This window comes from Phacochoerus africanus, chromosome 6, assembly GCF_016906955.1.
Source record: "Phacochoerus africanus isolate WHEZ1 chromosome 6, ROS_Pafr_v1, whole genome shotgun sequence".
Classification (NCBI taxonomy): Eukaryota; Metazoa; Chordata; class Mammalia; order Artiodactyla; family Suidae; genus Phacochoerus; species Phacochoerus africanus.
In genome coordinates, this window is record NC_062549.1 from 109386971 (window position 1) to 109446541 (window position 59571).

At 42.7% G+C, this 59571-nt stretch overlaps 3 protein-coding genes across 7 annotated transcripts; 1 reads left to right on the forward strand and 2 right to left on the reverse strand.

Annotated features, from left to right (window-relative positions):
- Positions 1-2149: 2149 nt before the first annotated feature.
- Positions 2150-8644, reverse strand: LOC125128939 (protein pitchfork-like). The gene is made up of 6 exons (XM_047783080.1): positions 8558-8644; positions 8188-8330; positions 7468-7566; positions 6493-6620; positions 4735-4852; positions 2150-2379 (listed from the first exon to the last, which is right to left on the reverse strand). The coding sequence occupies exons 1-6, from the start codon at positions 8613-8615 to the stop codon at positions 2311-2313; spliced, it is 615 nt and encodes a 204-aa protein (XP_047639036.1). The 5' UTR covers positions 8616-8644; the 3' UTR covers positions 2150-2310.
- A 44-nt stretch (positions 8645-8688) lies between these two features.
- LOC125129855 (acidic mammalian chitinase-like) lies at positions 8689-47539 on the forward strand. 5 transcript variants are annotated; one of them, XM_047785034.1, is made up of 16 exons: positions 8689-8855; positions 9788-10139; positions 10824-10873; positions 20773-20835; positions 24402-24530; positions 24621-24764; positions 29289-29318; positions 30596-30800; positions 31141-31197; positions 33153-33318; positions 42212-42336; positions 42950-43073; positions 43239-43421; positions 44142-44258; positions 44841-44979; positions 46576-47130. In XM_047785034.1, exons 8-16 carry the CDS (start codon positions 30721-30723, stop codon positions 46905-46907), a joined length of 1323 nt encoding a protein of 440 aa, XP_047640990.1. In that variant the 5' UTR covers positions 8689-8855; positions 9788-10139; positions 10824-10873; positions 20773-20835; positions 24402-24530; positions 24621-24764; positions 29289-29318; positions 30596-30720; the 3' UTR covers positions 46908-47130. The 5 variants fall into 5 exon arrangements, with proteins under 5 accessions (XP_047640990.1, XP_047640994.1, XP_047640989.1 ...); XM_047785038.1 differs by lacking the exons at positions 20773-20835; positions 46576-47130 and adding an exon at positions 47259-47539; XM_047785033.1 differs by lacking the exon at positions 20773-20835.
- Positions 47540-48246: 707 nt separating this feature from the next.
- On the reverse strand, positions 48247-58171 carry PIFO (primary cilia formation). The gene is made up of 6 exons (XM_047782910.1): positions 58129-58171; positions 53839-53981; positions 53118-53216; positions 52135-52262; positions 49919-50036; positions 48247-48694 (listed from the first exon to the last, which is right to left on the reverse strand). The coding sequence occupies exons 1-6, from the start codon at positions 58169-58171 to the stop codon at positions 48626-48628; spliced, it is 600 nt and encodes a 199-aa protein (XP_047638866.1). The 3' UTR covers positions 48247-48625.
- Between the last annotated feature and the right edge of the window lie 1400 nt (positions 58172-59571).

A 59571-nucleotide genomic window follows, 5' to 3' on the forward strand; every position in this document is an offset into this window, starting at 1 on the left:
GGAGGACTTTCCGGCTCAGCACTTCTGACACCTCTGTCTGTGCCCCAGTCTCTGGAGCAGGGTCGTCTGGACCATACACACGTGAGGCTGGCTTCTGGGCTTCCTATGAGGTAACCAGCATGGCTCTTTCAGGCTGAAAGGCACTGGGGAAAATTCTTCCACTGGCCGAGTCATCCCGCTACCCTTCTACTCTTGAGATCATATATCCTGGCTTCTCATAGCTCTGAGCATGGCAGCCTGGGGAAAGAGAGGTTGCTGGCTGTGGAATACTTTTCACTGAAAAAAAAAAAAATCAATCTGGGAGTTCCTGTTGTGGCTCAGGGGTTAACGAATCCGACTAGCATCCATGAGTACGTGGGTCCTTGCTCAGTGGGTTAAGAATCTCACATTGCTGTGGCTGTGGTGTAGGCCAGCAGCTATAGCTCAGATTCAAGCCCTAGCCTGGGAACCTCCATAGGCCGTGGGTGTGGCCTTAAAAAGACAAAATAAATAAATAAATAAATAAATCTGAATAATTCCTGAATCTGAATTACCTTTTGGGGTTTTGAAATGTATGGCACCATCTTTTCTACAGCCCAGAGCAATACTGTAACTAAACAGTTACAGTATTTCAACAAAGGAGCCCTGGGATATGCCGTATAACTTGGCCTCCCTTCCAAGCTGAATTGATGGAATTTACTCAAATTCTGGGCTGAAAATACAGAGAATGATTAGCAGTGTTTGACCAACTCTCAAGTGTTGGTGGCAGAATGACCTCAACACCTATAGTCATGCTTAACATTTCTCAACTAACCTCTAGGGACAGAATTAGAATTTACCTTCTTTGTAGCTGGTTTCACAGGAACGTTTGTCTTCATTTTTATGAAACAAAACCACTTCTGAGAAATATGTGAACTTAATGGAGATATTACACACCACCTCCCTTTCCACCCCCTCCCATCCATTCCTCTTTCTCTCCCATTTAAGTCCTTCCTCCTCCAATTACATGCCATGACCTGTCCTGTGACATACCTAACATTGCCCTCTTCATCCCCCCTCCCCAGAGATCTGCACATTTCTAAGTGGAGCAACAAATGCCTGGATTGAAGATCAAAAAAAAAAAAAAAATCCCATTTGCTTATAAAAACAGAGAGGGTTGCCTATGACAATATGGAGAGTTATGGGTACAAGGTATGGACAGTGTCAAAAAATTACCATTCTAACTTCAAATCTCAAGTTCATCAGGAGTCCATGTGACTAAATCTGTGGTTTAAGGTTTTAAATATGCACAAAGGGAGGTAGACACCAGGCCAGTATCTAGATAAGCACTTTGAATGTGGCTGCTCTGAGCTTTGATCTTTGCATTCCTAGAGTAACCTGTGAGGCTTCAGACAATCCTTCAAACTGGCAAGGAGATTCTGCTGCATAGTATAGGGAACTATATCTAGACACGTGTGAGGAAAAGAATATATATATGTATGACTCGGTCACTTTGCTATACGGTAGAAATTGACAGAACACTGTAAATCAACTATAGTGGAAAAATAAAAATCTTAAAAAAATCAAAAAATCAAACTGAGGTCAGGGGTGGGGGACAGACCCCAAAAATGAGCCACTTGCGAAGTCCTCCTCCTCCTCCAGACCAGGGCCGAGGAGGCCGTGGATGAGTTAATGTCGATTCCTGCTATAGCCCAAGTTCTTGTCACTGTGCCTGACTGACACATGATAGCAGCTCAGTATGTATGACGACTGACAGACCAAACAGATGATGTCATGGGGAAGGGGGAATTTTGGATTCTGTGAGTTTTACACGAATCTGGAAAAGGCAATCCAATTAGTTCTTTCCGACTCCATGCTGGGAGCTCAGGCACTTGGAAGAGCTCCTAAAACATAAACATTTACCCTGCCTTTAGTATCCTCTGCATCCAGCAAGTCCAAATACGAGCCCGAGCAAGCCATCCAAATCCTTGATCTGCAGAGACCAACAGTCTCCTGTCACCAGGCCAGTGGTAGGAAACCTAAAACTCGTGCCGGGGACTAAGAGTTAGAGGCGGGACCCACAGGTCTTTCAGGAAAGCAAAGCCACCCCACTGAACACTCAGGAGGAGCCCCAGACCCATCTTTGTGTGCATATGACAAACCACCAGCACAGGGAAACAGAGCCCTCTGAACTCGTCTTTATGGCGTCATGGGCTAGTTAGGAGCCCTGGCCCCTCCCTGCGCCCCCTGCTGGCAGACAAGAGGGCCAGAGCAACGCAGAAAGACAGGAGCCTCTCATCAGTGGTGGAGGTTCTGTGCTCAGGAGGAGCACGCGAAGGCAGTCACAGGTTTTCAGTTGTAATACAAGCTTAGGTAGGCCACGCGGTTCCGATGCTTCCTAAAGTCTTTGTCTGTGGGCAGCTGCAATGAAAGAATATGATCTGGTCAATAACCCTTTTTTAAAAATGATTTTTATTGTTTCGATGATAGCTGGTTTACAGTGTTCTGTCAATTTTCTATGGTACCGCAAAGAGACCCAGTCACACACAGATCAATAATCTAATGAGAACCCTCTGCTTTGGTCTTTCTGCACAAAACAGAACTGCACCTTAGCGCTATTGCGGCTGAGCTGAACCCACCCCCTAGCCTTGGTGCTTCTCTTAACATTGATGTGTAGTCCAGACTCTGTCATCTCACTCTGGGGTATATTATGCTAGAAATTAGTTTCTCTTTGGAAACTCTCCAAATACAGTGGGTGCATTTCTTGAAAACAAAGACTATGTGTTTGATTCTTGAATGTTACCCATAGGCCTTAGCAAGATGATGTTAATACATTAAGCATTTCATAAATACTTACAGAATTCATTTAAAGTTCTGCCAGGAAAAAAAGAGGCACCTTTGGGATTATGACAGCTGATGGGGACTGAACTACTATTATGTAACAGTGCTAAATGCCTTACTACAGTATCTCAGTCTTTACAATTTTATCGGATTGAGTCTATTATTATGCCCATTTTAAAGATAAGAAAATTGAGGCTTAGAAAAGTTAGGGGACACACAGTGAGAAAATATGGAACTAGTATTTGAACCTAGGCAGTTTATTCCTGGAATCCATGCCCTTGCCAGAAAGATCTACAGCCCCTTGGTGACCTAATACTTAAGTGATGTGATGGAAAGAGCACTGGCTTAGGAGTCACAAGATCTAGATACTAGCTGAAAACCTCCACAAGCCACTTAAGCCATGTGATCCTTGAGGGATAATTATCTCAGATTACCACGGAAGATTATTTGAGGATTAAGTAAGAAAATGTGACTTTTTTCAGCCACACACTCCCATTTAAAAATTGAGTGAAATTGGGTAACCTTCCAAAAGATCTGCATTTGCATACATATTGGATTGTACAAGTAATAGCAGGGGAATTCGTTTTTTTTTTTCCTTTTTAAAATTTTTGTAATTCTAAAGAATTTTATTTTAGTATAGTTGTGTTAATTCCTACTATATAGCAAAGTTACTCAGTCATACACATATCCATTCTTTTTCATGTTTTTTCTATTATGGTTTAAACATGGGCTATCGAATATAGTTCCTTGTGCTATATAGTAGGACCTTGTTGTTTATCCATCCTATATGTAATAGTTTGCCTGTGGTAATTCCAAACTCTGTTTTTTTTTTTTTGGTCTTTCTGCCTTTTTCTTGGGCTGCTCCCGCAGCATATGGAGATTCCCAGGCTAGGGGTCTAATCAGAGCCACAGCAACATGGGATCCGAGTCGCGTCTGCCACCTACACCACAGCTTATGGTAACGCTGGATCCTCAACCCACTGAGCAAGGCCAGGGATCGAACCCTCAACTTCATGGTTCCTAGTCCATGAGGATTCGTTAACCACTGCGCCACAACAGGAACTCCCAAACTCCCAATTCTTCCCTCTCCTACTTTCCACCCCCTTGGCAACCACAAGTCTGTTCTCTATCTCTGAGTCTGTTTTTATTTCATAGATATGTTGATTTAAATCTTATTTTAGATTCCCCATATAAGTGGTATCATATGGTATTTGTCTTTCTTTTTCTGACTTACTTTGCTTCATATGATAATCTTTAGGTCTATTCATGTTGCTGTAAAGAATGTCATTCTTTTTAATTATGTCATTCCTTTTTTTCATTCCATTGTGTTTATTTATGTGTGTCTGTATATATATACATGTATATATTCGAATTATACATATACATAAACATTTTCTTTACCCATTCGTCTATCGATGGACATTTAGGTTGCTTCCATGTCTTGACTATTGCAAATAGTGCTGCTGTGAATACAGGGGTGCATGTAGCTTTTTGAGTTAGAGTTTTATCTGGGTATATGCCCAGGACTGAGGTTACAGGAGCATATGGTAGTTCTATTTTTAGTTTTTTGAAGAACTTCCATACTGTTTTCCATACTGGCTGTACTGACATTTCCACCAACAGTTTAAGAGGGGAACAAGGAATTTTTGAAGCTTATTCATAGAATTCTGGTAAAGAATCACTGAATTTGGAGTGGATAAGCAATGAGATCCTGCTGTACAACACACAGAACTATATCTAGTCACTTGTGATAGAACATGATGGAGAACAATGGGAGAAAAAGAATATATATATATATGGCTGGGTCACTTTGATGTACAGCAGAAATTGACAGAACACTGTAAATCAACTATAACAAAAAAATCTTAAAAAAAGAATCGTTGATACATGGGCAAGTATTAGGTAAAGGGCTCCACGGAAGTCCAATCTTATCACCTCAGCTTTCAGGGTTCTTTTCTGTAGACATGGAATTTGAGCCCAGTCTGGAGGTCCAAATTTCATTGGCCAGATGATTTTCTGGGATGTCTTTACCTCTGGGTTGTAAGTGCCAGGGCTAGAAATAAAAATATAAAATATTGAACGAGTTAGTGATCATATACAAACTTCATCAGCACCACATGGACACACACTTTAAACTAGTCCCAACTCTTTTGGAAAAGCCACAGACTGATTAAATTTTAATGTCAAGCAAGCATAGGGCTCCTCTGCCTGTTAATGTCTTTCTAAGCAGGTGTTAAGTGTTCAAGATATCTAGTCTTGACACGCAGTGAGGGTAAAAATCAAATCTAGTTTAAAATATTTCTGCAACCTTAGTCTTCTTTGCTGAGAGACCAAAGGATTCTGGAAATGGTGGTTGGTAAAGAGAGCTGCCGCAGTGATGCATAAGTACTGCCCATGATGTGGAATTTCTTGACAACGGGATTATTTTATAATTGCTTTGTCTTTTGGTGTAGGCTCTTTGCTGTGGAAATAACACGTGGAGTAGACATGGCAATCAAGATTTAACACACCGACTTCCTTACTGCAACCTTGAGAAAGTTACACTCCTTCTCTGATCCATGGCTTTCTCACCAGTACAAGGACGACCTTGCCCCTGGGCCCTACATTTCCATGCATTCTGAGTGGCTTCCTAAGCGCTTAGAATGCCTCCCTTGGTCTGCAAAGCCTGTGTCCTCCAGCTCCTCCTCCTCCTGTTCTCATTTCCTCCTTGCCCACTCTACCCTAGCCATACTAGCCCTCTTTCTTTTTCCCTCACACCAACTTCCTTCCCACGTACAGCCTTCGCACTTGCTATTCGTCCTGCCTGGGACACTTGGGGGCCAGATCTTCACAGAACCAGCTCAGTCTTGTCACGGTGATTTCAGAATAGGTGTCATTTCCCTAGAAAGACCTATCTTGACAATCCATGCTAAAGTAGGTCCCTGACATATAGTATCATCGTCCTGTTTGGTTTTCTTAGCACATCACCGTGTCACCCTACTTCCTAGTGTGCCCACGACAGTCCCAGCGTGTGGTTACTGTCTTGGTACAATTATTAGTAAGACCAGCTTTCACTCTTAGAAATGTCATAGTCTTACCAGTAAATTACATGGCCACTCTCCTTATTGCCATTGATATTTTCTTGTTTATGTGCTTCCCATCTGTCCAGACTCTAGCATGTAAACTCCAAGAAAGAGGAGGCTTGGCGGATGGGTTTAATGCAAAATCTGGAACCCGCAAAACTGCCTGGCGATTTATAAATATTTATTGAATGAATCACTAGACTTTATAATTTTATTAAAAGATCTGGAAGGCAAGAGGTTGACTCTTTAAAGACAGGTGGTTTCCTATTTAGTAGGCACGGTTGGGATGTAATTCCTTCTTTTTTTTTTTTGTCTTTTTGCCTTTTCTAGGGCCACTCCTGTGGCATATGGAGATTCCCATGCTAGGGGTCCAATCAGAGCTGTAGCTGCTGGCCTATGCCAGGGCCACAGCAATGAGGGATCCGAGCCGTGTCTGCGACCTACACCACAACTCACGGCAACGCCAGATCCTTAACCCACTGAGCAAGGCCAGGGATCGAACCTGCAACCTCATGGTTCCTAGTCGGATTCGTTAACCACTGAGCCATAACGGGAACTCCTGTAATTCCTTCTTTATATTTCCTGTCCCTATTGCTCTTTACCAAAGTGCACCAGAAAATGGGAGCCATACCCAGGATAAGTGTCCTTCGAGCCTGCCTTAAATCGAGGCAACAAAGAATTAAAGGGAGCAAAATTTCGTTTGTGTGTTTGCTCTTGAGGACTGACTGTCTGGTACATGCCTGGGTAAGGTGTTGTACCCTGTTTCCAAGAAAAAGATCAATATGTTAGAGGGTGAGATACACACACACACACACACACACACACACACACACACAAGGCTCTCTAAGTAGAAAAAACAAAATCATCCTTTTCCTGTTTACATGTATCAGCTACAATTTAACCATCTCATGCAATAGAAATAGAGCTGTAATAGGTACCTAATGCTAAGATTATACAAAAAAAACCTATGGTGGGCAGAGAGCCCAGGTAACCTGTTGCAGCTGCTACCCCCACCATCCCTCCATCCCACTCAGCGATTCTTTTAAAGCCAGTATCCCTCTCCCTGAACTTAAGTGTCAGGAAAATGTCCAACAAGAGATTAGGATCCTATTGAGGACTTTAGACTTGAAACCCAATCACACAAAAGGGTGAAGGAGTTGGAGTTTGTTTTTTAACTGACAAGGTGTGAGGCATATAAACAATGCTTCCAATATTTTAATGCCCTGATTGATACTGTTTCTTCAGAGAATTGGTTTACATTCACTCACACACACACAATTGCAATGCTAATACCCAGATTTTCAGATAAGCTTCTTAAAAGAGTTTGCCCAAATGACTTTTTGTCTTGAATTTCAGGCAATATCCTTTTTTTTTCTTTTTTGGCCACGCCCACAGCATGTCAAAATTCCTGGGCCAGGGATGGAACCCGTACCATAGCAGCGACCAGGGCCACAGCAGTGAAAATGCAGGGTCCTTAACCTGCTGAGATATAAGGGAACTCCATCGGGCAATATTTTTTATATAACCCCCAGCTTTACTTCCCAGTGGAAATACATGCAGCCACATAGATCACACTAAAATGTAAGCACATTCAGGCATTTCTAACCTTGCTGATTGGCTCAAACCTCATGGCTGTTCTGGCTCCAAAAGTATATCCTTTTTTACTGGTCGGGATCTTAGAGAGGTTGTATGCCAAGCCATAGCTCTTCAGGCAATATACAGAAATTAGAGAAAGAAAGAAAACACACACATAGAGAACAGTATATTATTAAAACAGAGTGAACCTAAGAGTATTACTAAATCTCTGCAAAAGCTGCTCTTCCTTTCCGGACTCCTCCGAATCAAGACCCTACAACCAATTACATAAGTACCACAGGTAACTCTGCAAAGGAATGTGGCTGGATTGGCAGAGGAAATGACCTCTGTACACATTCCAGGGAATCCAGTCCTCTGAGCCCCACAGAGCTCAGTCTGCTCCCACGCAGCTGTCAGTCTGATTATCCAATTTCATAACCCGACCAACCAGCTCATCCACCATCTAGGTGTGGACTAAGGGGAGACATTGATTGATGGGCCTTTGGAGGGAGGAATGGAGTGGGGGCTCTACTGGGGACCATGAGGCCAAGGCTTGCACTTGATGGGGACTCAGAGGGGAGCAACGATCCTTTAATTGCTGACATTGGCCCTGACAGTGGTTGCAGAGGACCAGGGCACTTTCTCATGTTGGGACCCTGAAGGTCACAAATCCCATAGGGTTTTCCTTCTAGGACACTTGGGTATCTTTAGTCTGGGAACTGAGACCCACTAAGGGAACGTGAATACTCACATCTTCTGTTAGGTAACATCCAGGCCCTAGGTGGGGTGCTCCCCTGAGAGGGAGAAACTTGTTTCCCAACAAGCTGGGGGGAGAGAAGTGAGGAAAGAGCTTCCTCTGTTGACATGTTCCAAAGGAGTAGTCAACCAGTGTCTCTGGAGAGCAAGAACGAGGAGAAACGCCACATGAGGGAAGGCCCCTTTGACCAAGTGAGCGCTTGGGGGTCAGGCGGGGTTGGGGAGGGGGGGCCGAGACCCGGGTAAACAAATGATCTTAAAGTAACCCTGACCCACTCCAAGGCGCGGGGTTAATTACATTTCCCTCCTTTGGCCCTCATTCTTTCCCAGCCTCCTCCTTCTATTCTTGACTCAGCCCTCCTCACCTGTTTTGCCGAAGCACATCATGCGAGTGCCACGAGGGCCAGCCTTTGTGTACTGCATTGCCTAGGAAACAAAGGCTGTTGGGCAAGCCCGCTCCGGAGTTCCGTTCCTGGATGGGAGTGGCTCCTAGAGCGCCTGCGCAGCCGGTGGGGCTGCCAGGAAGACCCGCAGGGCGGAAGCCTGCACCCCAGGCGCCCAGGAGCCCAGGAGAGCGCGTGCAAGGCAAAAAGGAAGGGAATGTATGTGTACCAAGGATATGAACGACACTTTCTAAAGAGTGAGAAATGACTTCAGCCTGAGGTATATTGATGAAACACGACACTCATGCGAACCGTGTTTCTGCATAGAATCCTGAATTAGATAAGAAAGATACGTTGTTGGGACTGTTGCCAAATTTGAATAGGGTCTGTGGATTTAATGGTCGTGTTTATCAGTGTTGGTTTGCAGACTGGTGGGTCGTATGGGCATAATCTATGAGAGAATCCCCTGGAAAGTAACAGTAATATTTTGAGGGTGGTTGGGGAATCATATCAGAAATAGTACATAAATAGGAGAGGTGGAGAGAGAGGGAGGGAGGTAATATTTAACAATTGAGGAATTTGGGTGAAGGGGTAGGGGGATCTTTGTATTGTTTTTGCAGCTTTTCTTTAGGTTTGAAACTGTTTCAAAACAGAAATTAAAAAAAGAGATATCATTACCAGAATGAGAATGTAAGCCAAGAAGGATTGTAGTAAAAAAAAAAAATCTAGACCTGCAGTGTCCAATACTGTAGCCATTACCCATATGTAACTCTTGAGCACTTGAAATGTGGTTAGTCCAATTGTGATGTATAAAATACACACCAGATTTTAAAAACTTTGAAAACAAGAGTGCAAAATATCTCAATATAAACTTTATATTGGTTGTATATTTAAAGGATATTTTGATATATTTTATATACAGTATTAATATTAAATTTAATTTTTTTACTCTTTTTAAATTTGGCATAGGAGATTTAAAATTAAACACACTGTTCACATGATAGTGCCATTGGACACTGCTGATTTAGAACACATAAAGCACTATTACAGCTCAATAAGGAATAGAACCTAATTATCAAATAGGGAAGGAGTTGAATGTGCACCTCAGAAAAGAATGTCCAGTCTAGGTTACTGTATCTTTCTCTTTCTTCCCATTTTCTTCTTCTTATGTGAATTTATTCTCTCTCTCTTTTTTTTTTTTTTGAATGCCAGGCTTAGCAATGGAGACTCTGGCATTAAAAATCATCCTTTGGGTGTTGGCAGGTGTTGCATGAAAGGATAAAAGTGGGACGTTAAAGATCGAGCCTCTCTGGCAGTTGAGCTTCAACACTGCATATTCAGGACAGCTGTTTGGAGCATTTATGTACTTAGCCAGTCACTGTGCAAGACATTACACATATTTTTTATGACCGTGTAAGACATGTATTCAAATCATTCAACAAATTCGTGTCCATATAACTGGGAAGATGTAACTATGTCGGACTGTGTGCTATCGAGAGCATTGTGGAAATTCATCCTTGTCTCCCCAGAACTTATTTTCCCATCTTTTCTCATTGGAAGCAAGGTAATGGATTTTTGCCAGCCATTCCATCTTTCCCTATCTCTTTCTAAAAGCTTTCCTACCTAATTTTCCGGTCTGTGACTAGGAAAACAGTAATACAAGCATAAAGCCAAATGGCTTGAGAGTTAGCGAAACCCTCTAATGATATGGAATAACTTAGTTTGTTAATTTGGTGGCAATGGCCTATGTAATCCTAGAAGCGAATTGCTGTCTTGGTGTAATCCAAGTTTGCTTCCCTCCCACTCCTCCCCATCTCCAGCAAGTGCTGCTGAATTGTGGGAGCTGGATGAGAATGAGACACTCATTGTTAGCAAGTTCTGCAAGTATGAGCACGATGCTATTGTGTCCACAGTAAGTGTCCTGAAGTCTGGCACATTAACTGTCAGTGGTAGCAAAGGCTTCTGCTGTGTCCCTGCTCTCATCACTCTTGTATGTCTTTAGTGTCATAGTAGCCTCACTAAGTAACATTTGGGGCTCATTGTAAGAACCCACTGACAAATTAAGACATGTCTATAAGCTTTCCTTAGAGATTTTGCAATCCACTGTAAAAGCAGACCATAGCAGAAGTCCCATAGGCAGAGACATAAACTTAGCAGTTAAGGGAAGTTCTCATTCGAACACACGTGTTTATTTAGATAAAATTAAGTGTAGGTCAAAATTAAGTCTCTGTTTACTTTTGTTTCTTAGTGTCAAGGTTTGGAACCTCGTTTAACAGATGGTTTTGCATTCATACGAAGGTAAGTGCATGGTCTTTTCTTTTCAGTCCTGACCTTGGCTGTTTTGTTTTTAGGTGGTACTAGGAACCCACCTGGAAGAGGCTTTCCTTGGCCAGAGTCAAGGGCAAAGTGACCAGATGCCCAGTCACTGACACAAATGATGCAGTTGCTTTCTTTCCCACTGGAGCTCTGTTGAGTCAATTGGCACAGCGGATCCTAAGAGGAAGGGCTGGTTCCTAGCTGGATGAAGCACTTTACATTTCCTGGATGAGGGAACGAAGGGGCCAGAGTTGTTCTCTTCCTGCTTTATCATTGAAACTTGCCCGTGACTCATGTCTGGCAAGGGCAGGAGTGGGGAATGTTAATGTCAGGGTGATTAAAAGGACATCAAAGGAGGAAAACCTAAGTTTTTGAAGAACCACGTTACTTAATGTAAAAAATGTTAGTTTGGATTCAGATCTGGGCTGATGAAGGCAATTCACATCGATTAGTGATGGCCCCCAAGACATTTGTAAAACTAATTGAAGTCACAGTAGGAATGACCATCACAATTTTGGTGAAATATCTCTCTTGTCGTGAGAAAAAAGCTGGTTCAAGATAGAAGACGACCTCCAAATAATCAGAAATGTAGCGTCACATGTAGGATTATTCACAGACCCTTGATTGAGAGTAGTTTTAGTAGAGTGAGCAGACTTCCCTGTGACAGGTGGAAATGGGCTCCTTTTTTTTTTTTTTTTTGGTTTGTTTGACGTCGTACAAGCATGTATTCTCCATTTAGTTTCACTCGTTCCAATGTCTGAGCACCAGGGAGTAGACCCATTTCCCTATCTTCATTGTTCTCACTCTAAGATCCATTAACCAGACCCATGATGTTCCCGTGCTGATTTCAGGTGCTCAGAACACCAAAGGCTGAGGTTGGCTCAAGTGCAGTTGCAGGTGGCTCCAGACATCAGGCTGCTTCTCCAGGGTCTCTCCTGCCCCGCAGAACAGTGGGAGGCTGGTCATTAATTACCAGCTACGTGAGCATTTCCTGCTGATTCACAATCGCACTATTGGCAGCAAAATCCCCCAAGCTCTGAGTGCTCTGGGCTTCTAGCCATGTTTGTTCTAGGCTGCACGATAGAAAGGGCTGGAACTTGGGAAGATATAGGTGGGAGGGTCCCTGCAGTTTATTTTTTTGTCACTGAGCGCCACAGAGGACTCTAAAATGTTCCTGTCGTGGCTCAGTGGAAACGAATCTGACTAGCATCCATGAGGACGCAGGGTCGATCCCTGGCCTCTCTTAGTGGGTTAAGGATCTGGCATTGCCATGAGCTGTGGTGTAGGTTGCAGCCGTGGCTTGGATCTGACGTTGTTGTGGCTGTGGTGTAGGCTGGTGGTACAGCTCTGATTTGACCCCTAGCATGGGAACCTCCATATGCCTCCTAAAAAGATAAAAAAAAAAAAGTAACAATAAAAGCAACTCCGCTCTAACTGGGGTTTTTCACCCTTGGAGTTATCAATGTTCAGTTCTGGATAATTCTTCGTTGTGGGGGCTATCTTAAACTATAGGAGGTTTAGCAGCATTCCTGGCTTCTACTTACTAGGTTCTAGTAGCACCGCTGCCTCCACTGTGCCAACCAAAAATGCCCAGAGACATTGCCAAATGTCTGTGGGGCCAAATTATTGCCCAGTTGAGAACCACTGGCTTAAGAGGTGAAGAAAGAGGCCATTATATGGATGCGCAGGAATACATTTATCTGTCTCCAAGTAACAATCTCCTAGTCAGTGAGGATTTCTCTTTTGTTTTGTTTGTTTTTTGTCGTTACAAAGAAGCCTGCAGTGAACATACTTGGTGCACCTGGGCAGACCTATCTGCATGGCAAACTTCTGAAAGTGGAGTTGCTGGGTCATAGGATGTGCTTAGAATTGTGATGTCCTCAAAATGACTTCTAAAGAAATTGAATAAATACTAAGAATGTGAAATAGAAGGGAAAACAGTAAGAGGCACCGCGTGTGTGGCTGTGGGACCTGGAAGGGTCTTATGGAGCAGGTGGATTTTGAGCGGAACTCGGAAGCACAGGTCGAATCCTGCTGGCCAAGAATGACAAGCTGGGAAGGACCTCCCAGGTAGCGGAGAGCAGGTCCACCGACACCAGGTGTGTAGGGGCGCAGAGGGACAGCCTTTGCAGTCGTGGCGGTGGCCGTGTCTCTCCAGTCTCTGCCCTGCACTGGCTCCTGGAGCTGTTTTCCTGCTAATCTGATGAAGTGTGGTTAGTTAGGAGTGATAACAAAGCTGAAGTAATGTTCCTTTCTTTTTAAGCCCTACTCATGGCCTACAGAAGTTTTACGGCCAGGGATGCAACTTGTGCCATATCAATGAGCCAAGCCACTGCAGTGACAAAGCTGGATCTTTAATCTGCTGTGCCACAAGGGAACTCTGAAGTAGTGTTCTTTTTTATTTTTTTGCTTTTTAGGGCCACACCGGTGGCATATGGAGGTTCCCAGGCTAGGGGTCCAGTGGGAGCTATGGCTGCCAGCCTACGCCACAGCCACAGCAACGCAGGATTTGAGCCACGTCTGCAACCTACACCACAGCTCAGGGCAATGCCAGATCTTTAACCCACTGAGCAAGGCCAGGGATCGAACCCGCAACCTCATGGTTCCTAGTCGGATTTGTTTCCACTGCGCCACGACAGGAACTCCTGAAGTAGTGTTCTTAACGACATTATGGGTCAAAGAGATTTTGATAGATTGAGGCTTTAACAAACCAAAAAAAAAAAAAAATTACCTTACACATTAACTTCTGCAGCCCAACATGAATGCATCTCTGTCTCTGCCGCGTGTGGTCTCCAGCACAGTGCTGGGCGCGCAGCCCATTCTCAGTGCCTCCTTGATTGTAAGAACCTAGTTCTCCCTGTCTTTCTGACTTTTTTTTTTTCTTTTACAATTGAGATTTATTGGCTGTTTTTCTTGTCTTTTTAGGGTCGCACCCATGGCATATGGAGGTTCCCAGGCTAGGGGTCTAATCAGGGCTGTAGCCGCCAGCCTACACCACAGCCACAGCAACGCCGGATCCCAGCTGCATCTGCAACCTACACCACAGTTCACAGCAACGCTGGATCCTTAACCCACTGGGTGAGGCCAGAGTTTTGAACCTGGAAACCTCATGGTTCCTAGTCAGATTCGTTAACTACTTAGCCACGACGGGAACTCCCTATTGGCTGTTTTGAGGGTCAGTACACAGACATTTCAATTTGTACACAATTCTTAACATATGTACCAAAAAGTCTAAGAAATCAAATGGCTGTGATTCTTTTCTAAACAGTTGTTCTAGTGAATTTCCAGCTTAAAATTTGGAGACAAATTTTCCTTAATAGGCAAATAAGTACCAATATCTTCAAATGTTGGTAGGCTAAGTCCCACTAATTTGCAATTTAATATTATATACACTATAAACTCAAGTTTTCAATTGCTCACAGCGCATTAACAAAATTACTAGGAAAATTTACCACCATAACCAAAGATATTTCAGGGTGCACAGATTTCTGACAAGGGGAGCCAAGATCAAGGAGTGGTTTGCTTTAGGAAACAGTTTAACGGGAAACAACGTGGGAAAGGAAGTAAATTTAAATGTTCACAATGTTTAGTGCACAAGGGACTTGTAATTGCCATTTAGTAAGTTTGTGTTATAGGGTACAAAAGCTACCCCATCTATGGAATGTTAAGCCAACACCCAAGACAATCAAAGGCTCCCATATTCAATATCCCACTATTTCTTGTTCTCTGAAAAAAAAACCCAAAAACCAACAAATAATTTCACTTCTTAAAAAAAACGCATTTACACTTAAAAGAATGGGGTGTGGTGAGATTGTCTCCTTCTTGAAAATGTTTCTAGAGCTACTAAAAAAAGTACATATACAAAATAGTTGATGAAAATATTCCTCTGGATTGTACAAGAAGGGAGAGAGGGACACGGACAGGGCCAGGCGTGTGGTATTTTTGAGACTTGGCTTCTTTCCTGCTTGGTCAGAGGCTGGGCTCTCCTCCTTTTTAGTTTCTCTGTTTTCTGCAGGTAAATCTTCTTTAGTCTCTGGTTAGTCCCTTGAGTCTGTTTTCCTTTTGCTTCCCTTTCCTCTTTTATTTGCACCTTTTTTGTCTGAAGATTTATCCTTTCCTACTGCCTTTTTTTTTTTTTTTTTGGCTTCATTTTCACTTTAGCAGGAGCGGGTCGGGCTAACAATCTTGCCCATCTGCTCTGGGTCTCCCTTTGCCACCCTGCCTCAGAACTGACCTTCCTCCTGGGGACCTTGGCAGCAGGGCAGGCCTGTGCTGCAGGCCACCAGATGCCAAGAGCCCTGACTTTTTAAAAAATGCAGTTTTTTTATTGCTTTTTAGGGCTGCCTCCTCGACATGTGGATGCTCCCAGGCTAGGGGTCAAATCGGAGCTCGGATCCTGCATTGCTGTGGCTGTGGTGTAGACCGGCAGCTGTAGCTCTGATTCAACCCCTAGCCTGGGATTGTCCCTTTTGAGGGGGAGCAGAGTATGTGGTTAATGTGTATCCAGAGCCAGACTGTGTTTGTTCTCATCTTGGCTCTTGTGTGACCTCAGGACGTTATTTACCTTCTTCATGCTTCAGTGTCCTTAGTGGTAACTTCAAGGACTAAATGTGTTGATTAATATACTTGAAACACTTAGGAGAAAGCCTGGCACATGGTTTGCATCCCATACTCCTGACTGCTTTCTTAGAGCCTTCTCTTGCCCATTTCCTTCATAACCACATCTGAAGTAGACATTGGAGAGTTTTAAAGTCTATTTTATCTCATCTAAGAATTGCTACTTCAGTTTTCTTTTCCTTTCCATTTGCATGTAATACATTTTTCTATCCTTTCATGTTCAGTGTGTGTGTCTTTATCTGCAGTGAATCTCTTGCAGGCAGTGTATTGTGTGTCTTTTTTAAAAAAAAATTATTATTATTTTTTGTTTATTGTAGTTTTATTTATTTTTTCCAGTATCATTTATAGTGTTCTGTCAATTTTCTACTGTACAGCAAAGTGACCCAGTCACACATACATATATATTCATTCTTTTTCTCACATTATTCTCCATCGTGCTCCATCATAAGTGACTAGATATAGTTCCCAGTGCTACACAGCCGGACCTCATTCTTATCCATTCCAAAGGCAATAGTTTGCATTTATTAACCCCAGATTCCCAGTCCACCCCACTCCCTCCCCCTCCCCCTTGGCAACTACAAGTCTGTTCTCCAAGTCCACGAGTTTCTTTTCTGTGGAAAGGTTTTTTTGTGCTGTATATTAGATTCTAGATATAAGTGCTATCATATGGTATTTGTCTTTCTCTTTCTGACTTACTTCACTTAGTCTGAGAGTCTCTAGTTCCATCCATGTTGTTGCAAATGGCATTATTTTGTTCTTTTTTATGGCTGAGTAGTATTCCATTGTGTATACATGCCACATCTTCTTAATCCATTCATCTGTCAGTGGACATTTAGGTAGTTTCCATGTCTCGGCTATTGTGACTAGTGCTGCAATGAACATACGGATACATGTGTCTATTTCAAGGAAAGTTTTGTCTGGATATGTACCCAAGAGTGGGGTTGCTGGGTCATATGGTAGTTTACTTAGTTATTTAGTATATTTAGTTTTCTGAGATACCTCTATACTGTTTTCCATAGTGGTCCTACTAATTTACATTCCCACCAACAGTGTAGGAGGGTCCCTTTTCTCCACACCATCTCCAGCATTTGTTATTTGTGGTCTTATTCATGATGGGTATTCTGACTGGTGTGCGGTGGTACCTCATAGTAGTTTTGAGTTGCATTTCTCTAATAATCAGTGATGTTGAGCATTTTATTATGTGTCTTTTTAAAAATCTATTCAGCTGATCTATGTCTTTTTAAAAATTAAACATTTTTGATTATAATTTATTTATAGTGTTATGCCAGTTTCTGCTGTATAGCGTAGTGACCCAATCATACATACTATCTTCTCATACTATCTCCCATCATGTTCTATCCCAAGAGATTGGATATAGTTTCCCGTGCTGTACAGTAGGACTTCATTGCTTACTCATTCTAAATGTAATAGTTTGCATCTACCAACCCCAAACTCTCGGTCCATCCCACTTTCTCCCCCCACCCCCTTGGCAAGCACAAATCTGATCTATGCTTTTGATTAGAGCAGTTGGTCCACTTACATTTAAAGTAATTATTGATAGGTATGTACTTACTGTCATTTTGTTAATTCTTTTCTAGGTCCTGCTCCACCCTTTGATATTCCTACTCTGCCTTTTTTTTTAATCCCATAGCAAAAAGCCTGTTTTTGTTAAGTTAGGAATATTGGCTTCAGATGACAATAGCACAAAAGTTTGTTTTTTTTTTTTTTTTAAAGTGGTAGGAAGAAAGCTAGGAAGGTGTGAAAAAAGTAATTAGGATACATTTCTATAAAATGTAAATCAAATATAAATCTCATTGTCGCTATTGCTAAAGTTGATACTTTCATGCACATTGAAGTAAAGAGCTTGAGCTCTCCAGGCACAGAGGAGGTTATGGTTAGACAGAGATTGAGTTCAGACAAACCAGACTTGATACACCAGCTCTGCTTTTCATTGACTATGTGATCGTGGAGAAGGTAAATTAGCTTCATGAGGTTGTCATAACGGGTAGAGGAAATATCTGCCTGGTGCAAAGTCAGTGTTTAATAAGTGGGAGTTATTGCTATAAGAATACACTCTGCAGCTCTTGAGTTTCTTTTTAAGAATTTATTTCTTGGAGTTCCCATTGTGGCTCAGGGGTTAACGAACCTGACTGGCATCCATGAGGATACAGGTTCGATCCCTGGTCTCACTCAGTGGGTTAAGGATCCAGCGTTGCCGTGAGCTGTGGTGTAGGTCGCAGACGCAGCTTGGATCCCGTGTTGCTGTGGCCCTGGTGTAGGCTTGCGGCTACAGCTCCAATTGGACTCCTAGCCTGGGAAACTCCATGTGCTGCAAGTGAGTACCTAGAAAAAGAAAGACAAAAAAAAAAAAAAAAGAATTTATTTCTATAAAGAAACATTAAATCACAAGTGAAATTGGAATCTTCTTTGGGTTTGTGCACAGCTCAAAGGCTTCAGGGTACATTTATGACAGAGTTTGAGCAATTTCATGCTGCTACAACCTAGGGAATCTTTTTTTTTAATATACAGATTTCTTAAGGCCACACCTGTGGCATATGGAAGTTCCCAGGGGTCCAATTGGAGTCACAGCTGCCGGCCTATGTTGAAGCCACAGCAACGCCAGATTCGAGCCATGTCTGTGACCTACACCACAGCTCATGGCAATGCCAGATCCTTAACCCACTGAGTGAGACCAGGGATCAAACTTGCATCCTCATGGATACCAGTCAGTTTCGTAATCCGCCGAGCTACACTGGGAATTCCCACCTAGGAAATCATTTTGATAACTGGATTCTAACTAAATATTTCTAAAAAGCTATGTGTAAATGGTATATAGAAGGCATTGTGGTTCATTCACTGAATTTAAAAATCTTTAATGACTCTTTTGCCTATGGAATCAAGTCAGTATTGCGTAGCATGGTGTATAGGGTCTGCTTTACAATCTTACCCGTATCTGTTCTCAGTATTGTAGCCTGGTTGTTCTTTCCATGATACTCTGGCGTGGTGCTGTCGGTCGTGAGACATGTCGTAAATAATTTGATAGAATAATAGCTGAAATACTGAAGGTGCTGTCTACATACAGCTTTAATATAATTGTAGACTCAAGAGTATTCCTGTTTTAGCATTAGATATAGTCCTTTCCATTTCAAGTGGTTTCTTAATTCAAAAATAATTTTCAGAGCCATAGTTAGCATGATGGAATTTGTGCGGGTTCAGTGCAGGTCCTTTGGATGTGTCTTGGCTTGGAAGGAACTATGTTGAGAATTGCTTTTCCTCTTGGTCACAATAGTCTCTGAACTCGTTACACATCGTCACTATTATGTGCCATTCCTCAAACGTTTCTTCTGCCGCCAATGACTTTTGCTCTTCCCTTGCTTCTGGTTCTAGCATCCTGCCAGATCCTTACTCAGATGTTTTCTTTTCTGCAAAGCTTTTTTTTTTTTTTTTCATCCCACCAGGAGCTTTCATATCCTCTCTCTCCTTGCTCTCTGAATACTCTTATTATCACTCTCATTCGTGAGTCCCTGGAGTAATCACATCACCTCATAATTTGAATGTGTCCATCACTGCATCAAGAATGCAGAAGTTCTAGTCACTTATGATGGAGCATGATGATGTGAGAAAAAGAACATATATACGTATGTGTGCCTGGCTCACCTGGCTGTGCAGTAGAAACTTGACAGAACACTGCCAACCAGCTATGATGGAAAAAATAAAAATCATTAAAAAAAAAAAAAAGAATGCAGAAGTTTACCTACAAGGACCATTTCTTTGTTATCTTTATATGACTGAGCTTAGTACAGAGGTGAGCACAGGGTAGGCATTCCATAAATACTGGCTAATTCGTGAACCAAGAAATTGAAAATAAAGACCAAAGTGTCATGGACTGTAAGAATCACATATGGAGGAGTTCTCATTCTGGCTCAGTGGTAACAAACCTGACTCGTATCCATGAAGGTGTAGGTTTGATACCTGGCCTCTCTCAGTGGGCTAAGGATCCGGCGTTGCCATGAACTGTAGTGTAGATTGCAGATGCGGCTGGGATCCCGAGTTGCTGCGGCTGTGGCTGTGGCGTAGGCCGGCAGCTGCACCTCTGATTTGATCCCTAGCCTGGGAACTTCCATATGCCGTAGATGCAGGCTCCCCCCACAAAAAAAAAGACAAAAAAAAAAAAAGAATCACATTTGGGAAGCTGTAGATGAGATTAATCAGAGGAAGAGGGAAAGAAGAAGTAGAAAGTATATTTCACATCTCAAAAAAGCACGTGCTCTTTGGAGCCAAAAAGCAAAAATTTCCACTGTTGTGGCAGAAGTTATCAGCAGACATTTCTGTGTGGATAGGGGTACCAGGTTCCCTTGTCCCCAGGACATTTTACATTAGTTATCACATCCTTTAGATTACATCAGCAAAGCCATTCATTGCTTTTTAAGTTGGCTACAAAGTGGATATTGACGTCTTTGATGTTTGCCAGAGGGAAAAACCAAATCTATGCTTGTATAGGGGCACAAGCTGGTACAAAGCTAGGAAAGCCCACGTGCCTAGAGGTGAAAAGTGCAAGGAGTTCAGTGTATAAGAAAGAGACCCAACATCCCTGTGCGTGTCCCAACTCTTGGGTCTGCCAGTGTGTCCTGTGCGTTGGTGGACAGTGGAAAATCAGCACCAGGAAGAGCCTGGTCTTGGTCTTGATGTGTTTACACCTCTCCGAGCGCATGGAAAGTTGGGTATTGGGATTTAGGTTCATTGTGAATCTCAGTCTTTAAAGAGAATTGTCAGCTAAGGATGAGCAAAGTACTCCTTCTATATATCTTTTGGAAAGGCAGTAAGATTGTTCTCTGACACCATGAAGTGGAAACTGGCTGGGAGCTGAGACTTAAATGGATGGTGTGTGTAAGTGTGGGTTGGGCATTTTGTTGGGTAAAACTGAAGACACACAATCATTTTATAGGAGGGTCTGGGAAGAAACAGACATTTCTTCTCTGGGAATAATATGTAAGTACAAAAGCCTTATTTAGTGCAGCGTCTGTCCATTCTGGAAATGCTGGAATAACTGCAGTGGTTAGAAGTTGCTAAAATATAAAAAAAAAAAAAAAGAAAAAGAAAAGAAAAGAAAAAAAAGTTGCTAAAATCTAGGAGGATTCCATATAAGAAGCTCTTCTTTAGTCGAGTGCTGAAGAAGTTTGAAAATTTCAGATCAGATGGTTGAAGGGATTGCTGTAACGGGGGCAAGGTGAAGTGCATTCCTTTGTTTACCCTGTTCTCTGCAGAATCATCCTGAGGACAGGCGCATCTATCCGAGAGGTGACAGAGGAGCCTTTGGGCCTTGAAGTGTGAGTAGGAACTTATCAGGTAGGGAAAGTAAAAAGGAAGCTTTTACAGACAAACCGCATAGGAACAGCACAGAGGTTCTAAAGAGTTTGTGCCATTGTAGACCATCGGGGAATCTCAACTGGCCGAAACACACAGTACCTAGAAAGATGGCAGGGAACGAGGCTGCCACGTGGGTTGGATCAGATGGCCAGGGCCTTGCTAGAAGTCTGGGCTTTATTATCTAATCAGTTGGAGCCACAGTGGGCTTTAGAGGAAGAGAGAGACACTCTCAGACCTGTTTGAGGAGGAGAGGTCTGATACTGGGCTATTCAGTTCCACAGCCCTCAGCTGGGTTTCCTCAGTTTTCTGCACCTATAGAGACACAACTGCAGATAGATGAACATTTTTCATTCCTGTAGAGCCTCTCCCCCAAGACCCTGGCCATTTTCCTAGCTTGTGATCATGGCCCAGACACCTAAACAGAAGTGAGGGACCCCTAAATCCAGAATTTAGAACCAACCTACAGCGGGGAGCTCTCAGCTTCCCTCTTTTTTAGTTTTACTCTGACCCTCCCCTTTACTATCCCAAAGCAGCCAGGAACCTCAAAAACTGCTCCCCACAGTCCTGGTGGAAGGCTTTGGCCAGGCCTCCTTCCCTGCCCCCTCACGGTCAAAGACATGGCGAAAGAATTTTATCTTCTTGAGAAGATTTGATAAATAATGAGTCCTCTGAACTTGGCCACGGCAGGTGAGGAATCTGACAACCAATAGGCTGCCCAGGGAGCTTGGGAATGGGACAAATGTGGAGCTGGAAGCAGGCCCCATACCTGGATTTTGGCACAATGCCTTGTGCAGCTGTTCTGCTTTCACAGAGATAAGGAGGCCCCTCTCAGCTCAGGTCTTACACAGAGAGATGGGGCCCCACGCCTTTATCCGGAGACCAGAGCAGACGTGGGGAGGATGCTGCTTTGGCCTGATAATAGACTCAAATCACTTTTCCCCTCTAAACTCAGAGAATATTCTCCATCAATGATCAGGAAGCAGAGACCCAGCACCCAGCTTCAATATAAAAATGTTCTGTTTGGATTTTTCCATACCATTTCTCTCCTGTCCAGGCATGTACAATCCCATGAGGCCCCTGCTTTGTCAGGCTGCTGTTTTTTCTCTCTCTCTTTTATATGTATGTGTGTATATATATATATTTTAATTGTTATTTCCCCAATACAGTTTTTTTTTTCTACTGTACAGCAAGGTGACCCAGTTCCACATACATGTACACATTCTGTTTTCTCACATTATCATGCTCCATCATAAGTGACTAGATATAGTTCCCAGTGCTACACAGTAGGAGCTCACTGCTAATCCATTCCAAAGGCAATAGTTTGTATTTCTTAACCCCAAGCTCCCCAGCCACCCCATTCCCTCTTCCTCCCCTTTGGCAACCACAAGTCTGTTCTCCAAGTCCATGATTTTCTTTTCTGTTTTTCCCTCTCTCTTGCATATACTCATCTCCAAAATGAAAAGACTGATGCCCTCTGTACTCTGAAGGAAGTGCCAAGTCACAAAGGACTGCATTTCAAAATATAGGCTGAATGGAGCCCAGAGTTTTTGATCTTAAGATCACAGGAAAAAGGGAAGGCATAGAACTAGAGAAAGAGGAGGTCCCATCATGGCACAGCAGAAATGAATTTGACCAGGAACCATGAGGTTGCAGGTTCGATCCCTGGCCTCGATCAGTGGGTTAAGGATCTGGCATTGCCATGAGCTGTGGTATAGGTCGCAGACGAGGCTTGGATCTGATGTTGCTGTGGCTGTGGTGTAGGCCGGCAGCTACAGCTCCGATTAGACCCCTAGCCTGGGAACTTCCATGTGCTGCTGGTATGGCCCTAAAAGGACAAAAAGCCAAAAAAAAAAAAAAAAAAAAAAAAAAAGAACTAGAGAAAGAGAACCAGTGTAAGGAGGTTACAATATGGATGGAATCTGTCACATGTCCTACATATAGTATATGCTTAAATTTTTTTGTTTGTTTTGCTGTGGCCGAGGCATGTGGATGATCCCCAGCTGGGGATTGAACTTGTGCCACTGCAGCGACCAGAGCCACTGCAGTGACAAATGTCAGATCCTTAACTCACTGTGCCACAGGGGAACTCCAGTATATGCTTAATGTTTATTTGTAACATTTCCGTTTATTTCAATATAAGTATTTATTGAGCTTGTATCCTGTGCTAAATGCTATATGATAGGGATTGAGGTTATAGATCCAAGCTGTCTAAGATGAAGGAGCTACGGAAGAGAGTATCTTAATATCATGCCTCCTACTATCTCAAAGAGGTAGATGGGAGGTATTGCCAGCCTGGGGAATTCATGAAGCTGGGTGCTTTGATAATTTCCTAGCTTGTCTTTTCCCTGGGAGTGTTCTGGGGAATTTTTTTAGGCTATAGCCTGGCACTAAGCATGGAGAAGTGAAAGGGTCTGGCTCCAGGGTCTGGCTCCCAGGACTCCTGTAATAGTTAGTACATGAGCCCCCTGAGTTGTCAATTACATGAAAAACCAGAGGGGCCTCTGTGGTCACACAGTGTCATTATCCAAAACCTAGTCACAACTAGGAATAGAAGGCTCTTTGGAATGCTCCTAGACAGCCTGTTGGAGATTTCAAGAAATAGTGAAGCTGTTTTCCTGGAAGAAATTAACTGTCTGAGAATTTATCGAAAAATAAAATAGTGTGAGAGGGGAGTTATGTACAACTATGTCTGAGAGCAGACTTGTTTTGTTGGTCCTGAATGAAAACTAGTGCCAACAGGAAGAAATTACAGAGAATCTTTTTTTTTTTTTTTAAATACTTTTTAGGGCCACACCCATGGCAAATGGAAGTTCCCAGGCTAGGGCTCGAATCAGAGCTGTAGCTGTTGGCCTACACCACAGCCACAGCAATGACAGATCCAAGTCTTGTCTTCAACCTACACCACAGCTCACGGCAACGCCAGGTCCTTAACCCACTGAGCAAGGCCAGGGATCGAACCTGCATCCTTGTGGATACTAGTCTGCTCTGTTACCACTGAGCCACAACAGGAACTCCTAGATAATAATTTTGCATATCAATAAAACAAATAATTTTCTAGGGCCAGTTGTTAGCTAGAGAGTCACATGACAATGGAATCTAATGTCTAGGTGATTAGCTCAAAATAGTCCAGCAAAGGCGAAATAAACATCTTTAATGCTTTGATGGGAACTTGCATTGGACCAGTGGTCTTTAAACTTTTGAAAAAGCATTGTCACTCCTTCTCAAATATTTGACAGATCTCCCACATGGAAAAGAGATAAAAGCGAAGGGATTCTGTGATGGGAGTGGAAGGGGATGAAGAAGCAAAGTCTTCCATACTTGTTCATGCATCCTTGTTCAGGTTTCTAGGATTATGTGTTTCATCGTTTAAAAACAAAACAAAACCCCCCCACTGCCAGATAATTCCTTGGGTCCCTGAAAAATGCCTCATCCAAAGGCATAGCCGTGGCCAGGATGTCAGTCTCAGCCATCATGATAATGACATCCTCAACTGCTGTTCACCTGTCCTGTGCCGTTTCCCTTCTAGGCTCCTGGACTCCATCAGTGCGATGACCTGCAGTCTTCATAGAGGTTGGGGCACTGGCTGAGCACACAACAGCCCCCCGCGCCAGGGTTCCACTGACCATGGAGCATTTGCCTACTTTAGCACTGTAAGGTAGGAAGCATTGCTTAGGACTGGGAAGCAGAAATGGGGAGCAGAGTGGAGAGGAATTGGCTTTGAGCCTTCAGCTGAATGTTCCCCCAGGAACTTGCTGTGAGAATATCGGTGAGATGATGGAGCACCTGCAGAGCAGCTCCTCGTGAGGTTCCCCACGAGGACAGAGCGGACGCCTCACTTCTTCAGATGTGTCTACTGGGACCCACAACCAGGAAGCTGGTCTACCATGAGGTAACTCCCTACAGGATGGGCGGAAGTGGAAACTCTGGTCAGCTGGGGAATGGTATTAGATGACATTTGGCCTCCTTTCGGTAGTAAAATAACTTGCGACATTACTGCCTGTGTTTCCCTATATATCCCAAGTGGAGATGAAACATTTTCCAGGGAGAGATAAATCACCTTGGGAATTAAAGAGGTCTTGCTATGTATAACATGGGCTTGGTTTGACTTACATGAGAAGTAAAATCTTTTTAAGAATAAGCGTTTGGAGTTTCCCTCATGGCTCAGTGGTTAATGAACCCGACTAGTATCCATGAGGATGTGGGTTCGATCCCTGGCACAGCTCACTGGGTTAAGGATCTGGTGTTGCTGTGGCTGTGGCGTAAGCCAGCAGCTACAGCTCTGATTCAACCCTTGTCCAATTGGAGCTACAGCTGCCGGCCTACACCAGAGCCACAGCAATGCCAGATCCAAGCCGTGTCTTTGACCTACACCACAGCTCACGGCAACGCCAGATCCTTAACCCACTGAGCGAGGCCAGGGATTGAACCTGCAGCCTCATGGTTCCTAGTTGGATTTGTTTCCACTGCACCACAACGGGAACGCTGAACAATTTTTAAAAATATCTGTTCTCAGGGTTCCCTTCATGGCTCAGTGGTTTGACTAGGAACCTCAGTCTTAGTCATCAGACAAGGACATCCTCAACTGCTGTTCAGGACTAGGATCCATGAGGATGTGGGTTCGATCCCTGGCCTCACTCAGTGCGTTAAGGATCTGGCCTTGCTGTGAGCTGTGGTGTAGGTCACAGCCGTGGCTTAGATCCTGCATTGCTGGACTGTGGCCTAGGCCGGCGGCCATAGCTCTGATTCAACCCCTAGCCTGGGAACCTCCATATGCTGTGGGTGTGGCCCTAAAAAGCAAAAATAAGTAAGTAAATTAATCTATTTTCATTGTCTCACTAAATCCAGAAATTCTCTAACTATGAATCTAAATAATAATAACAGCTACTGGACACTCTTTTTTCTCTCTGTAGACAATTGTATACAATATGTGTTAACATAGCTACTTTCCATAACAGTTTTTTAGAAAAGGTATTATTATTTGCACTTTACACAGGACAGAACAAAAGCTTTGCGAGGTTAAGTTACTTGGCCAAGTTACACCTCTGATAAGTGACAGAGTTTTCAAACTAACCTTCAAACAGAGCTTCATCTGACTCTAAGCCCAGCATCTCTGTTACAATGCTTCACTTTCTCTTTTGGGCAGGGCAGTAACCATATCTTCCTTCCTGCTGTGTCTGACTCCCAGGGTATCGCTCACTCTAATATTCTAGTGGAGAGCTCACTACAGCCTTACCTGAATGTGGAACTGGTTTGCTGTTTTCTTTCCAGAGATTACCACTGATACAAAGATGATTCACATTGCCAGCAGACACTACAAAATGTTTATGCAAATACACTAAAAGATCTAGATGAAATAGATTCTAGAAAAATACGTACTAATAAAATTGATACAAGAAGAGGTAGAAAACCTAAGCAGATCGATAAACTTGGAAGACATTAAAATTGCTATCAAAAATGATTTCCAAAGCTACCAGAGGCAGAATAGCCTAGCAAACATTTAAGAAACAATTACTGTAGTTCCCGTCATGGCTCAGTGGTTAACGAATCTGACTAGGAACCATGAGGTTTCAGGTTCAATCCCTGGCCTTGCTCAATGGGTTAAGGATCTGGCGTTGCCGTGAGCTGTGGTGTAGGTCAAAGACACGGCTTGGATCTGGCGTTGCTGCCGCTGTGGCATAGGCTGGCGGCTATAGCTTCGATTAGACCCCTAGCTTTGGAACCTCCATATGCTGCGGGTATGGCCCTAGAAAAGACAAAAAAGAAAAAAAAAAAAGAAAGAAACAATTACTTTTTCTGTGTGAAAAATTATCTTCTCAATTCATTTACATCTGATAAATAGTCAGAAAACATTATTGAGTATCTGTTTTTTTCCCAGGCATTTGCTGGGCTCTGGAGAAAGGAAGCAAATAAGATATGTCTTTCTTTTTCTTCATGGGTCTGGCAGTCCATCCGAAATAAATTATATCCCTAGATGGCAAAGCCCAGTATAATAAATTTGTCAGTTTTCACATATTAATCTCCAAATATATTATAATTTAAAATCTCAAAGATATGTGTGTGTGTGTGTATGTGGTTTCATTTGATAAATTGATTATAAATTGCATTGAGAAAAATGCATTAGTGAAAGTGGTCAAGAAAGATATTTCTTTTAAAAAGAAGAAGTCCTAAGACTTGTTGCATGAGATGTCAAATGTTGTATAGAGAATTTGTGTATTGGGAAGGTTTGGATCTAGATGGCAGAATAGGAAGATCTTGAGCTCACCTCCTCCCATAAACACACTAAAACTACAACTACATATATGAAAACTAGCTCTGAAAATGACCTGAAGACTAGCATAATAGATTTCCTTCCTTTGGATGAGGCATTTTTCAGGGATATTAAGGAAAGGCCACACTGAGACAGGTAACAGGGGCAGAGATGCAGTCTAGTCAAAACCCACACCCCTGTCCAGTGACTGACAGAGTTACAGGGTCACCAAGACTGGAAGCCCAACATGGGGCTCAGACCCTTCCACCACACTTCTTTTTGGTCACTTACCCTGGGAGAACCAGCTGACATTCCATCAGCACCAAAGAAAGGTCCACAGGGAGGTACGGAGAACACCTGCTGATGGTCAGTACCACCCTGCCACCCATGTGAGGGAGGCACGTTAGGAACGGACCCTTCAGACCCAGTCAAGCCTTCAATGACTGCTCCAGTCAGCGTCCTGACTGCACCCTGCAGCTCTCATGAGAAAACCCAATCCAGAACCGTTCAGCCAAGCTTCTCCTGAATTATAGACACACTACGAAAGAATACATATTGCTTATTGTTTTCAGTGGCTAAGATTGGGATCATTTGTTATACAGCAATAGATGGCAAATAGAGTCAGGAATAGATGCTGGTCGATATTTGGCCCTGAGGTTGCTCAGCACCGGACCTGCTGGAGATGAAACGTCCATTTATTCAACCAATTTTCATCAAGTGCCTAGTCTGTGTCGACTTCCAGGGATCCAAAGACGCAACTTGGCACTGGAAGTATGTGAGTCAGCGCCTTCCTTGAGACATCTTAAAGGAGGCTGGATACACTGAGGAAATCCTTGGCTCAGCCTGAGGACTTGCCTTAAGGCCAAGGCTGGCAGTGGCCCCTGCACCTGTGCCCACTCTTATCTGCCCACCTGGCCCAGGTTTGAGGGATACAGCTGCTGGCAGGGGCAAATCTATGACCTTGGGGCATCAGGGTGAGATAAAACGAGTCTTGCCCTCTACAACTCCTGCCTCCCATGTAGCACTGACTATTCCCCGGTCACACCTCTTCCCCCCACCTCCCACTTCAGTCTCCTCCGTTTTTCCCAAGGAGCCAGGCTCTGGCAAAAGCAGTTGCTTAGATCCAGATGCCGTGACCCCTCCCAGAATGAGGAGAAGGGGGCAGAGGTACCAGGTTCACGTTTCTCTGGCAGCAGCTGCCCTTTCCCCATGCCTTCCCTGGGCTGGAACAAGGGAGGACAGCTGGCAGCTGCAGCATCCTGTGTCTGTCCTGTCTTTCCCTCCAGCGCTGTGGCAGTGAAATCACTAGGGGACAGGGGGAGAAGAGGAGCGGGGCTAGTCCTGCCCCTTTCCTGAACCCTGCAGGGTTCCTTCAGACGCTTGCCACTGGCCTTGAGTGTAGGGCCTGGTTCTGTAGGAGGAAAATGACACGCCTTAAATGAATGCTCCACATCGTGACTAGCCCCCTCGTGTGGTTTTCTGGCCCTGGGCCCTGTACCTTGGGACCCTGTTCCAGCCCAGTGCCCTTCATTCCTTCCCTGGGCTTCCACATCCCCAGGGGGACTTGGCCTCAGTGCTGAGCTAAGGCCTCCAATTGTAAGTGGTTCTGTCAGAGCCCAAGCTTGGCTGGTGAGAGACCTCTGCTGGGGTTCTCTCCCCCTTAGATTCTCATGAATCTGGAGTGGGAGGAGATAGGACTGTGACAGCCTGGGTTACCTGTGATCATGAGGTGGCAGCTGTGCTGCTCCCACAGTGATAAAAGGGATTTCCTCCTTATATAGCGCTGAGCTAAGAGGCTGCCCCGGGTGGCCTGTGTGTAGGCACGATGGGGAGGATGCTGCTCTGGGCCTGTGAGTCTCCCAGTCTTTTTGCCCGTCTTCCTTCCACGGGTGGTGGGGGGCCCCTGGGAATGGGGAAGAAGGCTGCCTTCTATTTTGGTGAAGCTCCTACATGGGGGATTACCCCATGCCTCGGGCTCTGTGTAGGGAAACTTGGGATCTAAACCTGTGAGTGATGAAATGGGGTTGTGGGAAAGGCCACTGACAAATCAGAGACCCCTGTGCCCTGCACATCCTGGGAGTCTCCTAGGTAGCAGCAGGTCCTAACTGGGAAACCCATCTAAGGATTCCTTGTTTTTGTATATTGATTTTTGTTTGTTTGTTTCAGGCTTGGCAGTTCTACTGCAGGTGCAACTAGGTAAGGAGTAATACAACCCTCTACCCACAAGCCAGTTTTCCTAATAGTTTCTCCTCTTCCCTTCCTTCTTCTAACTCTGCACTTCCTTCTCCTTTCGTGATGACCTTAGTACTAGGACCCCAAGCTCCTAGTCTGTTTTGCTGGATCTCAGAAAGTAGCACTGGGAGAGGCTCTTCTAATGCAGATGCCTCACTCCACAGATGGGAATACTAAAGTGCACAGGGGGGCAGTGACTCATCCTCGATTGTTCAGCATCTGGACTTAACCCTATCTTCTGATGCCAAGCCCAGTACAATGTCTATTACCTGGTAGTCTCTGCTCCTTCTTGTGTTGCCTTTTTTTACCCTCACATTCTTCTTTTTTTCCTTTTCTTTCATTTATTTATTTTTTGCTTTTTAGGGCTGCACCTGCTGCATATGAAAGTTCCCAGTCCAGGAGTCCAATCGGAGCTACAGCTGCCAGCCTAGGCCACAGCCACAGCAACACAGGATCTGAGCCCCGTCTGTGACCTACACCTCAGCTCATGGTAACGCTAGATCCCGACCCACTGAGAGAGGCCAGGGATCGAACCTTCATCCTTATGGATACTAGTCAGATTGTTTCTATTGCGTCACAGTGGGAACTCCCTCACATTCTTTCTAATACCTAAGCATTTGGCTGTGAAAGTGAGACATGACTCAGGAGAGAAGAGTGGGAAGAACATGGGCTTCAGAGTAAGGCTGCCTGACAACAGTGCATGCATAATAAATATTCGGGGTGTAAAAGGATAGATGAATTAGCATTCATCTTAATCTTTCCGCTCTGATTAGTTTTTCTGTCTTCATCTAAAAATGAGGAAGATGTTTCCTCCACAAGACGATATGGAAATTAAAATGTAAGCAAAACAGTGCCTGTAAGGGCTCTAAATCAAGCATCCGTCACGTCATATGCCATATACGAAAGGTATATATTTTATTGGAAATGAACTTCAGCAGTCGTTGACGTTATGAGCAGTCCCCAAGGAGGATAATTAGCCCTACCACTTGCCTCTGTGATGGTGAATTGATTTTATATGTTGATTTGAATTGACTTAAAGCCTTCTTGAGATTTTGTTGACAAAAGTATCATGACTGTTTAGTCAGGTCTTCTGTAAGTGCGGGACAAGGGTACAGCTGTCTCTACTGGGTATCTGCCATAAGAACTCTTAGGTAGCCTTTCCCCTTGAAGAGGCCACCAGCCAGTGACACAGACAGTGGAACCTTGCACCTCAGTCAATGACTGCTGCTTTCTCCCTGCAGGCTCAGCCTATAAGCTAGTGTGCTATTTTACCAACTGGTCTCAATATCGACCAGACCCAGCCAAGTTCTTTCCCAAGGATGTGGACCCATGTCTCTGCACACACTTGATATATGCCTTCGCCACCATGAATGACAACAAGATTGCTCCTTATGAATGGAACGATATTGATGTTCTGTATCCTCAGTTCCTGGCCCTGAAAGAACGGTCAGTGGGATTCAGGGTGGAGGAATAATGGAGAGCTCGCGTTCAGTCTCAGATTCATTCCCAAATATCATAAGATTCTTAGGAGAGGCAGAGTACTTTGCAGATAGTTTTTTTCCTGAAAAGAATACACAGATTTCTGACACATACATTAACGATGATGTAAATATTAAAGTGGGCAGATGGGGAAGCACTTGGTATGGGGACTTTATAGCTGAAACTTGGCTGCTGCCCATTTCTCAGAGAGTCAAGAATGAGGGGAGAAGAGTTGCCTTCTGTAATGTCTGTATCCTGCAAGCTCACAGGGCTCTCACATAACATGTCTCTTTGTTTCTTTCTGCAGCAACAAAGATCTGGTCAACTTGCTGGCCATTGGTGGCTGGAACTTTGGCACTCAGAAGTAAGTCTCTCCATGGCCAGAATATGGGGGTGGAGGCCAAAGAAAGAATCCCTCAGGTTGAGGTGGGAAAATGTGATACCAGAGGGTAGGTTAAAAATGGATATTCCCGAGAGCAAAGAGGCTGGCGCTTAAGGAGAGAGTTTCTGTGGGTGGGAAGGGCAGACTGCAGCAGTGGTATGGAGAAGATGGCTATCAAACCAACGGGGTGTGGGCAATGGCGAGTGAGAGAGAAGTGGCTTGGTGATGGAGAACCACTTGGGGCCCCAGGAGAATATGAGCCCTGTGCTGGGTCATAGGCTTTTCTTCTGAGAAGCAGTGAGAAAAGATTGGTGACCCCACAGGCTTTTTGACTCTGAGTTGGAAAAGAAGAGAGGATGAGATTAGACTTGATTTGTATGTAAAAAGTTGTCCAAGTCAATGGTAAACTACTCCTTAAATTATGAAATAACGCCTTCCCATAATTATTTTAAAATTTGAGAGCACAAAGTTGTTTGACATCCAAAGTAACGTGGCCCTCTCTTCTTGCCTCCACAATTCTCCAGAGGTAGCCAGCCATTCTGAAAGTGCAGTGTTGGAAAAAGTTGCATTGAGTGTTTTTATTCTCACTCTAATAGTCAAGTGAACTTTATCTAAGTTACCTATCAAGTAACAAGCTAATTGTCACCTATGGTATTTTGTCAATATTTCTTCAGCCTCATGTCCACTCCACCAATGTAGATTTCTCTTATCTTGCTCACAAATCACTTAAATAAAAAAAATCTTTGCAGGTTAATACCTCCAAAATCCAAGCAACATCTCCCCACTCTCTTTTTAGGTTATTCAGTTTGCGCTAGTAAGTGTACTTTAATTAAAAAAAAAACCTTATTAGCTATTGAATACCTGAAATAAAAACAAAAAGAGAGTTCCCTTGTGGCTCACGGGCAACAAACCCAACTAGTATCCATGAGGATGCGGGTTTGGCCCCTGGCCCTGCTCAGTGGGTTAAGGATTTGACTTTGCCATGGCCTGTGGTGTAGGTTGCAGACACAGCTCGGATCTGGCATTGTTGTGGCTGTGGTGTAGGGCAGCGGCTACAGCTCTGATTGGACCCCTAGCCTGGGAACCTCCATATGCTGTGGGTGCGGCCCTAAAAAGACAAAGAAATAGAGAAAGAAAGGAAGGAAGGAAGGAAGGAAGGAAGAAAAGAAAAGAGAAAAAAGAAAAGAAAAGAAAAAAGAAAGAGCAAGCTGCAGTGTAGGTTGCAGAAGACTCTTGGATCTTGCATTGCTCTGGCTGTGGTGTAGACCAGCAGCTGTGGCTTGGATTAGACCCCTAGCCTGAGAAGTTACATGTGCCATGGGTGTGGACTGAAAAAGGCAAAAAAAAAAAAAAAAAAAGAAGATAAATTAAGGAGCTTGGAATTCAGTTTACAGAGTGTTCACCACAGGCTTGTTATAATCAGAAACCAACCGAGAGGGTTTAAACATGTGTTTATAGACTATAAAATTGCTGACTATGGCAAAAGGAACTAAATTGTCTAGATATTAAGGTACTTTTAAATGCAAGACTCGGAATATGTTTAAAGGCAGATTCTTTGGGAGTCAAATGTGCTTCATTAAGTGTATTCACAAAATATAAATCACATCTTAATTTTGGAAACAGTAAATATAAAACATGAACATCTTAGAATCAAAGCCCTGTGGTATCTAAAGTACTGCCCTTGAAAGATGTCAATAATAAAGAAAATACACAGGTACCATTGATCTTATAAATAAATAGAAAATACTATTCAGTGGGTATACTGAAGAAAATAAAATTTAAATTATGAACACATCCATTAAATAACATGAACCATTTGAGTTCACCTTAAATCTAACAGGGGTTATTCCAAAATGCATAACAAAAGTTGTTTTCAGAGATGGTGTGGGAAGGATTCCTGAACTGGTGACGTTCATATAGACAAACGTTCTGCCTAGATTCACCACCATGGTCTCCACAGCTGCCAACCGCAAAATCTTCATCTGCTCTGTCATTGACTTCCTTCGTCAACATGGATTTGATGGTATTGACTTGGATTTTGAATATCCAGGGTCCCGGGGAAGCCCACCTGAGGACAAACAGCGATTTACCATCTTGATTAAGGTGGGAATGTATCACCAGCTTTGTGTCGTCTTGTAGAGAGGCCAGTGTCTTCTAGAATTTTCTCTGAGAGTTGCATCTCCTGGGGTTAGCAAAGCTTGCTGCTCTCAAAAGTACACTGGTAAAGGTATTTGAGGGTTCTCTTCCACATTCTTTCTAAAACTTGTCAATCCTTGTCTTTTGAACAACAGCCATTTTAACAGTTGTGTAGGATATTTTTTTATTGTGGTTTTGATTGTAATGTTGAATGTCTTTTCAGGTGCTCTTGGGCCATCTTCTTTAGAAAAATATCTGTTCAGACCCTACACCCATTTTTTAATTGGAGTGTTTGCTTTTTTGCTTGAGGTTTCTGAATTACAGATTTTGGATATTAACCCCTTATAAGATACATGATTTGCAAATTTTGTCCTATTCAGTAGGTTGAATTTTGTTTTGATGATGGTTTCCTTTGTTTTAAAGAATCTTTTTAGTTTGATAGAGTATGATTTATTTTCTCTTTTGTTTGCCTTGCCTTAGAAGAGAGATCCACAAAATATCTCTGTGACCAGTGTTAATGGTCTTACCACCTATGTTTCTTCCAGGAATTTTAAGGCTTCAAGTCTTACATTCATGTCTTTAATCCATTGTGAGGTTTTGTTTGGTTGTTTTGTTTTGTTTTGTTTTTGTGTGTGTGTATGGAATAAGACAATGGTTTAGTTGAACTCTTTTGCATGTGGCTGTTCAGATTTCCCAAAACTATTTATTGAAGAAATTGTATTTTGTTATTATATGTTCTTAGCTCCTTTGTTACAGAGTCATTGTCTATATGCGTAGGTTTACTTCTGAGTGCTCAATTCTTTTCCATTAGTCAATGTGGGTTTTTTTGTGTGTGTGCCAGTATCATACTGTTTTGATTACTATAGCTTTGCAGTATAGTTTGGAATCAGGGTGTGTGATATGAGGAGTGTAAAGTCTTTTGTGATTCCATGTAAATTTTAGAATTATTTGCAATTGGTATTTTAGAATTATAATTCTATTGGTATTTTGATAGAAATTGAATCTGTGAAGTGCTTTGGTATGGACTTTTTAACAATATTAACTTTTCCAATCCACAAGTATGGTTTATTTTCCATGTATTTTCATTGTTTTCAATTTCTTTCATCAATGTCATAGCCTTTGGAGTACAAATCTTTCACCTCCTTGGTTAAATTTATTTCTAGGTATTTTATTCTTTTTGATACAATCAAAAATAGGATTGCTTATTTAATTTCTTTTTCTAATAGTTTCTTATTAGTGTATAAAAATGTAATATATTTCTATATATTAATTTCGTATCCTGTGATTTTTTTTGTAATCTAATTTTTCTTTTTTTTGAAATGTTATTTTTATTTTTTTTACAGAATAAAACACATATATTTAAACACAATTACATTCACAAAGATTATTGTATCATGGGTCTTAAGAAACAGATTAAGTGACTCCCTCTGGAGAAATGGAATGGAAAATATGCTGAGACAAATAGGAAATTTATTCTATACTTTATACCATTTTGTATGGCTTTCATCTTTACTATTTAGTATTATCTATTACATTTCAATTTTTCTTTAAAAATTAGCATTATGTTAAAATTGTGTGTATTATGCCACTAAAATTTATAAAGAAGAAAGCCTTATATACCATTAAATATTTTATATAGCATCATAAAAAGAATAACTTAACTGGTAAGAATAACAAAAATAATACACCCTCTGAAAATAAGGAAAATATAAAATGCATAAATTGGTTAAAAAACAGTGTAACTGTATAAATATGTCCTCACAATTTGTTACATCTTATTGATTCTTCAATATAGACATTACACCATTCTAGGTGATGTGATAAACAAGACATTATAGACCTTACATTATAGCATGGAGAGAAATCGTTATTAACAATACAATTGTAGAACTGTATTATTTAATTGTACAGGTGCGTTATTATAATTATCATAAATTCTTTGATGGAGAGGAAATCAGAATCAGATCTAAAAAGACTTCGGCATTCCAAGAATGATGTCAAATGACCCCCTTCATGGTAGATTATGCACTTATTTACTATGAGATATATTTCTTCTCCAGAGATTCCTTGTTTGTGTATCGATTGTAGATTTTTGGTTTGCAGTTATTCTGAAGTTTTGATAGAAGAGTCTATATGTATATGAGATTGTTTAATGTTGTTGTTCTCTTAATTGCAAGTTCATCTTCAGCATCTTGCATTTGATTCTCATGATTTCTGATTTTGGTGGTATAATTGTGCATGGATGATTTCATATCTTTACTGTATATGTACCTTTACTGGTGAGCCTTGTCATTTGTGGAATTTTTGTTTCCTGTTGCTGTCTCTTCTTTCCTGCCTAGAGAAGTTCCTTTAGTATTTGTTGTAAGGCTGGTTTAGTGTTGCTGAATTCTCTTAGCTTTTGCTTATCTGTGAAGCTTTTGATTTCTCCTTCAAATCTGAATGAGAGCCTTGCTGGGTAGAGTATTCTTGGTTGGAGGTTTTTTCCTTTCATCACGTTAAGTATATCATGCCACTCCCTTCTGGCCTGCAGAGTTTCTGCTGAAAAATCTGCCGATAACCTTATTGGGGTTCCCTTGTATGTTACTTGTTTCTTTTCCCTAGCTGCTTTCAATATTTTCTCTTTGTCTTTAATTTTTGTCAGTTTGATTACTATGTGTCTCAGTGTGTTCCTCCTTGGGTTTATTTTATATGGTACTCATTGTGCTTCCTGGATTTGAGTGAGTGGTTCCTTTCCCATGTGAGGGAATTTTTCAGCTATTATCTCTTGGAATATTTTTTCTGTCTCCTTCTCTCTCTCTTCTCCTTCTGGCACCCCTATAATTCAGATGTTGGTGCGTTTAACATTGTCCCAGAGTTCTCTGAGACTCTCTTCATTTGTTTTCAATCTTTTTTCTCTTTTCTGTTCTGCATCTGTAATTTCCACTAATCTGTCCTCCACCTTGCTTATTCGTTCTTCTGCCTCCTGTATTGTGCTGTTAGTTGCTTCTACTGAATTTTTTATTTCAGTTATTGTATTTTGCATCTCTTTTTGTTTAAGTTTTATATCTTGTATCTCTTTAGTCAGTGTTTCCTGTAAGTTATCCATCTTTGCCTCCAGTTTATTTCCAATGTCTTGCATCGTCTTCAGTGTCAACAATCTAAAGTCTTTTTCCTGGATGCTGAGAATCTCCTCCTCACTTAGCTGATTTTCTGGGGTTTTTCCTTTCTCCCTCATCTTAGTTATAGTTCTCTGTCTTTTCATTTTTATAGGTTTTTACCGATTATAGAGTTCTAGCCTCTCTTACTTCTGGTGTCTGCCCCCCTTGTGGCTAAGGTCAGTATGGGGGCTTGCTGTAGGCTTCCCGATGGGAGGGGCTGATGCCTGCCCACTGGTAGGTGGAGCTGATTCTAATCCCTCTGGTGGGTGGGGCTTAGTCTCTGGATGAGATTAGAGGCATCTGTGTGCCTGAGGGGTCTTTAGGTAGCCTGTTTCCTGAGGGGCAGGGCTGTGAGACCATCTGGATTGTTGTTTGCCCTGGGGCTTCTCAGCACTGACTGATGGATGGGGCCAGATTTTCCCAAAATGGCCACCTCCAGAGAAAGGCACACTGCTGAATATTCCCGAGAGCTTTGCTTTCAATGTCCATCCCTCACACAAGCCACATTCACCCCTGTTTTCCCAGGATGTCCTCCAAGAACTGCAGTCAGGTTTGACCCAGATTCCTATGGAGACCTCGCTCTGCCCTGGGACCCAGTGCACATGAAAGTCTGTGTGTGCCTTTTAAGAATGGGGTCTCCATTTCCCCCAGTCCTGTGGAGCTCCTGGGCACAAACCCCACTGGCCTTCAATGCCAGATGCTCCAGGGGCTCTTTCTCCCAGTGCCAGATCCCTGCACATGAGGGTTTGATGTGTGGCTCAGAACTCTCACTCCTGTAGGTGAGTCTGTGTGAACCAGTTAGTTTTCAGTCTGTGGAGCTTCCCACCCCGGAGGTATGGGGTTGTTTATATCGTGAAATCACCCCTCCTACCTCTTGATGTGGCCTCATCTTTTTCTTCTGGAGTAGGATATCTTTTTTAAGGTTTCTGGTCCATTTGAGTGAAGATTGCTCAGCCTTTAGTTGTGAATTTTGTTGTTTTTAGGAGAGAAGTTGAGCTCCAGTCCTTCTATTCCACCATCTTAATTCTGTCCTGTATCCTGTGATTTTACTGAATTTATTAGCTCTCACTTTTTTTGGTGCAGTCTTTAGAATTTTCTGTATGTAGTATCATATCATCTGCCAACAATGATATTTTTTCTTATTCAATTTGAATGTCCTTCTGGCTTAATGGATAAAACAAGACCCATATATATACTGCCTTCAAGAGACCCATTTCACTTCTAGGGACACATACAAATTGAAAGTGAGAGGGTGGAAGAAAATATTCCATGTGAACGGGAATCAAAAGAAAGCTGGAGTAGCAATACTCATATCAGATAAAATAGACCTTAAAATGAAAAATATTTTAAGGGACAAGGAAGGTCACTACCTAATGATCAAAGGATCACTCCAAGAAGAAGATATATAACAATTTTAAATATCTACGCACCCAACATAGGTTCATCACAATATATAAGGCAACTGCTAACAACCTTAAAAAGGACAAATCAACAATAACACAATCATAGTGGGGGACTTTAACACCCCACTTACAGCAATGGACAAATCATCCAGACAGAAAATCAATACAGAAACACAGGCCCTGAATGAAGCATTAGACCAGATTGACTTAATAGATATTTATAGGACATTCCATCCAAAAGCAACAGAATACACATTCTTCTCAAGTGCAAATGGAACATTCTCTAAGATTGATCACATCCTGGGCTACAAATCCAACTGTGGTAACTTTAAGAAAATTGAAATCATATCAAGCATCTTATTTGATCACAACGCTATACAACTGGAAATCAACAACAAGAAAAAAACTGCAAAAACCCCAAACACATGGAGACTCGACAACATGCTGCTAAACAACCAATGGATCACTGAAGAAATCAAAGATGAAATTAAAAAATACCTAGAAGCAAATGACAACAAAGATACGACACTCCAACACCTATGGGATGCAGCAAAATGTGTTCTAAGAAGAAAGTTTACAGCAATACAAGCCCACCCCAGGAAACAAGAAAAAGCTCAAATAAACAAGCTAACTTTACATCTAAAGCAGCTCGAGAGAGAACAGACAGACCTAAAGTTAGTAGAAGGAAATAAATCATAAAGATCAGAGCAGAAATCAATGAAATAGAAATGAAGAAAGCCATAGAAAAGATCAATGAAATGAAAAGCTGGTTCTTTGAAAAGATGAACAAAATTGATAAACACTTAGCCAGACTTATCAATTTGAATGTCCTTATTTCTTTTTCTTGCCTAATTGCTGTGGCTAGGGCTTTTGATATTATGTTAAGTAGAAGTGCTAAGAGGGCATATCCTTGTCTTGTTCTTGATCTTAGAGGGAAAGCTTTTAGGTTTTCATCATTGAATATGATGTTAAATGTGTGTTGTCATATATGACCATTTTATGTTGAGGTGTATTCTCTCTTTACCCACTTTATTGAGAGATTTTATTACAAATGGATGTTGAATTTTATCAACTGCTTTTTCTACATCTGTTAGAGAGTATTGGCCTGTATTTTTGTGTGATCCTTGTCAATTTTTGGTATCAGGGTAATGCTGGCTTTGTGAAATATGTTTGAAAAATTTCCCTCCTTTTTAAATTTTTACAAGAGTTTGAGAAGGCTAGGTAATAAATCTTTGAATGTTTTGTAGAATTTGCCAGTGAAGCCAACTGCTTCTAGGCTTTTGTTTGGTGCAGTAATGCCAGATTCTTAACCCACTGAGCAAGGCCAGGGATTGAACCCACATCCTCATGGAGACTGTGTCAGCTCTTAATCTGCTGAGCCACAATGGGAACTCTCTGTATTTTTATTACTAATTATTGCCATTCCTTTTTATCTCAATGAAGGCCCCTAAACATTTCTTGTGGGAATTCCCTAGTGGCATAGCAGTTTTGGCTTTGGACTTGTCACTGCTGTGGTTCAGGTTCAGTCTTTGGTGTGGGAACTTCCATGGACATAGCCAAAAACCAATTTATTGTAAGGGCAATTTTGTGGTGGGGAACTTCTTTAGCTTTTGATTATCTCAGAAACTCATTATCTCTCCTTCAATCCTGAATGATGGCCTTGTTGGCTAGAAAATTCATGGTGGGAGTTTCTTTTTTTTTCCTTTTAGTATGTTGAATATGTCTTGGCCATTCCCTTCTGTCCCATAAGGTTTCTGCTGAAAAATCTGCTGATAGCCTTATGGAGCTTCCCTTGTATGTAACAAATTGTTTTTTCCCTACTGCTTTCCTAAAAGCAGCTGACTGTTTTTCCTTAACCTTCACCATTTTAATGTGTCTTTGTGAATGTCTTTTTGGGTTCATTTTATTCAGAACTCTCCGAGCTTCCTGGATATGGATTTCTATTTCCTTTCCCAGATAAGGAATTCTTTAGCTGCTATTTCTTAAGATAATTTTTTCTGTCCCTTTCTCTTTCTCTTCTACTTCTAGGACCCATATAATGTGAATGTTGTTCTACTCGATGTTGTACCAAAGATCCCATAAAGTATCCTTTTTTTTTAAAATCTTTGTTCAATTTGTTACTCTGTCTGAGTTCTATTGCTTTGTCTTCTAGCTCACTGATTTGTTTTTCTATTTCATCTAATATGTTGTTGAACACCTTTAACGTATTTTTCAGTTCAGTTATAACTTCTGCTTACTGTTTTCTTATATTTTCTCTCTTTGCTGATGTTGTCATTGTGCTTTTTCCTTCTTCTCCAAAGTTCAGTGAGCATCTTTATGATCATTACTTTGAACACTTTATCAGCTAGATTAGTTATCTTCATTTCATTTCATTCTTTTTTTCTGATATTTTTGTCTTTTTTTGTTTGTTTGGAATATATCCGCTGTCTCCTCATTTTGCCTAATTCCCTATGTTTGTTTTGATGTATTAAGTAAATCAGTTACCTCTCCCAGTCTTGAAGGAGTGGTTTAATGTAGGAGATGTCCTTTGGGGTTCAGAAGCACCATCATACCTGGCCACCAGAGCAATGTGTGCAAACCATGTCCTCTTTGTGGGCTGTGTGTGTTTACTTGTTGTGGTGACGTCATAGCTACTACAACAGCACACTGACCCCTCACAGTGTCTGTGGGGGTCTCACTGCAGTGGCTGCTGGATGCTAGTGGTGAGGGCTAGCCCCTGGAATTCCTGTGGGGCCCAGTCATGGTGGCTGCCAGTTATTAATGGGTAGGCTGGCCCCAGAATTTCTATGAGACCCATCCATGGTGGTTGCTGGGTACTTTTGGGCAGGGCTGGCCCTAGAATGGCTGCAAGAACCATTCTCAGTGGCTTCCAGGTGCTGGGGATGGAGCTGGCCCTCAGAACTGCACTGGGGCCCCACCCACCAGTGCCCAGCAGGGTTATTTCCTGGCTGACTGTGAAGCACTTCTGAGACACAGGGGCAGGAAGGGCTCTTGGCTGTGTGCACCCATGGGTTAGGTGGAGATTTATAATATGGTACCACCAGTGCCAGTTTTATTAAGATTGTCCGAGATGGAAAAAGTGGCTCCCACTAGGGTCTCAGTCCCCAAGGATCATCTCAACTGGTTCCTGATTCTCATCAGATGCTTAAGGATTGGTAAGTGGGTCTCTTTCATCTATGGTCCAGGCACTTTACAATGTGGTGATTTTGTGCAGGTGTTTTGGTTTTTTTTGTTTGTTTGTTTTATCAAGTGAAACTGCATGTGGCTCCTTGAATAATGGAATTTCCTTTCCCTGTAGTTCTGTGGTTTTCCTGGGAATATTTCCCACTGGTTTTCAAATATAGCAATTCAGAGCAATGCTTGTCTCTTCTGTGCAGGATCTAAGAGTTGGTTGGCCTTATGTGGAACTTGAAACCTTCATTCCTCAGGGAAAATAACTGTACCTTTGATATACTTCCTGACTGTCTATCACTGTGGCTGGAGTGTGGTTTTTCCTGTATCTCTGTTTCATCTACTCATCTCAATGACATCCTCTTACCCTTTGCTGTGGCGCCTCTTCATCCAGTATTCAGGTCCTTTGCAGAGGCTTTTTTTTTTTCCATATGTAGTTGTAGATTTGTTGTATCCATGGGAGGAGTGAGTTCAGAATCTTTCAGCACTTCCATCTTGAATCCTCTATTCCAGTAAGTTCTTGAATTAGGAAGAAGCAACCATTCATTATGTCATTCATTCATTGAGTACCTCCTATGACCCAGACATGCTTCACACTGGAAAAAGAGAAGATAGATGTGATTTCTGCTCTTGTGGGATTAACAGCAGACTGGAGAATACAGAGTAGATAAATAAATAGATATACATCTTGATAATCAGCAAGTAAGATGGTCAGGGGAGTCTTCTCAGAGAAAGTGGTATTTGAGCAGCAATATGAAGAGTTAAAAGGAATGGGAGTACAAAGGATAGGAAGAATTTTCTAAGGAAGTGGTAATAGCATTTGCAAAAGCTTAGAGGCAGGAAAGGGCTTAGCATGGCAATCCACAAATACCAGGATAAGGGATGATCTAGGGAAGAAATCTCCTAGATCTTCTGGCAGGAGTTCCTGATCTTTTTTTCTAGGATTGTCATTAAATTAGACTTAGATTCAAGGGCTTGTAGTAGTTGTGTCTTTGTTCCAAGTTATACTTTCCCAGAACCCATCCCTATATTTCAGAGACTATTTCCAGAAACGGGGAGATGCTATGATCTGGACACCATCCCAAGAGGGACTCACTATGGGAAAGATAATGAAGAAAGCTACTAAAATCTACCTTCTCTTCTATTTAGGAAATGCTAACAGCTTTTGAAGAAGAGGCTAAAAATACAGGACGCCCCAGACTGCTGATCACAGCAGCTGTATCTGCTGGAAAAGGAACCATTGATGCAGGATATGAAATTGCAGCGATTGGGAAGTGAGTGTGACGAGTCCCTCAGGACCTTCGAATACGAGATCAGAGATTCCTTCATAGTTTGGTAGAAAGCATTCCAAGTAGTTATGTAAACAAAGCATTGGGAAAGTTGGTACCATCAATAACCAAAAATGTTTGGAGATTTAGTGGTTCTGGGATAAGGTAGTCACTCCTTTAAATTATCACTATAGTAGGCTTTGGGGGAAAGGAGAACAAGATTCAAGACCTTGGGAAATCCTTATATGTAATAGAAATCCTCATTAGAAAAAGTGTACAATCAGGAAAGCTGCTATCGACAAAGCTACTTACCTGTGATTCCCATAGCTCTATGGACATGGGTTTCTGAGACACACGCTCTATGACTACATCTCCTTACTCCCTGCTCTGGGTTTGCCCAGTTTCTTTCAAGGACGTAAAGGAGACTTCCTGTCTAGCTCCGTGGGGGTCACAGAAGAAAACCTGCTCCTGGGGATACCACCCAGAAAGCCTCATCAGTGGGGCAATATGGGTATCTACTTGGCGTCATGAATTGTCATTGCTACTGTTGATTGCTCTTAAGTTTTCCATAGGAAAAAATTCTCCTAGGATCGTGATGGGTCCAAATCTCTTGTTCCAGGCTCCTTGATTTCATCAGTGTGATGACCTATGACTTCCATGGCGGCTGGGATACATGTACAGGGCACAACAGTCCGCTGCATGTCGGATCCAAGGATGAAGGCGACATGCGTTATTTCAACTGTGTGAGAAAGCAAACCTCAGATCATTTGCAGAGGGGAGATGGGGAAGAGCCTGGGAGCGGTGTTTGCTGGGAAAGAGGCTTTCTCTTTGGGGGGCAGTGAGCTAGACTTTGTTAAGCGAATGGGACAGACACTGGTGAGGAGAAATGTCTGTGCTGCCTTCTTTAGGAATTTGCCATGAAGTACTGGAGAGCCAACGGGGTCCCTTCAGAGAAGCTCCTCATGGGGTTCCCCACCTATGGGAGGACTTTCCGGCTCAGCACTTCTGACACCTCTGTCTGTGCCCCAGTCTCTGGAGCAGGGTCGTCTGGACCATACACACGTGAGGCTGGCTTCTGGGCTTCCTATGAGGTAACCAGCATGGCTCTTTCAGGCTGAAAGGCACTGGGGAAAATTCTTCCACTGGCCGAGTCATCCCGCTACCCTTCTACTCTTGAGATCATATATCCTGGCTTCTCATTGCTCTGAGCATGGCAGCCTGGGGAAAGACAGGCTGCTGGCTGTGGAATACTTTTCACTTAAAAAAAAAAAACAACCTGAACTTCCTTTTAGGATTTTGAAGTTATGACACCATCTTTGCTAGATGACACCCAAAGCTATACTGAATTCTGTTACATCCATGTAATAGCTAGAGAAGGGTTTCCATAGTCTAGCCTAGAAATGGCAGATAATTGGATCTTCCTTCCAACTTGAATTGACTGCATTTACTCAAGCCTTGTGTTGAAAATTCAGAGACTGATAGGTGAATGGTTAGGAGTGTTTTCCAAATACTCAAGTGTTTGTGGAAGAATCACCTGAATCCTATAGTCATGCTTAACATTTCTCAACAAACCTCTGGGGACAGAATTAGAATTTACCTTCTTTGTAGCTGGTTTCATGGAAATTTTTGTCTTCATTTTATGAAACATAATCGCTTAAGAGAAAGAAATATGTGAAATTAATGGAGATATTTCACAATGCTCCCTTTCCATCCCCTCCCATTCCTATTTCTCTCCCATTTAAGTCCTTCTTCTTACGATACATGCCATGACCTGTGATATACCCAACGTTGCCTTCTTCATTCCCCCATAGGTCTGCACATTCCTAAATGGAGCCACAAAAGTCTGGATTGAAGACCAAAAAGTCCCATATGCTTATAAAGACACTGAGTGGCTTGGCTATGACAATATTGAGAGCTATGGATATAAGGTATGAACAGTGTACGAGTAGCATTTCCTGTGAAGATTAACCAAGTTAAAATGTAGATAAGCCTGGGGAGTTCGCCTTGTGGCTAAGTGGTAAAGAACCTGACTAGTGTCCAAGGGTTTTAGATTTGATCCTTGGCCTCACTCAGTGGGTTAAGAACCTGGTGTTGCCGTGAGCTGCGGTGTAGGTCACAGGTGTGACTCCGATCCCATGTTGCTTTGGCTATGCCATAGGCCAGCAGCTACAGCTCCGGAACTTCATATGCTGTGGGTGCGGCCCTTAAAAAAAAAAAAAAAAAGGTAGATTTGCCTGGAATACTAGTATTAAACAAATATTAGCTTTACTTATGTTACCACCCAAGAGTTTATTAACTAGAACAAGAAAACAAGAATAGAACTGAGATAGCCAATTACTCAGTAGTTTTGAATCCAAAACCACTTATCATTTCATAAAAGAAAAATTGGTAGGGTTTTATCCCCCCTGCATTTCACCCCCCTAATATCACCTGGTTACCCACATTTCACTGTCTGGTTGTTGCATAGATACCATTTGCTTCTGGTGGCCAAGTGCTCTTTTTGTCCTCAGGTTGACTTTCTTAAGGAGAACAATCTTGGTGGGGCCATGGTTTGGGCCATTGATCTGGATGACTTCTCAGGCTCCTTCTGTAATGAGGGCAAATATCCACTCATAAGCAAGCTGAAGTCACTCCTGGGTCTGTCCTCAGGTACGTCACTACTGAGTTGACCATATCATTCTAAAGATGATGCAGGTCAAGCTGTGAGAATGGCAACGGTGGCGGGGCAAGTTGCTATGGAGGCAGCCCCAGAGCTCACAGGCCTTCACATTTGAAATAAAGGGACAGATTTACAGAAAGAGCCCTTTTAGAAATCCGTTTTTCAGTGAGGAGCCCAGTCTAAGTTCAGTAGCTATGTGGGCAAGGATTTGAGTATATCTGATACCCCAGAGGTGGGCCTTGCTTCTTAGGAAAATTTTGTCTGGGAGGAATAATCCGATATCTTGAAAGTTGAGTCTGATGCATGTGTGCCAATACTTTCTCTAAACTAGACCATTTCCCTCTTGGTGCAGTGCTTAGAGATAAGCAGGCCAGCTGGACCACTTCACTCTTGCCTTAGATGCAGATTGTGTCTTTGGATACTAGTGGGGAGGGTCAGAGGTAGGTCTTGAAGAAGAGCAGGGACAAAGGCTCATGTTGCTGATTGGTCACCCACTCAGCCATGAGAGGAGAGAAACCTCTGCTCTTCACACGGCCTTGTGTTCCTTGGTTAAACATCCGTGGAGTAAGCCTACTGACGGGTGTAGCGAAGTAGAAGATAGAAGCATTTCTTGTATCTCTACTCTCAGGAACTTCACAGAATCTTTGATCTTTTTAAATTATAAAAGCCTACAAGAGATGATTATAAAATGGGCTCAAAAGTTGTAGAGTGAGGCAATAAGGCAGCAAATTACAGTGGTTGAGCACATTCTAGGAGTAGACTTAAATGAAATAAATAATGTCTGAATTGCCAGAGGGAGGGGAAAAAAAAAAAAAAGGAAGGGGAAACAATGTTGGAAGGAAACAAGCAAAAATAAAGCATAAAAAGAAGAAACGAAGAAGCAAAACATGGAGTTCCCGTCATGGCGCAGTGGAAACGAATCCGACTAGGAACCAGGGGGTTGTGAGTTCAATCCCTGGCCCCGCTCAGTGGGTTAAGGATCTGGACTTGCCGTGAGCTGTGGTGTAGGTTGCAGACGTGGCTTGGAGCTGGCGTTGCTGTGGCTGTGGCTGTGGCTGGCAGCTGTAGCTCAGATTAGACCCCTAGCCTGGGAACCTCCATATGCCGTGGTGTGATCCTAAAAAAGGACAAAAGACAAAAAAAAAAAAAAAAAGAAGAAGAAGCAAAACATAACAAGATAACAAAAATCCAAGTATAATACTTAAGGTAAACAAGAAAACAAGATGACAAAATGCAGATGTATTACTTATGGCAGAAATATGGACAGATAAGCCTTCCCTACTAAAACATAAGTAATAATTAGTTCCCCCAATAAGTTCCTTGACCTCATCACTGTAGGGTGGGCTTTACCTCCTCCTGCAAAATGGAAGCCCAGGGATGACATCCTGCCAGGACTCCAGTGGCCCTTCTTCCCTCTTCCTCCTTGCTTTGGACATCTGTCCCCTGTGACATTCTTCCCAGCCACAGCTTAGAACCCTCATGGGGCTCAAGTTCTTAGAGAAAACAGCTGATATAGGAGGAGATCTATCGTTGTTGCTTCTAGGTTCAAAAACAGCTCATGTTGATACTCTGAAATGCTCTTTTAGAATGTACTCCACCAGCCATCAAGACCTGGTATAACCAACTAGTGACACCCAGAAGTGAAGGTTTCTGTGCCGATGTTGGTGGCGATGGCGGCAGTGGTGGAGAAAGTGGTGGCGATGGAGGCAGTGGAGGAGGAGGAGGAGAAGGCGGTGGCGATGGAGGCAGTGGAGGAGATGACGGTTTCTGTACTGGGAAAGCAGATGGCATTTACAGTGATCCTAAAGACAGCACCAAGTACTACCAGTGTGCTGGAGGCAGAACCTTCCACTTCCAGTGTGCCCAGGGTCTGGTGTTTGACGAGAACTGCAAGTGTTGTAATTGGCCTTCAATTTAAAGTGTTGGCAAAATGCTGCTTTGTCATAGGTTCTCTTGAACTGCATTCAGACTACCTCTTCCAATATTCCAAGTCGGCCGTGAAGGATACCAATCTGATTGTAAACACCCTCCCTTACTAAAACAGCCTTGTGACTAGGCTTTACTCCATTAAAACCTAAAAAAAAAGTCGTCAGCCCCTGAAACCAATTCCATATATAAAATAAATATGACACGGCATGTTTTATTTTTTTGTATCATTTTTACTACTTTAAGGACTTGTCCACACCATTTAGCATTTCAAGGGACCCTAAAGTTTAACTGAAGCGATATTAAAAATTCCACATCTTATCAAGTCCGATTACTCTTGTAGGAGGGGGAGTTCCTTTCTCTGGGAAGAGCCTTGAGAGCATGAACCAAAGGGCAACGTGAGAGATGTTCTCTCGCCACGATCAACAGCCTCTCATCAAGGGGCCCAAGTCCCCACCGCAGAAAAAAAAAGAATGCTAAATGATCACCTCTGATAAAACCTGCACGGGTATGAATCCAAAGGAGCAAAGGGAGGGAGGCATGTGAGAGAGGTGAGAAAAGTTAATTTTGACTTATCTCAAGTCTTATACATTTCTTATAGCTCAGAGTTCCTGTTGTGGTGCATCGGAAATAAATGCAACCAAGAAACATGAGGTTGCAGGTTTGATCCCTGGCCTTGCTCAGTGGGTTAAGGATGCAGCGTTGCCATGAGCCATGGTGTAGGTCACATATGCAGCTCAGATCTGATGTTGCTGTGGCTGTGGTGTAGGCCAGTTATCTGTAGCTCCAATTTGATCCCTAGCCTGGGAACCTCCATGTGCCACAGGTGCAGCCCTAAAAAAGCAATAAAAAAAATTCGTATGTCTAATCACTTGTGATGGAACATAATAGAGGATATGTGAAAAAATGAATGCGTCTGTGTGTGTGTGTGTGTGTATATATATCTATATCTATATCTATATCTATATATATATATGTATGTATCTGTATAAAACTGGGCCCCTTTACAGCAGAAATTGACAGAACATTGTAATAAATCGTTATAAAAATTTAGAAAATTTCTTGACAAGGTAATAGAAAATTTTAAATCATCAGATTAAAAGAAGGCTTTACATGGGTTAAAAGTTTTTAGACTGGGGTATCTTTATCTTCATATTCTTTCATATCTTTCATATCTTTATCTTCAGTGGACCTTTCTTTCGCCATTATTCTTCAGAAGATCCTGGCCCTTAAGGCATTAGGTCTCTCAGCATCACACTCCCATAACTAACCGAAATGTTAACACAGTCTTAATATCCTCTGCATCCAGCAAGTCCAAATATGAGCCGAGCAAGCCATCCAAATTCTTGATCTGCAGAGACCAACAGTCTCCTGTCACCAGGCCAGTGGTAGGAAACCTAAAACTCGTGCCTGGGACTAAGAGTTAGAGGCGGGACCCACAGGTCTTTCAGGAAAGCAAAGCCACCCCACTGAACACTCAGGAGGAGCCCCAGACCCATCTTTGTGTGCATACGACAAACCACCAGCACAGGGAGATGGAGCCCTCTGAACTCGTCTTTATGGCGTCATGGGCTAGTTAGGAGCCCTGGCCCCTCCCTGCGCCCCCTGCTGGCAGACAAGAGGGCCAGAGCAACGCAGAAAGACAGGAGCCTCTCATCAGTGGTGGAGGTTCTGTGCTCAGGAGGAGCACGCGAAGGCAGTCACAGGTTTTCAGTTGTAATACAGGCTTAGGTAGGCCACGCGGTTCCGATGCTTCCTAAAGTCTTTGTCTGTGGGCAGCTGCAATGAAAGAATATGATCTGGTCAATAATCTAATGAGAACCTGGTCTTGTGGCTGTGCAAATAGAATTGTACCTTAGAGCTACTGTGGCCGAGCTGAACCCAACCCCCTAGTCTCCTAGCCTTGGTGACTCTCCACACTGGTGTATAGTCTACTCTGTCATCTCACTCTGGGGTATCTTATGCTAGAAATTAGTTTCTATTTGGAAACTCTGCAAGTGGAGCTGGGAAACGTCTTGAAAACAAAGATCATGTGTTTAATTCTTAAATGTTACCCATAGGCCTTAGCCCGATGATGTTAATATTTTAGGAATTTAATAATACTTACAGAATTGATTCAAAGTTCTACCAGGAAAAAAAAAGGCACCTTTGGAATTGTGATAGCTTACATGGATTGATCATTTATTATGTAACAAGCACTGTGCTAAATACCTCTCTTCAATATAGAAGTGTTTATAATTTTATCACATTGAGTCTATCATTATACCCATTTTATTTATTTATCTATTTTCTAGGGCTGCACCTGTGGCATATGGAAGTTCCCAGGGTAGGGGCTGAATCTGCCAGCCTACACCACAGCCACAGTCACGCAGGATCTGAGTTGCATCTGTGATCACAGCAGCACTGGATCCTTAACCTACTGGGATCAAACCTGCATCCTCATGGATACTAGTCAGGTTTGTTACCACTGAGCCACAATGGGAACTCCCATTATACTCATTTTAAAGATAAGAAAATTGAGGCCTAGAAAAGTTAGGGAACCCAGTGAAAACATATGGAACTAATACTTGAATCTAGGCAATTTGTTCCTGAAATCCATGCTCTTGCCAGAAGGATATACGGCCCTTTGATGATCCAATGATGGAAAGGCTGAGGATCCTTTGATGGAAAGGCTGAGGAGTCACAAGATCTAGATTAGACCTGGGTAACTTCCACATATCACTCAATCCATCTGAGCCTGTTTCTTCAAACAGGCTAGGATTGAGGATTATATGAGGATTAAATAAGAAAATGTGACTTTTTCATTCACACACGCCTTTAATAATTGAAGGAAAATGTGTAACGCTTCAAAAAGATCTCCATATGTCTACACAAACGAAATTGTGCATTTAATTTCAGGGGAACAAGGAATTCTTGAAGCTTATTCATGGACTCCTGGTTAAGAATCATTGACATACATGAAAGTTTTAGGCAGCATGCCCTGTAGAAGTCCAATCTTACTACCTCAGCCTTCAGGGTTCTTTTCTGTAGACATGGAACCTGAGCCCAGTCTGGAGATCCAAATTTCATCGGCCAGGAGACTTTCCGGAATGGCTTTATCTCTGGGTTGTATGTAGCAGGGCTAGAAATGAAAGTACAAAACATCGTGTGTAGAAGTTCCCGTCATGGCTCAGTGGTTAACGAATCCGACTAGGAACCATGAGGCTGCAAGTTCAATCCCTGGCCTTGCTCAGTGGGTTAAGGATCCGGCGTTGCCATGAGCTGTGGTGTAGGTCGCAGACGCGGCTCGGATCCCAAGTTGCTGTGGCTCTGGCGTAGGCCGGTGGCTACAGCTCCCATTCAACCCCTAGCCTGGGAACCTCCATATGCCACGGGGTGAGGCCCAAGAAATGGCAAAAAGACAAAAAAACAAAAAACAAACAAAAAAACCCATCATGTGTAGTGAATTAGTGACTGTAGATGAACTTCTACCCCTGATCTAGTGTCCTGTTTGGGAAAAGGCAAGCAACTGATTACATAAGGTTACTTTGCCTATGAATGTATTTCTAATTAGGTTTTAGTGTTCAAGATACTTGGTCTCGGAGTTTCTGTCGTGGCTCAGTGGTTAAATCTGACTAGCATCCATGAGGATGCAGGTTTGATTCCTAGCCTTGGTCAGTGGGTTAAGAATCTGGCATTGCCATGAGCTGTGGTGTAGGTTGCAGACATGGCTTGGATCCTGTGTTGCTGTGGCTGTGGTGTAGACCAGCAACTAAAGCTCCGATTGGACCCCTAGCCTGGGAACCTCCATATGCCGTGGGTGGGGCCCTAAAAAACAAACAAACAAACAAAAACAACAAACAAACAAACAAGAAAAAAAACCCAGAGGTGGTAGGTGAGAACTACAACAATGATGCATTAAGTACTTCTGATGATGTGAAATTTCTTGACAATGGGATTATTTTATAATTGCCTTTGCTCATGACACTTTGTCTTTCGGTGTAGACACTTCGCTGTGGAAATAACACATAGAGCGACATAGGAATCAAGATTTAAGACACCCACTTCCTTACTGCAACCTTGAGAAAGTTACCCTTCTTCTCTGATCCATGGCTTTCTCACCAGTACAAGGACGACCTTGCCCCTGCGCCCTACATTTCCATGCATTCTGAGTGGCTTCCTAGGCGCTTAGAATGCCTCCCTTGGTCTGCAAAGCCTGTGTCCTCCAGCTCCTCCTCCTCCTGTTCTCATTTCCTCCTTGCCCACTCTACCCTAGCCATACTAGCCCTCTTTCTTTTTCCCTCACACCAACTTCCTTCCCACGTACAGCCTTTGCACTTGCTATTCCTCCTGCCTGGGACACTCGGGGACCAGATCTTCACAGAGCCAGCTCAGTCTTGTCATGGTGATTTCAGATCAAGCATCATTTCCCTAGAAAGACCTATCTTGACAATCCATGCTAAAGTAGGACCCAGTCTGTCACCCCGTATCGTATCATCATCCTCTTTGGTTTTCTTAGCACATCACCAGGTCACCCTACTACCTGGTGTGCCCATGACAGTCCCAGTGTGTGGTTACCGTCTTGGTATAATTATTAGTAAGACCTGCTTTCGCTCTTAGAAGTGTCACAATCTGACTTAGAAAGTACGTGACCATGCTCCTTGTTACCATTGGTATTTTCTTATTTAATTGCTTCCCATCTGTCCGGACTCTAGAATGTAAGCTCCGAGAAAGAGGAGGCTTGGCGGAAGGGTTTAATGCAAAGTCTCTGGAACCCACAAAACTGCTCGGCCGTTTATAAATATTTATGAATGAACCACTATACTTTACAATTCCTTTTTCTTTTTATGGCTGCCCATGTGGCATATGGAAGTTCCCGCTAGGGGGCGAATCAGAGCTGCAGCTGCCAGCCTACACCAGAGCCATGACAATGTCAGATCTGAGCCACATCTGTGACCTGTGCCGCAGCTTGTGGCAATGCCGGATTCTTAACCCAAATGAGCGAGGCCAGGGATTGAACCTGCATCCTCACAGACACTAGTTGAGTTCTTAATCTGCTGAGCTACAATGGGAACTCCTACTTTACAGTTTTATAATTCTAGAGAGCTGGAAGGCCAGAGGTTGACTCTTTAAAGACGGGTATTTTCCTATTTGCGGGCATGGTTGGGATGCAATCCCTTCTTTGTATTTCCTGTCCCTATTGCTCTTTACTGAAGTGCACCAGAAAATGGGAGCCATACCCAGGATAAGTGTCCTTTGAGTCTGTCTTAAATTGCGGCAACGAGGAATTAAAGGGAGCAAAGTTCTGTTTATGTTTTTGCTCTTGAGGACTGACTGTCTGGTACATGCCAGGGTAAGGTGTCATATCCTGTTTTCAAGAAAAAGACCAAAATGTTAGAAGGTGATCGATCCATCTGTCTGTCTGTCTGTCTGTCTGTCTGTCTGTCTATCTATCTATCTACCTACCCCATCTATCTATCATCTATCTATCCTATCTATCTATCCATCTGCCAATACATGTATACATATAGAGCCTTCTAAGTAGAAAAACCTGAAGCTTCTTTTTCCTGTTTATGTATCAGTTATGATTTAACCACCTCAAGCTATAGAAATAGGCTTGTTAGTAGGTAGAAACCTACAATCAGTGTGTGGCTTAGATTCAGGTACCCAAAAGAGTTTAGACTGTAGAAAAAACCCTATGGTGGGCGGAAAGCCAAGGTAACTTGTTGCAGCTGCTACCCCCACCATCCCTCCCTCCCACTCAGCAGTTCTTTTAGAGCCAGTATCCCTCTCCCTGAACTTAAGTGTCAGGAAAATGTCCAACAAGAGATTAGGATCCTACTGAAGACTTTAGACTTGAAACCCAATCACACAAAAGGGTGAAGGAATTGGAATTTGTTTTTTAATTGACAAGATATGATGCATATAATCAAAGCTTCCAATATGTTAATGTCCATATGTCTTAGAACTGAAGCCCTGCTTGGTACTATTTCTTCTGAGAATTGTGTAATTGTTTTTACTCTCCCAGGACACTCACACACACATTTGCAATGCTAATACCCAAGCTTTTCAGATAGGCTTCTTAATAGCTTTTGCCCAAGGGACTTTTTTTCTTGAATTTCAGGGCATATTTTTAGGTAACCTCCAACTTTGTTCCCCACTGCAAATACTTGGCAGCCGCACGGATCACCCTAAAATCTAAGCACATTCAGGCATTTCTAACCTTGCTGATTGGCTCAAACCTCACGGCTGTTCTGGCTCCAAAAGTATATCCTTTTTTACTGGTCGGGATCTTAGAGAGGTTGTATGCCAAGCCATAGCTCTTCAGGCAATATACAGAAATTAGAGAAAGAAAGAAAACACACACATAGAGAACAGTATATTATTAAAACAGAGTGAACCTAAGAGTATTACTAAATCTCTGCAAAAGCTGCTCTTCCTTTCCGGACTCCTCTGAATCAAGACCCTACAACCAATTACATAAGTACCACAGGTAACTCTGCAAAGGAATGTGGCTGGATTGGCAGAGGAAATGACCTCTGTACACATTCCAGGGAATCCAGTCCTCTGAGCCCCACAGAGCTCAGTCTGCTCCCACGCAGCTGTCAGTCTGATTATCCAATTTCATAACCCGACCAACCAGCTCATCCACCATCTAGGTGTGGACTAAGGGGAGACATTGATTGATGGGCCTTTGGAGGGAGGAATGGAGTGGGGGCTCTACTGGGGACCATGAGGCCAAGGCTTGCACTTGATGGGGACTCAGAGGGGAGCAACGATCCTTTAATTGCTGACATTGGCCCTGACAGTGGTTGCAGAGGACCAGGGCACTTTCTCATGTTGGGACCCTGAAGGTCACAAATCCCATAGGGTTTTCCTTCTAGGACACTTGGGTATCTTTAGTCTGGGAACTGAGACCCACCTAAGGGAACGTGAATACTCACATCTTCTGTTAGGTAACATCCAGGCCCTCGGTGGGGTGCTCCTCTGAGAGGGACACATTTGTTCCCCAACAAATTTGGGGGATAGAAGTGAGGAAAGAGCTTCCTCTGTTGACATGTTCCAAAAGAGTAGTTAGCCAGCCACTCTAAAGATCAAGAAAGAGTAAAAAGTCACATAAGGGAAGGTTGCTCAATCTAAGTAAGTGCTTAGGGGCAAGTAGGATGTGGGGAGGTGGGGCAGAGCTCTAAAGAGCAGACCCAGCTCTTAACGAGAACCTGATCAGCTCCAGAGAAGAGAGTGAAAGACAATTCTGATCCCTTCTGCCCTCACCTTTCTTCTTTCACAGTCTCCTCACTCTTCCTCCTGCCTCTACTCTTGATTCCCTTCTTCCCCCAAATGGGGCTCGAGGCTTTAAAAGGTCTGGCATCCTTGGGTGGAACAGTAAGTGTGCAGTAGCATTATAGAGGTGCTTGGTAGTTTAGGAGTTCATGCTGTGGTGCAGTGGAAACAAATCACCTAGGAACCATGAGGTTGCAGGTTCAATCCCTGACTCGCTCAGTAGGTTAAGGATCTGGTGTTGCCATGAGCTGTGGTGTAGGCTGGCAGCTGTAGCTCTGATTCAGCCCCTAGCCTGGGAACCTCTATATGCAGTGGGTATAGCCCTAATAAGCAAAAAAAAAAAAAAAAAAAAAGTGCTTAGTGGTTTAAAATTGGGGGCAGGTACTTAAATGTTTAAGTCTCATTTCCTCATCTCTAAATTGGGAATAGTAATTCCTCTTTATAGGGTTGCTGAGGATTAAGATAACATGATTAAAGCAGTTCATTGCCTAGTGCTTGGTAGGTCACAAGATAAGAGATGATTATTACTGAAGATAGTATCTAGTCAGCTTAAGAGAACTCCCATCCTAACTCAAGAAGAAACATTAGGAAGTGTGATGAATTCTTTACCTTTATCCTGGATAGTAACAGCAATTAAAAAAAAATATATGGTGAATTTACAATGTTCTGTCAATTTTTTTGCTTGATTTTAAGATGGCTTTAGGAGTTGGCAGGTATGAGACACAACAGGAACACAGTGTAATTGGGCCATTCTACACTTTGGCTTCTAAGAATGATCCTTGCATCCACACATACCCAGGACAGCACTGTCTACAGGGATGATTTTTTTCTTTTTGTCTTTTTGCCATTTTCTTGGGATGCTCCCGTGGCATATGGAGGTTCCCAGGCTAGGGGTTGAATTGGAGCTGTAGCCACCGGCCTACACCACAGCCACAGCAATGAAGGATCCGAGCTGAGTCTGCAACCTACACCACAGCTCACAGCAACGCCGGATCATTAACCTGCTGATCAAGGCCAGGGATCGAATCCGCAACCTCATGGTTCCTAGTCGGATTCGTTAACCACTGAGCCACGACAGGAACTCCAGCCCCAACTGATTTTTATATTTTTTTCATGAAAATGTTTGGCATTCAATATAAAACAACCACTCATCACAAAAAAAAAAAAAAAGGAAAGAAAGGAAAAAAAAAGAAACCCAGTAGAAATATACCTAAAGGAAATCCAGAAATTAGAATGTCAAACATGGACTTTAAAATACCTGTACTTGGCTCCAGATTTTAGAAAAAGCCTGAAGACTGTAGCTTGAACATAGGAAGCAAAAGAAAGCAAGGAAATTTGTGATCATGAAGCAAATTCTTGGCTTCATTCTGAGGTAAGAGGTTAAAAGAAAAAGATAGATTATACCCTAAAAACAAACTCGGTAAAGACCTCAGTGTACTCAGGAAAGAAAAAATTTCCCCATCAATCTTCATGTTTATGTTACTAATATAACACACAACATGAAGTTCCCATCGCTCAGTGGAAATGAACCTGACTAGGAACCATGAGGTTGTAGGTTTGGTCCCTGGCCTTGCTCAGTGGGTTAAGGATCTGGCATTGCCATGAGCTGTGGTGTAGCTTGCAGATGTGGCTTGGATCTGGTGTGGCTGTGGCTGTGGCTTGCAGCTGTAGCTTTGATTCAGCCCCTAGTATGGGAACCTTTATGTGCCAAGGGTTCAGCCCTAAAAAAGCAAAAAGAAAAAAGAAAAAAAAGGCCGCACACAACAGGGTCCACTTTCATCCAGTTTGATACAAATTTATGAACTTTTCATTAAAGCCAGTCTAAACCTACTACAGTCAAAAATGGACTATGTGTTATGTGTATCTCATATCATTAATTGTGTAATGGTAAAATAAAGAATTTAAATAGAATTTGTTTGCTCTAAGGATTGTGATGAGTCATTAAATCTTTTATTATTACTATTATTATTATTATTATTGGCTATGCCTGAAGCATGCAGAAGTTCCTGGGCCAAGGATGGAAATCAAGCCACAGCACCGACACCCTGATCCTTAAGCACTAGACCATCAGGGAACTCCTCATTGAGTCTTTAAATGAGGGAATTTTTTTTTTTTTTTTTTGGAATGATGACCATGGCATACAGAGGATCCTAGGCTAGGGGTCGAATCAGAGCTACCTCTGTCGGCCTACACCACAGCTCACAGCAACGCTGGATTCTTAACCGACTGAATAAGGCCAGGGATCAAACCTGAGTCCTCATGGATCCTAGTAGGTCTCATTACTGTTGAACCACACTGGGAATTCACGTGTATGTAGCCATTTTTCTTTTCTTTTTTTTTGTCTTTTTGCCATTTCTTGGGCCGCTCCCGCAGCATATGGAGATTCCCAGGCTAAGGATCCAATCGGAGCCGTAGCTGCCAGCCTATGCCAGAGCCACAGCAACTCGATATCCGAGCCGCATCTGTGACCTACACCACAGCTCATCACAACGTGGGATCCTTAACCCACTGAGCAAGGGCAGGGACCGAACCCGCAACCTCATCGTTCCTAGTTGGATTCGTTTAACCACTGAGCCACGACGGGAAATCCTGTAGCCACTTTTGATGAAGACCTTAAGGAATTCAGCAGCTCCTTTGGAGTTCCTGTCGTGGTGCAGTGGAAATGAATCTGACTACGAACCATGAGGTTGTGGGTTCAACCCCTGGCCTAGCTCATTGGGTTAAGGATCCGGTGTTGCATGACCTGTGGTGTAGGTCGCAGACGAGGCTCGCTTCTGGCATTGCTGTGGCTGTGGTGTAGGCCGGCAGCTACAGCTCTGATTAGACCCCTAGCTTGGGAACCTCCATATGCCCTGGGTGCAGCCCTAAAAAAAAAAAAAAAAGAATTCAGCAGTTCCCATCATGTGCATTTCTAACCACAGTGATTACATCAAGAGGATTCCTGATGCTTAATGTTTATGGAGATGATCTGCTATAGATTTATGAGTTAGCTGCTTTCCTCATTTGACTATGTGTGCAGCTCTGTAAGAATTATGACTCTAGGAAGCCACTTGCTATGTTGCCATGGTCTAATTGAACAGGGATAAGTTGATTCAACAATTGGTATATGTTAAACAAATTTTTGTCTTAAAAATGTTTTCAATTTAAGAGTAATATGTCAATTCAGCAAATGGTAAAATTTGATAATTTAAGAGACAATGAAAAGATGGGGAACTTTAGAAGCAGTAAAAAAGAAGAAAATAAAAATTGTAGAAATAAAAGTGCCATCACTGAAAGTAAGAACTCAATGCATGGGGAACAGAAGATTCTAAAAGCTGGAAAAAAAAACCGTAAAGTGAAAAATCAGAAGACTGTACCCACACTGAAGCTTGGAGAGGCAAGGACAGAAAATACAGGTAGAGGAGAGGGTAACAGATTTTCTAAACCCGACTTTCCTGACTGTCTTAAGGACCATCTCTTCTATCTGATGGTAGAGAATGAACATAGGCTTCGAAGCCCCTCAGAGCTTCGAATGGGTACTGATCTGGTGTTTACTAGCTACCTGACCTTGTGGAAGTTACTTAAACTACCTAAGCCTCGCTTCATCTATGAGAGAGCACTAGTCATTTCTTGCCTCTTAGAGCTGCCTTGAGAATTTAGGAGATAACACGGGAAATATCTCGCACATGAAGTGACTAACCTATAATTGGCATTTAACCAACATCCATGCACGTGCAACCTACCACCTCCGTGCCCAGTGCTGTAGCGATCTCAAAGGGTATATTTGTGCTAATTTAGAAATAATGTCCTTTCCTTCTGATGGGTGCCCCCTCTAGGCAAGGCTCATGACTTGGTGAGTGGAGCACTGCCCCACCCCTCTGGGATCAAGATCTTTACCCCACCTCTTTCTGTTAGATTCCTAAGCTGAGGAAGTAAGTTTTCACACATGTACCAGGGCCCAAGAAGGTGGCTACCATGATCAAAGTCCCAAAGGAATGGCTGGGTGATCTGTAGCATCGTTGTGTTTCCCTTCGCATTCCTGGGTAGAGCCGGTGGCATGGACTTTGATGATCTCCAAGAAATTCTGGACCAGAGCTCCCCCTCAGAAGGACTTTTAAAAATCCTCAGTCTCTCCCATATTGTCTCCATGATTGGCCACTCTTACAAGTGGACTTTAACCACGGAATTGAAGGGTGTAACTCGGCCTAGCTGCTAAGCAACAGCCTCACCCTTGAACCCCCTTTCAAGTCATTGTGACCTTGCTTTCCACAAGGCAACATTGTGGTGTAGAGGGAGCCAGAGAGGCCCAACTTTGAAAATAAGCTCTGCTAATTATTAACTTCATGATCTTAGGCAAGTTTTCCTCATAAGGTCTCAATGTCTTCACCTGTAACATAGGAACAATCACCACCACGCAGGAGATAATCTATATATAAAGTGCCTGGTTCAAAGCTTAGCTTACATGGCTTGTTCACCATCTCCCTTCCTGCCCTTATTTATTTATTCAAAGGTACTTATTAAACTATTGTAATATGCCAGGCACTGCTCTAGGAATTGAGAATATAGCAGTGAACAGAAATCCTTGTTCTCATAGAGGTTAATTCTGGTAGTGGAGGCAGACAACAATAATGGTAAATACAGGAATGCCCTGGTGTCACATTGGCCTAAGGATCCAGAGTTGTTACTGCTGTGGCTTAGGTCACTGCTGTGGCACAGTGCCCATCCCTGGCCCTGGAACTTCCACATGCTGCAGGCAAGGCCAAAAAAAAAAAAATGGTAAACACATAAAATATATAGTATATTGGGTATTGATAGGTGCCAAGGAAAAACCAAAGACTCACAGAGAAAAAGAAGGAAAAAGGGAGTTTCATGGCTAGGAATGACCTCCCTGAGAAGGTGGCTTTGACAGCCACAAAAAAGAACAAAATTATGCCATTTGCAGCAACATCAGTGGAACTAGAGGCTTTCATACTGGGTGAAGTAAGTCAGAAAGACAAATACCATATGATATCACTTATATCTGGAATCTAATATATGGCTCAAATGAGCCTTTCCACACAAAAGAAAATCATGTTCATTAATTTTATTCCCGAGCTCATCGAACTGCCTTTCTGAGTTTTCTTGTAGCTCACTGCGTTTCTTCATGACAGCTATTTTGAGTTCTATGTCAGTCTTCCATGACTTTAAGTTTGGTTTCCTGAGAATTGCCATTTTCTTTTTGCGATGCCATCATACCATGGTTTTTCATGGTGCTTAATGAGTTGTTCCTCTGCTGGCACTTTTGAAGGAGCAAACACCTTTTTTATTTAAGTAAAGTTTTTTCACTTTGATCTAACAACCCAGCAAGTTGGTTATTACAGGTCTTTCTTTTATTTTCAGTAGGAAGTGTTATAGTGCAAGTTTTTAGTTTCTCTTAT

What these genes read in the sequence shown, in the direction of transcription:
- PIFO (XM_047782910.1), bottom strand. Translation starts at nt 58,171, where the DNA reads ATGCTACAGATCACCCAGCCATTCCTTTGGGACTTTGATCATG. An exon ending in CCTTTGGGACTTTGATCATG is followed by an intron (nt 53,982 to 58,128) that starts GTAGCCACCTTC and finishes CTTGATCTTTAG; the next exon opens with AGTGGCTGGCTAACTACTCT. An exon ending in TCAAAGGACACTTATCCTGG is followed by an intron (nt 50,037 to 52,134) that starts GTATGGCTCCCA and finishes TTTCATTTCTAG; the next exon opens with CCCTGCTACATACAACCCAG.
- LOC125128939 (XM_047783080.1), bottom strand. Translation starts at nt 8,615, where the DNA reads ATGCAGTACACAAAGGCTGGCCCTCGTGGCACTCGCATGATGTGCTTC. An exon ending in GATGTTACCTAACAGAAGAT is followed by an intron (nt 7,567 to 8,187) that starts GTGAGTATTCAC and finishes TATTGCCTGAAG; the next exon opens with AGCTATGGCTTGGCATACAA. An exon ending in GGTTTGAGCCAATCAGCAAG is followed by an intron (nt 6,621 to 7,467) that starts GTTAGAAATGCC and finishes TCTTGGAAACAG; the next exon opens with GGTACAACACCTTACCCAGG.
- LOC125129855 (XM_047785034.1), top strand. Translation starts at nt 30,721, where the DNA reads ATGAATGACAACAAGATTGCTCCTTATGAATGGAACGATATTGATGTT. An exon ending in TGGAACTTTGGCACTCAGAA is followed by an intron (nt 31,198 to 33,152) that starts GTAAGTCTCTCC and finishes CGTTCTGCCTAG; the next exon opens with ATTCACCACCATGGTCTCCA. An exon ending in ACATGCGTTATTTCAACTGT is followed by an intron (nt 43,074 to 43,238) that starts GTGAGAAAGCAA and finishes TGCCTTCTTTAG; the next exon opens with GAATTTGCCATGAAGTACTG.